Source organism: Xiphophorus hellerii, chromosome 23 (assembly GCF_003331165.1).
Source record: "Xiphophorus hellerii strain 12219 chromosome 23, Xiphophorus_hellerii-4.1, whole genome shotgun sequence".
Classification (NCBI taxonomy): Eukaryota; Metazoa; Chordata; class Actinopteri; order Cyprinodontiformes; family Poeciliidae; genus Xiphophorus; species Xiphophorus hellerii.
This window is the reverse complement of record NC_045694.1, coordinates 28,464,188-28,527,053: the sequence shown is the minus strand read 5'-3', so window position 1 is coordinate 28,527,053 and position 62,866 is coordinate 28,464,188. Positions and strand designations below refer to the sequence as shown.

The following is a 62,866-nucleotide window of genomic DNA, read 5'->3' as shown; positions in this document are numbered from 1 at the left end:
GTGCGTTTCTGCAGCGTTGCTCGGCTGGCGTTAGCGGCTGCAGCTGGAGGTTGTTGCGGCGTGCGGCTTCCATCTAGCCCTCGCTTGCTGATCCGCTCTCTCCCTGGGTCGGCTGTGCTACTACTGCTGGGTAAGCTACCTGTTTAGATTTTAATTTACTTTACCTGAATCCACGGGTTTTCTAATGCGTTTTTTGGTTTAGGATTGTTTGGAGTTGCAGCGCTTGGACGCTCTGCTGTCTTGTCTTGTTTGTTTGGGCCGCTCTGAAGGCAACCTGTTGCTGATTGGACAGGCTGAGCGAGCGGGGCAGGACTCCTCTGGCCCATTTGAAGGGCACTGAAATTGGACCACGACGATTTGTTCCACCGTTTAAAGTGTTTGTGTTTTTTCCTTTTACAGTTTGTTTGCTTATTATTGAACTTACTAATGAGTTTGCTTTTTTTGTTTTGATTTACTAATTTGTTTCCTTTGGCATTACATGTTTTGTTTGTTCATTTATTTTTGGGGAATAATTCAAGTTGTCACTTTTATTTCACATGATCCCTTTTCATTTCCAGGGACAGAGTAGTGGGCCCGAAGCCTTGCTTTTAAAAAGAAATGTTTTAAATGAAATTGTTTAAATAAAATATTGTGAACTATTCTGTGTTCCGGTGCATCTTGTTTTAAAAAGAACCCCCTGCCGGGTCACAGATAGATACACTTTATTTTCAAAAGCACACTGGAACTGATAAACAAAACAACCAAAAATAAAATGGATTCTCAGTCTCCATTAACAAAAAATTTACTTTAATTAAAAACTAAACAACATAAAGCCAAAGTGGAAATAAATACTGCATTCAACCAAAAGAGTGCAGATTATGAAGTCTGTATATTATGTTGCCCTTCAGTAATAATTAGATTTAAATAGAGAAAATGGGCACATCCACTACCTGATGCAATAGTTCACACTACATGATTTTTTGCTGCTATTTTTCCCCTTACAACAATCTTATAACGTTGGTCTTTCTAAGATTGTGTGGTGTGTTATGGTAGATCGTCGTGGCCGCTCCGATCTAAATCAGGGGTTTTCCCCGACTGGGAGAGTTAACGCAGCCTGTTGAATGTGACAGGCAGCCAATCAGAAAGCGCGGATTCTCCTCCGTGTTTTCTGAGGAGAAATTACATCGGGGAATCCCAAACAGCTGACACGGCGCAACCCGAAGTCCAGCGGACATTGGAGATGACGTGTGGAAACAACATTAATGTTTATTCAACATGCAAAGAATATAGAAATGACAAGAGGAGGAGTTGGAGCGAAATTGCTACCGCAGTTGATAAACCCGGTAACTTTTCAGCTGTTCTTCGTTAACGTGACATAAATAGGTTATAATGATTTTCATTCAGTCAGGACTTTACGCTGACACTAGCCACATGCATTGCAGGTAGATTGAAGTAAAGCATTGATTAATGCCTGGTTTTAAAATTAGTTCACTGGACTTGTAGCCATTATTTTGTGCCCATTGGTGGACACCACACGGCAGGAACGAACCGATCGAACCGTTATACCTAGGATTTCTGTCGGCTAATGTGTAGTCTGTCAGGTTTTGAAAATGGGCCGACAATCGGCCGACAGCTCTAAGATCGTGAGGAAGGGAGGAGTCAGTGGAGAGCACCGGAGTTGAGCCTTTTTTCATTCAGTGCCATTAGCTGAAAGAGAAAAAGGTCGGAAGAGACGATAGTGCCGATAATTAATATGACGTCCATCCATCCATCCATCTTCTTCCGCTTATCCGAGGTCGGGTCGCGGGGGTAGCAGCTTCAGAAGGGAGGCCCAGACTTCCCTCTCCCCAGCCACTTCTTCTAGCTCCTCCGGGGGAATCCCGAGGCGTTCCCAGGCCAGCCGAGAGACATAGTCCCTCCAGCGTGTCCTGGGTCTTCCCCGGGGCCTCCTCCCGGTGGGACGTGCCCGGAACACCTCACCAGGGAGGCGTCTAGGAGGCATCCTGACCAGATGCCCGAGCCACCTCAACTGGCTCCTCTCGATGTGAAGGAGCAGCGGCTCTACTCTGAGTCCCTCCCGGATGACTGAGCTTCTCACCCTATCTCTAAGGGAGAGCCCAGCCACCCTACGGAGAAAACCCATTTCGGCCGCTTGTATCCGCGATCTCGTTCTTTCGGTCATGACCCAAAGCTCATGACCATAGATGAGGGTGGGAACGTAGATCGACCGGTAAATCGAGAGCTTCGCTTTTTGGCTCAGCTCTCTCTTCACCACGACGGACCGGTACAGCGCCCGCTTGACAGCAGACGCTGCGCCAATCCGCCTGTCGATCTCCCGCTCCCTTCTTCCCCCATTCGTGAACAAGATCCCGAGATACTTAAACTCCTCCACTTGGGGCAGGACACCCCCCCTGACCCGGAGAAGGCACTCTACCCTTTTCCGGCTCAAGACCATGGCCTCGGATTTGGAGGCACTGATCCTCATCCCGGCCGCGTCACACTCGGCTGCGAACCGCTCCAGCGAGAGCTGCAGATCACGATCTGATGAAGCCAAAAGGACCACATCGTCTGCAAAAAGCAGAGATGAGATCCTAAGGCCACCAAATCGGATCCCCTCAACACCTTGGCTGCGCCTAGAAATTCTGTCCATGAAAGTGATGAACAGAATCGGTGACAAAGGGCAGCCCTGGCGGAGTCCAACTCTCACCGGAAACGAGCCCGACTTACTGCCGGCAATGCGGACCAGACTCTGACACCGGTCATACAGGGACCTGACAGCCCGTATCAAAGGGCCCGGTACCCCATACTCCCGGAGAACCCCCCACAGGGCTCCCCGAGGGACACGGTCGAACGCCTTCTCCAGGTCCACAAAACACATGTAGACTGGTTGGGCGAACTCCCATGCACCCTCCAGGACCCTGCCGAGGGTGTAGAGCTGGTCCAGCGTTCCACGACCAGGACGAAAACCACACTGCTCTTCCTGAATCCGAGGTTCGACTATCCGACGGACCCTCCTCTCCAGGACCCCTGAATAGACCTTGCCAGGGAGGCTTAAGAGTGTGACCCCTCTATAATTGGAGCACACCCTCCGGTCCCCCTTTTTGAACAGGGGGACCACCACCCCAGTCTGCCAATCCAGGGGAACTGCCCCCGATGTCCATGCGACATTGCAGAGTCGCGTCAACCAACACAACCCTACAACATCCAGAGCCTTAAGAAACTCCGGGCGGATCTCATCCACCCCCGGGGCCCTGCCACCGAGGAGCTTTTTAACCACCTCGGCGACCTCGTCCCCAGAGATTGGAGAGCCCAACCCAGAGTCCCCAGGCTCCGCTTCCTCAGTGGAAGGCATGTTGGTGGGATTGAGGAGGTCTTCGAAGTACTCTGCCCACCGGCCCACAACGTCCCGAGTAGAGGTCAGCAGCACACCATCCCCACTATAAACAGTGTTGGTGCTGCACCGCTTCCCCCCCCTGAGACGCCGGATGGTGGACCAGAATCGCCTCGAAGCCGTACGGAAGTCTTTCTCCATGGCCTCTCCAAACTCCTCCCACGCCCGGGTTTTTGCCTCAGCAACCGCCCGAGCCGCATGCCGCTTCGCCCGCCGGTACCCATCAGCTGCTTCCGGAGTCCCACAGGCCAAAAAGGCCCGATAGGACTCCTTCTTCAGCCTGACGGCATCCCTCACCGAAGGTGTCCACCAGCGGGTTCGAGGGTTGCCGCCGCGACAGGCACCGACAACCTTGCGGCCACAGCTCCGATCGGCCGCCTCGACAATGGAGGCACGGAACACGGTCCACTCAGACTCCATGTCCCCCACCTCCCCCGGGACGTGTTCGAAGTTTTGCCGGAGATGGGAGTTAAAGCTCCGTCTCACAGGGGATTCCGCCAGACGTTCCCAGCAGACCCTCACAACACGTTTGGGCCTGCCAGGTCTGACCGGCTTTCGCCCCCACCACCGGAGCCAACTCACCACCAGGTAGTGGTCAGTGGACAGCTCCGCACCTCTCTTCACCCGAGTGTCCAAGACATACGGCCGCAGATCCGATGAAACGATGACAAAGTCGATCATCGAACTGCGGCCTAGGGTGTCCTGGTGCCAAGTGCACATATGGACACCCTTATGCTTGAACATGGTGTTCGTTATGGACAATCCATGGCGAGCACAGAAGTCCAGCAACAGAACACCGCTCGAGTTCAGGTCGGGCGGGCCGTTCCTCCCAACCACGCCCCTCCAGGTCTCACTGTCATTGCCCACGTGAGCGTTGAAGTCCCCCAGCAGAACAAGGGAGTCCCCAGGAGGAGCACTCTCCAGTACCCCCTCTAAGGACTCCAAAAAGGGTGGGTAATCTGAACTGTCGTTCGGCCCGTAAGCACAAACGACAGTCAGAACCCGTCCCCCCACCCGTAGGCGGAGGGATGCTACCCTCTCGTTCACCGGGGTAAACCCCAACGTACAGGCGCCGAGATGGGGAGCAACAAGTATGCCCACTCCTGCCCGACGCCTCTCACCTTGGGCAACTCCAGAGTGGAAGTATGTCCAGCCCCTCTCAAGGAGACTGGTTCCAGAACCAGAGCCGTGCGTCGAGGTGAGACCGACTATTTCTAGCCGGAACCTCTCGACCTCACGCACTAGCTCCGGCTCCTTCCCCACCAGAGAGGTGACATTCCACGTCCCAAGAGCCAGTTTCTGCAACCGAGGATCGGACCGCCAGGGTCCCCTCCCTCTGCTGCCACCCATCCCACACTGCACCCGACCCCTTTGGCCCCTCCCACGGGTGGTGGGCCCATGGGAGGGGGGGCCCATGTTTCCTCTTCGGGCTGAGCCCGGCCGGGCTCCATGGGTAAAAGCCCGGCCACCAGACGCTCGCCATCGTGCCCCCCCTCCAGGCCTGGCTCCAGAGTGGGGCCCCGGTGACCCGCGTCCGGGCGAGGGAACACCAAGTCCAAAGTTTTCCTTCATCATTGGGGTCTTTGGGCTGCTCTTTGTCTGGTCTCTCACCTAGGACCTGTCTGCCTTGGGTGACCCTACCAGGGGCATGAAGCCCCAGACAGCATAGCTCCTAGGATCATTGGGACACTCAAACCCCTCCACCACGATAAGGTGGCAGCCCATGGAGGAGTAATATGACGTCGATAGTTTTAATTTATCGTACGATTAATTGATTTATCGTTTATCGCAACAGGCCTAACAGTATATATATATATATATATATAGTACAGACCAAAAGTTTGGACACACCTTAAGTGTGTCCAAACTTTTGGTCTGTACTGTATATATATATATATGTATAGGAATCACCAGTTGTAAATCAGTGTGAGCCCAGAAAAAAAAATCTCTGAAAACAAATGAAGTATTCTCTTTGGAAATCATTTATTCTTCATGCTCTGGCCTACAGTCACAATCAGACGTTCAGTATCGGCGTTAGAATTGGAAACTTTTATTACTTTCTCCCTTGTTGTGGGTGGAATGATGTGATACACATACAAATAAGATGACTATGAAACTAGTTTAAATTTGCAGAACTTTGAATTTGTTATCTTACCAAGTATTTTTTATTTAGTTTAGTTTGTAGTGAAAATATATTAGTTTTTAAGAAATATTAGGGCTACTCAAAGAAGATAGTAAAAAGTAAAATTAGAATGAAGTAATGAAGACTAAAGTAATAATTAACTCACCTGGTTACAGTTGATTTTGATCCATAACCACTGCAACGTTGACCAACATATTTGATTGATGAATTTACTGATGGCACTTTACAAAATGTAATGTTTGTTGCTGGTTTCATAATTGGTGACTGTGTGATGCGTTTATGATGGTTTTTTTATGTTGCTAATTGTTGGAGATTTATCCGTGAGATAACTTTTGGTGTAGCTAGGGGCTCTATTAAAAGAATGAGAGGTATTAAAAAATACATCATTGTTGGTTTTAAATATTAACAGTATAATAGCATTACAAGATCTGACTATGGTTAAAATAAATAGAAAAACACCCAAAATATGCAAAACACAAAAAGACTTTCCTTAAAAAAAAAAAACGCATTACTCTAAAAGTCGTGCTGTGTGGATTTCTAGTTCCCAGATCTTTCTGCGCCCTGATGTACGAGGCAATGGAACAGCGATAAACAGGCCCATGTTTTTACTGAAGCGTAACATTTCCTCCATCTCCAAACCGCCACCTACGTCTGCCGTCTTCTGCGTTGTTCCTGCCTCTCCTCAGGTGCTCACTGCAAAGCTTCCCCCGTCGCTCAGCTCAAAGAACAGAACCTTTGTGGAGAAGAGAGGCAGAAGCACAGCAGACTCCCTGCAGCACACACACAGCATCAGCCGAGCGAGGGGAGGAGAGTAACGCAAGACCAAAAGAAGAAGGGATGGAAAAGGGAAGGAAGAGAAAGGAGGCACTGTGGGGCTGTGGTGAGGATGGGTAAACTATACTGCACAGTTCAACAGTCGGGGAAAGCAAAAACAGGCAGATTCTTGCGGATCCCTCCTCGAGCAGCAACACAAACGCGCCTCTTTGATACGCAGCAACGTGAATCCTGGGGAGGACGCACCGAAACGAGGCAGCGCACTTTGCTGCTAATGTCGAGGCAGAGCGCTCATGTGTCCCATCAATTCCTTCATAGCAAAAGCAGAAGCGCTCCAGTTTATTCTAAAACTAAGCGTGCAAAATGAAGGAAACAAGAGCTCTGAGCGCCTTTTAGCTCTATTTTTCATTTGGAAACCCTGCGACACCATTTCTCCATGCGTGTTTGTGTAAACTCGCCCTGGCAGTCACGCCGCTGAATGTGAACCGGTCGTGGATGCCTCAGAGTTTCTCTCATTGTTATTGTGGATGTGCGTCTCTGGCTGTGTTTGTGCTCCGTTTGGAATTGCGGCCGACTAAAGGTGCCGCTTGAGGGTAAGGGCAGGATTTTTGGGGGGAAGAAAACGGTGAAGAAGGCTTAAGAAAAGAAAGTGCTACAGAATTATAGCAGGGAGACAAAAGGCCAACGAGCAACAACTGAGAAACTATAGAGACTCTTCAACGTTTCTTAGCCTCCACCTCATTTCTCCCATTACTCTCTTTTGACCGACTTGCATTAGTTTAGATGGAACTTTGAATAGAACGGTGTCAGTCTTGCGGTGTTGTATAACTACTGGAAATTCTTGGATTGTTTTCTCTAAAAATACATAACATTACATAAGAGTTCTCTGTGCTGTAAGCGAACGTTGGAAATGTATCCTTCTGAGGGAAAAAGTTCAGAGAGAAAAGTTTTTGAAGATTCTGAAAGACAGAAGAAAGTTTTTCCTATTGGTGTCTTTTTAAAGTTTAGTTTCAAATTTCCCAATCCAAGTCTGTGGCCTTGTGCTGGAAAAAGGGGACTTCAAGCTTCTCCTGTCGAAAGGTGTTTGGAGTTTCCTCACGTTGGATTCTGCAAAGACGAATTGCTCAAAAGTTACTGTAGGTTTGAAAACACATTTGAGAGGTGAAAAGCAAGTCTTGGATAGCTTCTCTAAAAAGACACAAATTACAATAGAAATTTAAATATCAAAACAAAATATTGCAGTAGGTGCAGCTTCAAAGGTTCTGTCTCAAACTCAGAAACTCCCGTTCCCATATGAAGCAGGCCTGGTTGGCAGCGAGCCAATCAGAAGTGGACTCGGACTCGGGGTAACTCAGTAAATATTTGCAAATGATTAAGAAAAAATTTGCATCCAAGAAAGGATTGCAGCACCACTGAAAGTATTAACTATGCTGGGCCTATTGGTGGCGCTGTGACGCTGCCACAGAACCATGTTTGTTGTCATGCAGGACAGAGAAAGAGATGAAGCTAGCACTGCTTTGTTTCTAAAGGGGCAGTATTATGTAAAGTTGATCTTTTTTCCAGCTTTAGTTCATGTTATAATGTCGTTCCCTCGTCAAAAATATACCTGGAGTGTTGCTTATGTTGCTTGGATTCTTTGATGCAAGTTTGAGAATTCATTTGGTCTCCATGGCCACCATTCAGCTTTACAAAACACTCGGGTGGCCCTAGCCCCGCCTTCGAGGACAAAGCTCCTCTTTTGATCTCGTTTCCAAGCTTCCATCTGTAAGAGCAGCTCTCCATTACGACTCCCCCACTCAGCTCCTTCAGACGAGCAATTAGCATCACACGATGGAACTGAGCATCTGCTGAGCTCATCATACGAGTTACGTCTCAGAGCAACGCTGGTAAAAACGTTGTTAATGGGTTAATAGAGGAGCCATTTTGTGATGACTTCCTGAACGCGGAGATTCAGAGTTTTAAAGAGACAGAGGCCCAATTTCAAGGCGTTGAATCACAAAGTCAAATTTTGTTTTAAGTCATATTTGATATATAAAGCATTGGGCCTCTGAAGGTAACAAATTATTTTATTATGCTATAAAATGACACTATGGGTCTGGAAAAAACATAATACCATCCAAAAATACCCAAAAAAGTATAGCTTGTATGGGCACATAAAAACGTAAATGTATCCACTCTGGAACCTGGTTTCTTCTTTTCTGTTCTCTCAAGACATCGGATCTGTGAGAACGCGCAACCTAAACGACAAAAACCTTTGGGGATGAGCCTGATCTCGTCTCCATGTTGACGAGGACTTAGCTAGAGTTATTTGATGTTATAGTACATGAGCTGAATCGTCAAAGATTAGCCAATCAAAATAGGTCTTCCTCAGTCACTTCAGAAAGTTGCAATGTTTTAGCAAAAACAAATGGTGGTGACCAAACTGGAGATTAAAAGTCAAATTTGAGGAACTGGTTCATGCTTCAGGGCATTTTACATCCAACAACAGCTACAACGCAGATCTAGTTGAATAATGTCACATTCATCCAGTTTAATCTCCCACTCCAGGTCAGTCCAGTACTGACTGACATCTTTTTTCTACATTTGGGCTCTTAGTTTCATTGGATGTAAAACTGTCATCCTGAGAAAAAAACCATCTCTACATATTTGTGAGGGGTTTCAAATTACAGCATAGCTCAGTCAGACATTTGCTGCATTCGAGAGGATGTGCAATTTAACTCTGTTTCAGCTCCAATTAACGTTTGCTCGCTTTAATGTTCATATCAAAGAGATAGTAGGAGGAAACAAACGACATCATCATCGATGCCGTGGCTTCCGAACAAAGGCTGCGGGGGTGAAACGCTGCAGAGACACTCAGACAGGTAGCATTGTCACTATGCATCAGAAAATGAAAAAGCAAGAGGTTAGAACTGAGACGGCGTCAGAGGAGGAAAAGGTGAAGATGTGTGAGGCGTGAACACGAGCTGGCACGCAGAGGCCACAGAGAAAACGACATCCCCGTTTGTTAGATGAGGAGCGTCTATTGTTAATAATGTTAACGAGTCTGATATGAATCTGAACTATGTTGGCGATAACGTTGCCTTTTGGCAATATGTACAACCAGGAAACAACAGTCTTGGTTGCATCAGTTTCTGTGAGACAGTTTTCAGCCAGAATATCCAACTGTAGCCGCAGACGATGGAAACCTGGTGGCCAACCCAGACCACAAGATGCTGCTTCAACAGTTCCCATAGACAGTTAAGCCTTTCATGGGCAATGTCATGTAAAATCCACTTTTTGAGCATTATGTCATGTTATAATTTTGTTCCCTCACCAAAAACATACCAGGAGTGCTGCCTTGATTCTTTTATGCATGTTTAAGAAATCCTTTAATCAGGCATTCAGCTGAACAAAATACCTGGGTGGACTTAGCTCCGCCTTCAAGAACAAAGCTCCTCCTCTGGGCTGAAGTTTCCAAGCTTCCGCCTCGCAGAGCAGCCGTCCGCCACTCAGCTCCTTCAGACTAGCCAGACGTAATTAGCAAACACCTGGTGGACCTGAGCATCTGCTGATGTCATTAAAGGAGCTACCTCTCAGAGCAACGCTGGTAAAAACGTTGTTAAAGGGTTAATAGAGGAGCCATGTTGTGATGACTTCCTGAAGACGAAGTTTCAGAAAGAGCAGGAGTTTTTAAAGAGACATTTCAAGATGTCAAATTTCTTTTTAGTTTGATTTGTACAGCGTTTTTATCACAATCACAACAGAAGGTAACATAGTTACTTGATTGTGCTACAAAACGGCATTATGTGCCTGGAAACCATAACTCTGTCCCTTTTCAGCTTTATTTCTTCCATTATGACTGGTGACATCATGCTGGTGTGTTTGGGACATCCACAGTGACGCACATAAAAATAGTAGTGAAATCATTCCTGTGTAATTGGCTCGGTGTGGTTGATGCACAAACATTTCAGACTTGCATAACTGACTCTGATTAGACAAGGTGTTTTTGCAGAACAAGACATTTTCCCCATATTATAAAATAAAATGATTATTTCCACCGGCAGTTTGTTTCACTTAGAAATAGCACTTTTACGTCAATATTAAGACATTATTGATTTAAACTATTATTTCTTCTGAAAAGTTACTTAGACGTTAGTTTTGTCTTATTCTAAGTGGACTGAGATATATGTACTAGAAACTAAACCAAAAATACTTGGTAGGGTTTTGTGTTTTTGTGATGTACAGCACTTATTATTCAAGATGTGTGTGGGAGTGGGTGGGTGTGTGTGTGTGTGTGTGTGTGTGTGTGTGTGTGTGTGTGTGTGTGTGTGTGGGCGTGGGTGTGTTTATGTTTGTGGATCAGTTTCTACGCAATGACTGGATTCATAAATTAGATGGAACATTAAAATCCCTGAATGATCATAATCTACATCTGCAGACAGAGAGAGACGCTGTGTGTGATCTGGGAAACCTTCCACACAATAACAATATGGAGACATTATTATAAAACAGATTCCCAACGTTTCTTTGTGCCCGGCATCATATTTTTAATTTAGGGAATGGAGCTTGTGGGTATGATTATCTATCAATTGAAAGATTTTCTTTTCCTTTTTCCCCCAATTAAACTCTCCTGAGGTTTTTATCTATTTTTCCTCCTCTGCCATTTATTGTTGTCTTCTTGGGTTTTTCATGTCTTTTTCACTCCCCCCTTCCTCTCTCTCTCTCCTCACATCTTTTACTCCTCCTGCCCTACAGCATGTCTCTTCCCATTTCTCCCCTTTTGTTGTCTCTCACTCCACTTTCTCCTCACTTCACCTCTCGCCCTCGCTGTTTGCTCTCACGTTTTTCATCTCTGACTCCGTGTTTACTCCACTTCGTCTCTATCTTATTGTCTGCCACCGACACGCCGCTTTTATTCACACACACGCACACACACCCGGTTTACCCTTTCGAGACGCGGCCGGTGCGCCATCCGCCGCACGGGGCCTGCAAATAAGCGCGTGTGAGTTGTTGGTTCCAGCAGCGGTAAAAGGCAACAGCCTGTTTTTTTCCTCTCTGCCAACTCACTTATATAAATTAAAAACATTAATCAGATTAAGGCTGGAGTGTCAGGTGTGGCACTGGGCCAGCGACTCCATTTTCCTTCCCAGGAAAAGGACAGAGATTGCAGGAAAGAGGGAGGGATGGTGGGGCGAAAAAGAAAAAAAAAAAGCCCAACCAAGCTTTAAAGGGCAGGAGGAGAAAAAGAAAATAATTCTGTTTCCAGTTTTTTTTTTTTTTTTTTATCCATGCTCTCTGATGCATCTCAAAAGGGTGGTGTGTTTCTTATTGTACACAGAAAACAGTTTTCTTAAAGCCGGAAAGGTTAGCCACATCTTTTTCATGCTTTAATGTGACAACACGTCTGTCAAAACGTCAAAGAAAAACAAACACAGTCCAACGTCCTATTTTAATAGTTCAAACACAAACATACCTTAACATGCATTAATGCACACAGTGGAGAAATGTCTTAGCACTACCCAAGAAGTTAATGTCTAATATCTACAGATACTAAATGTAATATTGACAGAAGAAAATATCTACAGTCCACTGTTGGGGGTTCAGCCAATCAGAGCCAAAGAAAATGAACGATCAAAGTGTTTTTTTCTAAGTTTACTACCTTAAAAGTTCACTCTGACCACTGTGACATTGTAATAAAACACACCTCGGTGTTCAGCATGAGTTTTAACACCCAACTGAAAAACGAACAAGGTTGTCATGTAGTGATGAGGAGAGGAAATGAAACACGGGCACCAAGCTGCAAAAAATGTGAGTCATAAATTTCACATGTCACAAACTAGGCCATACCCATCAATGCTCATCAGCACCAACAGGAGATCACAACCTAGGTGTCTCATCTGAAGCTGGCTTCCGCGGGCTGTTCAGGGATCAAGCGGAATTGAAGAGTCCTGTCGGGTCCTCTGTGGCCGTCCGTCAGTCCCAGCCGCAGACAGACGGTCCGCCTCAGCGCCGATCTCATGGAATAACGAGAACCAGATGTACAGAGAGGAGCACAACGCCGACCTGCTAAACGTTCCTTCCTCTCAGTGAGACCGACGGCACCTTCAGCTCGGTCCAAATCAAATCTGCTGTTGCTAGGATTCCCAGCACAGCACAGAGAAAGCGTACCGCTACATCACTGTTGATCAAAAAATACATTTTTTTTCAAATCGGTCCGCACATCGACAACACAACTGGATTTTCCAGAACCTTCCAGGTTGGAAAGCAAAGCTACTTGTTCTCACCTAAAGCCGATGTGGAAAGTCAGCAGAGCATTCCTGTTTCACAAATTAGCTCATAATGTGGACAGGAACAAAAACCTGTTCAATCTGTATTCTCAGTCCTGCGTAGAAACGCAGCTCCCATTTTTGATGAGTCAATTCGATGAGTTCTGTTTGTGACAGTCGGCGTTTTGCCCTCTCGTAATGAGAAGGCTGTAAGCGAGGGACCTTTGCGGGTGACCTTACCATCAGATATCTGACATCCTTTGCATATGAATGATGACATGATTAAACTCACTCCACCGCTCCTTTAAATCCCCTCGTCACCTCGTCTTTGAGATGCAAATAATCCTTAAACCCTGACTTCTGTGTCACATACCTACCACTGATAATAATTGCTGGTAGCGTCCACTAAATATCTCACACTCCCTCTGGCAGTTTGATGGACTTCTTGAAATAATTCTTAGTAGTGATGAGTTATACATTTTTGGTCAAACTTAAAGGTTACAGATCAAAATTTAATACAGTAAGACGAAGATATCCAGAGTAAGCTATGATCCACTAAACCTTAGAACTTGTTGTGCCATCTAATATAATACATTTACATCATGTAATCTTTTTATTTTAAATTTTTTTGCAAAACTTTGGTGTTCGTGTGTAGAATTTTGATAAAATATATTCATTTACAGGGGCAGTATGATGTCATTCCCTCATCAAAAACATACCTGGAGTGTTGCTTTGATTCTTTCACGCATGTTTGAGAAATCCTTTAATCTCCATGGCAACCATTCAGCTGTGGAAAACGCCTGGTTGGATCTAGCCCCGCCTTCGAGAACAAAGCTCCTCCTGAGAGCTGCAGTTTCCGAGCTTCCATCTTACACAGCAGCTCTTCCTCACGACGCCTCCACTCAGTTCCTCTAGACTAGCCAGCAGCAATTAGCAAACACCTGACGGAACTGCACATCAGCTGAGCTCGTTATATTAGCCACCTTGCAGTGCAACGCTAGTAAAAATGTCGTTAAAGGGTTAATAGAGGAGCCATGTTGTGACGACTTCCTGAAGGCGGAGTTTCAGAAAGAGCAGGAAGCCTTAAAGAGACAGAGGCCCAATTTCAAGGCATTCATTGATAAATTCAAATTTCTTCTAAATCATATTTAATATACATAGCGCAACAGATGCTAACATAGTTACTTGATTGTGCTGTAAAATATCACTATGTGCCTGAAAAATATAATACTGTCCCTTTAATAGATATTAGAATGAGGCTGTAACCAAAAATAGGGGAAAAGTAAAAACTTTCCAGATGCACTGTGAATCTGTCAGTTCAAAAAGTTATGCTAGAGTTGTACATGAAATCTTAATTTTCTAACAGAAGCCCCTTTCATTTTTTCTTTTTCTGAAAGATTCGCTATGGACGCCCTTCCTTACATCTCACTCCCTCACGTTTCCTTTGTCGCCTTTTCCTCTCATTTATTCAGATACATTTCCAGCAGCTTGTTTTGTTCTTTGGAAGACAAATTAAAAAACAACAACAAACTGAACTCGTAATCATCAGTCTGAACAGCGTTCCCACATGGGTTCCTCTGTGAAATATGTATGAACGTGTTTTTGTTTTTTTAGACGTTTCACAGATCCAGGGAAGTGTTTTGGAGAGTTTACGACAGAGAATACACACACACACACACCTACAGATAAATAACCAGGAGAGAGCACGGATACACACCATCTAGCATTACCATAGGGTGCGGCTGCTTTATCAGCCCCTCCTGAGAGACAATGGAAATGAAATAAAAGCAGTGATGGGTGGTAATGGAGCCCCCCCCCCCCCCCCCCCCCACACACACAGACACACCCACACACGCATTAAGAGCCTTTAACGCTGTGAATAAAAAATGTCCTTGGTAAATAATCAGAGTGCCAGTTTGCTTTTATGCATCAACTCAAGTGTTTCTTCATCACAAAGGAGAAATCTTCCTCCACTATTCATACGTCTCACAGAGTCGTCTGTTCTTGTATCTTAATTGGACGCATCAGCCTGCCAAGAGCTGACACTTAAAGAGTATGAAGCAAATTTATGAAGCAAAGGAGAGAGCAGCATAGGACGTACACAGGACTCCACAGTTTCACCTGCTCCTCACGTCCTGCTGGAGGAATCTGCATTTGTTCAAATAGATATTTAGACATTGAAAATGAGGAATTTGCTGTTGCTTCTATTGCCGGTTGTTAAAAATCAGACCCCGTCTTCACTCAAACCGCTATAAGTGCTGCACTAGAGGTTAAGCTAAGAATGTTTCGTTCTTTCCAGCCTTCATAGACAATAAAAGAGAAGAGTAGTGCTGCGTCCTTCTGTCTGTTAATTCAATTCAAAAATACTTATTGATCCCAAAGGGAAATGAAACAATGATGTCACAGGCCCGGCATTGTGCTCAGACACCACCGGACATCAGTGTGTGTGTGGGTTATCGCTGCGTAGAGAGCAGATGAAACTCCAGCCTATGATGTTTATGACGTTCAAACATTGGCATAAACAGACATAAAAAAAAACACAGAGCATGTCTTCAAAAATGAACACCTTTCTCACTGAGTGCATAAATTGCAATTCTGCTTTTATTTTTTGTTGCCAATGATTCCATTTTTAAAATCACATAATTAGATGATGAACAGAATCACTCTGTCTACAACACTACGCTATCAATGCTATCTATATAGCATAGAGTGGCTGGAGGCTCCATGGACTCCATCACTGGGCCATCTATGCTTAATTAAAAAGCATCTATCGGGGTGTAAACAGAAAGCCATACCCTAGATACCCTAAACGTACCAGAAGTCTTTCTTGTCCAAGTTATTTTGACCTGGACTAGATCAGCTCGTTTCTTTTTCTTGGTAAGAAACATTTAAAACCCACAGCAAGATGTATAGCTCGGGTTTTGCTAAAAGGTTTATCTGTTTCCATTTTTTTTCTTTAAATATTAATGCTAAAACTTGACATTTACTTGAAGGTAGTTTCTGCAGTGGTTCAAGCTAACTCAGACATGATCAGATAAATGTCAAACAGGCGTTTATATATATAAAAGACGATTGTTGTAAGTTTGATCAAGCTCTTTGCGGCGCTCTCACCCAGTTAAACCTTGGAAAAGAGTTTTCTTCCCTTGGACTGTCTCCAGTCACAATGGGAGTTTCAACCCTTAGTGTTTTTTTTCCTCCCTGTGTCTCCACATGGTAGATCCTGCCAGTGGAAAAGAAGCATTGCCCTCCCATCAGAGTCCATCGATCAGCGCCAGGCAAGACGCCGCTACACGTCTCCTTGTTTGACATTTAGCTCCCCTCAACTTCCTCCCTTCTTCCCTTCCAATTGCTTGATCTATTCGGTTTCTTAAATGAGTCATGCTTTGCATTTTTTATGTAAATCTCCCTCCTACTCGTCTCTCCTTCCATTCTCCTATGCATATTTACAGTATACATCCGATGGACTCTAGGAGGAGTCGACAAAAGGTACGAGAGAAAACCATCTCTCTGCCTTTGCATCTTTGGGGTAATCTTCAGGCACATCCATGACGATACGTTATATATATATATATATATATATATATATATATATATATATATATATATATATATATATATATATATATATATATATATATATATATATATATATACTGTATATATATGCAGCATTTTCCAATTTCTGTAAAAGTTTTATTTCTGCCGAGATCACATTTCACAAAGCATCGCGAATCAAAGCAACCTCTTCACTACCCAGCAAGTTGAGCTTTTATTAAAGAGGAATAGACTCGGCGTTTGATCCAAAAAAGCAGCCGGTCGGGGCGATATGCAAAGATCCTCATTACCGGCAGAGTCGTGTCAGTTTCCAAATGGCTACGTTGCAGACTCTCTGGCGAAAGCACCTAGTTAGAGTCTGTCTGGGCCACAAAAAGCAAGCAATCATGCTGTTTTGCACACACAATCTTGAGCTGTTGATAGAAAAGCATCTAGCTTCTGTCTTTCTGAGTTTCCAGGAGCCAGAGGTTAGTTAGCTTGCCATTTAGACGGACTCACAAGCAATCTTTAAAGCGCACTAACTAATCACGTTGAAGCTCATTGGGATTGTTTCCTGAGTGACTCCCGACAGTCTCACACCAAAGTCGCTGATGGCACCGCGATGAGAGGAAGAGAATTACTGTGATTTAAACTGTGAAACGTTACACATTAACCACATGAATGTTTTCTGGGAAGCCTCCACACTTATCTTTGAGGACGCAGCACATTTTTGAGGCCGATTTATTTATCATTTCACATTTTCGTCAAGCTTGACCTGTCGGCAGAGATTTTACTGGATTTGAAATTATCTTTGAGAATTGCAGTTCTTTAAGCAGCAGCGAAAGACTTCTTGTGGTGAACAGGCAACAGGTTTTAGATTACTACAATTTCTACTGCAATGTGACGTTGCCTTGCCTACGACTAGCACTGGGTGCTGGAAAGACCAGTTGAAGGGTCAACAAAATGCAAAAACCACAACAGCAACAACAGAAATTATGCTAAAATGTAAGTAGTGCAAGCAGGTACATCATGGATTAGGTTTTAGTACAAATTCCATTTTTACATACATTTTCTTTTAGCATAATTCTGTTTTAGCATAACTACTGTTGTGGATTTTATTGTTGAGTTGTGGCTTCTGCTCTTTGTTGACCCTCCTGGGCCACCACACCACATGTTGCTATAGAACAGTATTTCCAAACAAAAACAAGACAGAGATATTTTAAACTGGTTTTAGCATGTTCTATTAGCAATTAGCACAGCTAACATCAGTACAGCTAGCATCATCCGTTCTGTTTGCAAATCCTGTGTCATGTAAATTTGGATTCTTCTTCCAATGCTTAGCAGAGAGTGCATAAACCAGCTCATTACTGCCCCCGTGAGGCTGTAATGAAAACAGTATCTGTGAATGCGCAGCAGTGGTTGCGGTTGAGCTGAGAGTAGTGTGAATCAGACATTGTGTTTGTCCACATCCTTCAAGCAGCTTGTGGACATGAACCGTGTCAAACTCCTAAAACATGTATTTTTTTCACATGCACTCACATATCAGTTAAAATGTGTGTTTGTTTTTTTAAGTCTTCCACTAAAAGCCTACCAAGATGATAATCGTCCCATTTCTGCCACCAGCCAGTTTCTAGTCTCATCCACATTTTTTACATAACGCCATCACGGTTTCCATGACAAAGTGTAGGTTGGCCTTGATGAGCATCAATGGTTCATTTTTTTTCTTTTCACTAAAAAAACAACCTCAAATGTAAACATGAAAACTAATGTTGGATTATTGGATTTTTCATGTTACAGTAAATATTTATTAAAACTTTTCCAGTCCGTTTGCATGAACTGCATTTTTCTCGTGGCAAAAATCACAAAAGTTTGACTAACTTAGATGATTTTTCATAGAGTCTGAAATGGAGAAGCTAAAAGAAGGTGTTAGGTCTGAGTGGCTTTTATGCTGAGCTTCCATGATGTTTCACTGTGTACTCCGCTATCCTCCCACAGTCCAAACACACTCATGTTAATGTAATTGAAGACCCTAAGTGTTTGACTAGGCTTCTATCTAAAGTGCAACATCTCATTACTAAAGCAGCATCATGCAAAATTGACTCTTTTTTAGCTTAACATCATGTTAAAATGTTATCCCTCATCGAAAACGTACCAGGAGTGTTGCTTTGATTATTTTTTTGCATGTGTGAGAAATCCTTTAATCTCCATGGCAACCATTCAGCTGTGCAAAACGTCTGGGTGGACATAGCACCGCCTTCAAGGACGAAGCTCCTCCTCAGAGTTGAAGAGTCTGAACTTCTGAGTTTCCGTCTCACAGGTCACCCCTCCCCCGCGACTTTCCCACTCAGCTCCTGCAAACTAGCCAGCAACAATTAGCAAACACCTGCTGAACTCATAGGAGCTACTTCTCAGTACAATGCAGGTAAAAATGTTGTTAAAGGGTTAATAGAAGAGCCATGTTGTGATGACTTCCTGAAGGCGGAGTTCCAGAAAGACAAGGGAGTTTTTAAAGAGACAGAGGCCCAATTTCAATATGTTAAATTATGAAGTAGAATTCTTAGTCATATTTGATATATGTAGCATTTTTATAACAACTGATAAATTGATTGTGCTATAAAATGACATTATGTGCCTGGAAAACACATAGCACTGCCCCTTTAATGATGCCCTGTGGCCCTGAGTAAGTTTGGGTGGATGAATATCTTTTCCACGATCCACTTGCTTTATTGTGCCTACTTACCCATGACACCAGCTGCATCTGTCAGTTTAACACTACGGTTTGATGTGTAAGTCAGAAAGCCATAAGCTCCAAGCAAAGTATTTTACTATAGTAGGGAAACATAAAATCAATAGGTCCCTTTCTAATAGACATTAATTAGCCATAAATCAATTTTTTTTATCTCAACAGCAAATTCATTTACTCTATGAAAGATATTACAGAGTCCAGGAAACTGACAAATACGCCGGTCCTAAGGAAATACTCATTTGGACCTTTGCCATGTGGCATATTCACTCACAGTAATTAGGCCCTATGGAGAGAAAAAAAACTAGGTTAGAGTGTCTTGATTATATTTCATCTTTTCCATTATTGGAATAACCTCCACGATATTCCACATGACACATATTCCTGTGGGTGTGCTGCAGTATTTCCCAGGACTTGGCTCTCTGCCAGCTTGTCGCTGTGCTTCTGGCTGAGCCGTACAATGTGCACAACACGTTTTCATACGCCTACTGCTTCTGGACCGCACCGCTTCACATTGTTGCGTCCACACTTGCGTGCTTTGTAATCACGTTTCCTTTTTTAAAAAAAAAGATTCAATGAGCAACAAGTATCTCGCTTCTAATCTTTGAAAGCACGACTGATGTGATTGTTTTGTTCGACTTTGTTGGGTTCCAGGGTTCCCCTCCCCGCCCAACACCGAGCTGAGAGCCAGCACCCGCTCTGTGAACCTCAGAGGTAACCAACATATAGGACAGATGGCATCGTATCTTCATTACCTGTTTTGGCTCGCTGCCCTCGAATGGATACGGGTGACCTGCATCGCGCTGCGGCCCCCGATGACGCTCCTCGGAAACCCGTTCAAATCGGGATGACGCTCAGTCCTCCTTTTGGGACGCGTTGAAAAGATGAATGGTCTATAAAGAGAACGGGTCTTTAGTAACCTTCCTGTAAGCCTCTGTGCTGGGACGGGCCATGTATGAATCACAGGGATAAGGTTCAAAACTCCGGTGAGAGTTAATTGACCCCAGCCTTCTAATTGGCTCTAATTCAGTAGGAATAATAAAGTCTCGGTGTTCTATTAACTTAAAAGGTCATTTGTAACATTCTTAATGCTCCTAATAAAGGCTCAATGCATTTCAGCTGCGGTCATGCTTTTGTGGCAGATGGTCCTGACTAATTATTCTATTTAACCTGAGGCAGAGGGGGGATTATTGGGCAGGAGAAAAGGTGCATATGTACGCAGAAGTTTTCCTATTTTTAAACTTTTTTTACATTTTGCCACATCAGGACCACAGACTACACTGTGTTTTACTGGGATTTCATGTGATAGGCCAACACAAAAGTAATCGATGGTTTCAGATTTGCTACAAAAAGAAAAAACATGTATTTGAAGCTGAAGATGTAATTTAAGCTATTTAATTATTCTTTGGATGGAGGTTTTTCTTCCAGGATTGTGATATATTTATCTCTACACATCTTCCATATAGCATGTTTAATTTATTTAGTTTATTGATGAGTAGATTAGAAATGTATCATAAATTGTTTTGGACAGCACTATAACTGGAGATTTATATATACATATATATATATATATATATATATAGGTTGAACCGATAACAAGTTGCAAATGAGATGGTGGATAAAATATTTTAAAGTCATTTGTGTTGGATACATTTCTTATCACAGAGTCGATGTAGCCACCCACCGGATGTCACCACTTTTTGTCATTAATGACTAATTATTATTTCCAAAACCAGTAATCAGATTAAAGTTAATTATCCAAATCACTGAGTTACTATTTTTGTAATTTTCCTTTGTAAAAAGATAAATTTGTTCTCTTCCTCAATTAACCCACGTTAACTGGGGTTCATTTTGCTGAATGGTGTGGTAAACACGCTCACTGGCTGTAATGACGGTATTATTACTGGACCCAAACAAAAAAAGTAACTTGTAATCTAATTACTTAAGAAATAAAGTAATCAGTAAAGTAACTAGGTTACTTGTTAAAGGACTCATCAGTAGTCAATAGTCCTATTACTCTTTCAAGGTTACCATGGCAACACTGCCACCAACAACAACATAAACTAGGCCCTGAATGTTAAATGACAGTAGTGTTGACTTGAAATAAACGTTTGAAGCGGTATTTGACCAGTAATCATTTGTAACTTACTCTGGTTTAACTGTAGAATGTTACTAGTCATTAAGCATTTAACTTTTTAAACGCAGTTCAGAATCAATCTTACCAGTTTAGGGTCATCTGGAGTTATGGGCTTTCAAATCTGTGTGAAACGTCCTGCTTATTTGGACGCAACACAAAACAAGTTCAGAATAAAACCAGACAAACCCCAAGACCGCTCCATGAGGGACACCACAACTTATAGAGTTGATGTGTTTTATCTACTAAGCCACAAAAGAATAAGCCAACGAAAAGAGAGCAATCATTTCCCATTTCAAATGAATATTACTAATGGGTTTCTTATGCCAAAATGAAAACAACAACAACAATAATAATAATAATAATAATAATAATAATAATAATAATAATAATAATAATAATACAGACCTTTGGGCACGTAAATAATTTAAAAACAACATAATATGTAGGAGAAAACATAAGATACAGAAACCCTTCAGCTGTGAGTTTGACAATGAGGAACAGCAAAAACAAGTCTATGATTTTAACTAAAATGTGCAGATTCATCAGACTGTGATGATTTAAAAATGTCTGCTGGAGCTCAAACATTTCATCCATCTTTCACGTTGTCAAAAGGAGGAATAAAAACGGCTGAAAGGCTTTCAAAAGGCCAGTCTCGCTTGCACAGCGTTTTATTTACAGAGTTTTTGAATATCTCAGTGGTTCAGAGATTTTCCTTCCAGCACCATCTGGATCTCTCTGGCGTCCAGTGTACAAAACGCTGGCGTCTGCGGTCACGACCGTAGAGCTCAAAGAACTCAATCAGCAGGATGCCCAGGTTAATGTTGGTGCGCCGTGTGTCAATCTGAGGATGCAACTGCAAGAAGCTGATAGTCATTAGTATAAGGCTGTATGAGCTGATGCCTCCAGTAAAGAATTTGTTCAGATCCCTTTGCAAGAGAAACTGCTTCAGAACGAAGATCAAGGGTGGAAGAACTGTGTATTTCTTAAGGTAGCTTTTGATGAACTGTGCTGCTTTCACTGCAGTCTCCACATTAAAGCTAATCTGTACGATTAGCTTTGTTAGCATGCTATTGCTAACATGTGAAGCTTCAGCTTCTGATTTTCAACATGAAACGGAGAATTTGATTTTTTTTTTTTTTTTTTACTTTAAGTCAAAAGGGGAAAAAAAATACTTTCCAAGACACTGTTGTCAGGTGTAAACATTTTTGGTTTGGTCATAAGTGGTTACAGTAACACAGAAAATACTCCTGGATAAAATCAAGTTTGTGTCGCAGAGCTTGACCCCGTATTTATGAAGACAAACGATGTGATTCCAGCCAGAACAGCAAAAACCCCATCAGCCCATCAGCTCAGATTTAGGGACAGCCGTCGCATAATTAGGAACTACGCAGGTAACGTTCAGAATGCAAACACAGCTGGCCACCCAATCCACTGCTTAGTCCCTCTGGGGAAATGCAGCACAATGAGTGAGTGAGAGAAAATTGCTATTACATCTATAGCAGGAACAGAGAAAAAAGCCAATAAAGAAAGAAGCCAGGATGATTAATCATCATGGAGACGCTCGTTTTGTACGTATAAGAGACAAGAAAGCAAGTATGTAATCGCCTGGTGTAATTATTTTATTTACTCAGACAGAAACATTGCGTTATTTTGTAACTAAAAGCAGGTCATGATAGTGTTTCCACTCTCTTTTGGCGGGAGACAAAAGGGAAAGTTAATTATTCATCATTACGTCTCGTTGTTTTTCTGCATCTGATGTTTCTGGTGCAGAGATCAGGATATGAGGAGAGTGTTTTCTCCTAATGTGGTTGTTCAGTAACATTTCTTGCTCAGACGTCGTCCATTCGACTTACCCAGTTGAACGGTAATAATAAGTTGCGCTAAAGCAGACGTGAATAATACATTAATGGTAGCATGGCTTTTCCCTGCTGAACGCAAATCTGTACGATCTGATGTTAAATGTTTAACTTGGTTCTGCCAGGCTCTGTTTATAATTTATGGATGCATTTGCAGACAGAATTCTATCGTTTTTTATATAGTGCTAAAGTAATCAAGTGCTGAAAATGCAATAAAATTGATGATTATTTGGAAAGTATTTCAGCAGCAGTCCTTAGCAAAGTGGTCATTTTGTCACAAGGAGCTGGATTTGATCAAATGTGAGCGTCAACTTTTTACGTCAAGTTTCACCCTAAAGCCGAACAGCCCTAACTTTTTCTGAGCAGAAAAAGTACGGTTGTAGGAGTAATAAACTGCCCACATCTCTCTTTTGTATTCCTTTTTCAAACCGACTGCAAGCAGCTTCTGGTGATAAATAAATCATTTAGTCCCTTGTATGTAGTCAAAGAACGTTGTTAATTCGACGTTGTGCTCGGACTCGGAGGCTGTCCTGCTCCCCTCTTGATCAGCCAGAGCAACTTTTTAATGAGTTGTTGCTCTGACCTTTCAAGTTCTTTCCTGGCGCAGCCTTTTGCCAAAGGTAGTTCAAGGGAACGCAAGTTAATGGAGAGAGACATACTGCAATAGTTATTTGACAATAAATTTCAGGAACCACAAGCTGTAAACAAAGACGAAGGAAACGAGCTTTTTAACCGGCCGTAAACGTCAAGACTAACAGGTGCAAAAAAGCCCTGCTGCCGTTCCGAACGGATACCTAACGGATGGATACCTAACGAGCAGGAGGAGAGGCAGTGGAACGATGTGCTAAAACCCCTCAAACATACTAATTATTGCTCCGTCTTGGATCTCAGATCTAAGCTAATATTCTTAACCAGAAGAAAAAATATATATATAAGCTCAAAAAGCATCATCTTTCATCTATAAACAGAAACTAAATTCTGAATACTTCTTTTATTTAGGATATGTATATGAGCTTGAAACTGCAAATTGTCTTTTAAAGAATCAATAATCAATGTGGAACATTCCAGCCCAGGACTGCCAAGTGCATGTAATGTTCTTGTGCTTGTGCTATCCAGTTCAGATTTAATATGTTGTTTTTTAAAAAATTATTATTATATTTAAATCTGGAGATGATCTAAAGAAGTGGAGAGTCAATAAAAACAGTGAAGTGGCCGATAGGAGGACCTGCTGCAGATGAGAGCTCTGTTAGCGGCTAACGGTTGTGTTCCAATATTTACAGTAGAAATGTCACAATGGGGTTTAGAATAAAATATTTTGCGTTTATTAATATTATTATTATTCTCTGTTTTGGTACTTTGGAATTGTGTTTTAAAAAGCATCACAAATCCATATATTACCTCTTCATAATTCTGTGTAATGCTCAGCCAGGCTGCAGTCAGCAATATTATTTCCAATCAAAGTCACGGCAGTAAGTTGTGTTTGGTTTTGATTTTCTTTACATAAACACATCACATGCGTCGGCCATATCAACCTTAATCGCCGTCTCTTTTTGACGACTCACCGAAAACAAAGCCTGTAGCCTTGGTTACCGTCGTGCACGTCGGCCATAGCAACAGTGCTACGAAGTGAGAAAATGTAAAAGATCAAAACCAGATTCCCTTGTTTGAGGAATCCTTTCCCTCAGATGACCTTCGGCTGCTCGACTGCCAGACGTGTTACGTAAAGCGAGAGGATATGCAGCTCCCAGAGTTTCCTGCTTTATTCTTCTTTAACGAGTGTTTCTCTCAGCTGACCTAATCTGACTCCAGATCTCCTCCCTCCCTATCCCACTGTCTCTTCCCTCTCGTGGGTCTCGTAAAGCTTTGAGTCCAATTTCATACACTCTGTTTCCTTCTTTTTTTATAACCTTCCCTCACTTTCTCACTCCGTCGCCGGCTTCGACTCGATATCTCTCTAAGCGTCCCCGTCCCCTTCATCACAGCATGCGGACTGGCGTTAATAACCTGGACTGTCGACAACAAATCACCTCCTCGGATCCAAAGGTTCACTGCGTGATGCACGGTGACCTTAAGCTTGGGAGCAAATGGTAGAAAATGAGAAACCCGGAGGCTGGAAATTGCAGATGTCTTGTATCCTTGCGAGCAGCGGTGATGCATCGGTGCGGCGATGTGACAAGCATCTCGTCTTTAAGCCCGCTCTTTCAAATAGAAATGACTAATGGAATAGTTAGGGTATTTGAATTTCATGGACTTAAATTGAAAACTTAGGGTGTGTCTTGCAAACCTTTTATTTGCTCTTTTGATCAAAGTTGTCTGTTAAAACTTGGCCTGCAGTCAGTACTGCTTAGCATTGGGCGATAGAGATAACTGCCTGGCAGTGTCACTCCAACGACCAGATAGAGTTTTTGGTTCAGAAATGGGACTTTGGTCCCTCCATGCTGAAAGTCAGCACTGCAGGAAATTATGTTAAACAGCATATTTTACAGGAATTGACAGTCTTTGTTTATCTCTAGTAAAATACCTGAACAGTGACGTGCGGTGAGGTTCATAGCTGGTGAGGCACTGACGTCATCAGAATCAGATTTGCAAATAGATGCATAGATTGACAGCAGTTTACAGGTTATGTTTCACTTCTGCATTCGTACACATACAAACTGTAGCTCACAAAACACACATTTTGTAATGATAAAAGCAGAATCAGCCAGAACCCAAAACGCAGCCACAACAAGAGGATGGTTAACCAAAAAGTTTTATTACTAAAGTAAATGGTGTAGAAGGATGTGGTAACACTAGTGGGTCAGGGACGAGGAATCCACAGGGGTCAGGAGTCCAGCCGGGGGAGGGGAGGGTGAATGGACAAGGGGAGATCTGTGGGAGTCTCAGGGGACAAACAGACGACAGGGGCAAAATCCACCAACCAGAGGCTGAGTCGTGAAACGGTCCAGGGTCATGCACGGGGGGGTCTCAGGCAGTGAAAATCCAGAATCCAGAAGGCAGGAGGCAGGGTCAGAAACAGGCAGGGTTCAGCAACAGGACTTTCAACAGCAAAAGGATTAGGCAAAAATCTGTGGTCAAAAACAGGCAGGATCAGAAACCAGAAAACACTTTGAAACATGAGACAAGGCTTGAAAGCTGTGACAGGGGCAACAGACGATCTCGCACTGAGCTGGTGACGAGCAGCTGATTAAGTAGGGACCAGCTCAGTGCAGGTGAGGGCAATGAGCAATCAGCACAGCCAAGCCAGAGCTGAAGGGCTGGAATCATGACATCACCTCCCCCTCAAGGGGCGGCTCTTGACGCCCCTCTGGGCTGGTCCGGATGCTGGCAATGGAAATGGCGGATGAGGCCCTTATCCAGGATCAGGCGAGAAGGCACCCAGGACCTCTCCTCAGGACCATAACCCTGCCAGTCGACAAGATATTGGATGCCACGGCCCCAACGTCGGGAACGCAGCAAGCGTCTCACAGTAAAGGCAGGGGCTCCATCAATGAGTCGGGGGGGTGGAGGGGGTCTGGAAGGAGGGCAAAACCTGGATGACCTCACAGGTTTGACCTTGGAGACATGGAAGGTGGGGTGTACACGCATCGAAGAGGGCAGATGGAGACGCACCGCTGCTGGGTTAATAACCTTGGCAACAGGAAATGGACCCACAAAACGGGGTGCCAACTTGCGATTCTCTACCTTGATGGGTAGATCCTTAGTGGATAACCACACCTTCTGACCCACCAGGTATCTAGGGGCTTGGGATCTGCGGCGATTGGCATTGCGGGCATAAACAGCAGAGGTCTTGCAGAGAGTCGCTCTGGCCTTTCTCCAGACTCTGAGACAACGTCGTGCTGATAAATGGGCAGCAGGAACCTTGGTAGCCCCTTCCTGAACAGAGAAAATAGGCGGCTGATAGCCAAAAACGACATGAAATGGTGACAGACCTGTGGCACTTGATGGTAATCCATTGATGGCGTACTCAACCCAAGGTAAGTTCTGGGACCAGTGACTGGGAGCATCCATGCAAAGGATGCGCAACTTGGACTCAACCTCCTGATTCATCCTCTCTGTCTGGCCATCTGTCTGAGGGTGAAAACCTGAAGAGAGACTGACGTTAATGCCGAGAAGGGTGCAAAACTCACCCCAAAAACGGGAAATGAATTGCGGCCCTCTATCAGAGACAATGTTGCGGGGGATGCCATGAAGTCTGAACACTTCTCGGGCCATCACTTCAGCGAGATCAGGTGCTGAAGGTAACTTGCGTAGAGGAATGAGGTGGGTCATCTTAGAGAATCTGTCAACCACCGTGAGGAGTACAGTGTTACCTTGAGAGGGAGGCAGGCCAGTGACAAAATCCATAGAGAGGTGGGACCACGGTCGATGTGGAATAGGCAGGGGCCTTAGTAGACCGGCTGGGGGACGTCTGGAGGGCTTTACTCTGGAACACGTGGTGCATGCTGACACAAACTCTCGTGTGTCTTTTCTGAGAGTGGGCCACCAGAATCCTGACTGGACCACTGCTAGAGTCTTGGTTATACCTGGGTGACAGAAAAGTTTAGAGCCATGGCAGAACTGAAGGACTTTAGACACCATCTCTTCAGGAACAAACAGAAGACCCGTAGGACACTGAACTGGAGGTGGATGTTTCTGATGACTCCTCTTGAGCAAGGTCTCAATACTGATAAGAGCTAGCCTGGTCTTGGAGGGAAGGATGTAGTTATGGTCAACAGAATCAGAAAGACAGACAGAAGATTGATGGAGTCTAGAAAGGGCATCTGGTTTGACATTCTTGCTGCCAGGTCGATAGGCCAGGGTGAAGTCAAATCTACTAAAGAATAGTGCCCACCTAGCTTGGCGTGGGTTCAGTCTCTTGGCAGACTTTAGGTATTCCAAGTTCTTATGGTCTGTCCACACAGTAAAAGGATGTGTGGACCCCTCTAGCCAGTGCCTCCATTCCTCTAAGGCTAGCTTGATAGCCAACAGTTCCCTGTCTCCAACGTCATAGTTACTTTCGGAGGCAGAGAGCCGGCGAGAAAAAAAGGCACAAGGATGTAACCTGGCATCATCTGCGAACCGTTGAGATAGGACTGCGCCGACCCCAGTGTCGGAAGCATCAACCTCCACCACAAAAGGGTTAGATGGATCAGGAAAACGCAGAATGGGAGCTGAGGTAAAGAGATGCTTAAGCTTACCAAAGGCTTGTTTAGCCTCTGAAGACCACTTGAACTGAGTCTTAGTAGAAGTGAGTTGATGAAGGGGGGCAGCCACTGAACTAAAATCCTTGATAAAACGGCGATAAAAATTGGCAAACCCAAGAAACCGTTGAAGCTCCTTCAAACTGGATGGTTCTGGCCACTCCAAGACTGCTGCCACCTTAGATGGATCCATGTTAATCCTGCCGGGAGCAATAACAAACCCCAGAAAAGATACAGATGACTGGTGGAATGCACACTTCTCAGCCTTAACAAATAGTTTATTTTGGAGCAGCCTGAGAAGAACCTCACGAACATGCTTGATATGGGTAGGAAGATCCTTCGAAAAAATCAAGATGTCATCAAGGTATACAAACACAAATCTGTTAAGCATGTCCCTTAAAACATCGTTAACCAATGCCTGGAAAACGGCTGGAGCATTAGTGAGCCCAAAGGGCATGACCAGGTATTCATAATGCCCTGAAGGGGTATTGAATGCTGTCTTCCATTCGTCTCCTTCTCTTATGCGGACCAAATGGTAAGCATTACGCAGATCCAGTTTAGTGAACACCGTACTACCTTGAAGGAGCTCAAAAGCCGAAGTCATGAGAGGCAGAGGGTACCTGTTCTTGATGGTAATCTCGTTAAGGCCTCGATAATCGATGCATGGTCTAAGAGAGCCATCCTTCTTGCCCACAAAGAAGAATCCTGCTCCTGCTGGGGAAGAAGACTTTCTGATTAGTCCTGCCTTGAGGGCGTCAGAAATGTATTCCTCCATAGCCCCTCTTTCAGGACCAGAAATGGAATACAATCTGCCCCTAGGTGGGGTGGTTCCAGGGCGAAGGTCAATGGTACAGTCGTACTCTCTATGAGGAGGCAGAGAAGTGGCTTTAGACTTATTAAAAACCTCACACAAATCATGATAAACCTTAGGGACCCTAGACAAATCTGGGTAATCATGGTTGATCTCACAGGGAGATGTCATGATGGGAGCTTCCCTCAAACAAGAAGTGGAGCAGGATGGTCCCCAAGACTGAACCTCACCCGTTAACCAATTAATGACTGGACTGTGTTTGATGAGCCAAGGGCGTCCCAGAATCACCGGAATCTCTGGGGACTTGGTCAGCAGAAATGTGATCCTGTCATGGTGGTTTCCTGAAATCAGTACAGAAACAGGCTTAGTGCAGTGAGTTATGGTATCAATGAGATGCCCATCAATGGCAAAAATCTCACGTGATTTCTCTAGAAGTTCCAACTCCAGGGCGAGCTTATGAGCTAGGCTGACATCAATAAAGTCAGCATCAGCCCCAGAATCAATAAAAACAGGAACTTCCCTCCCTTCAGGAGAGTCAGGGAATCTGATGGTGCACTGATTGTGGGAATGGTTCTGATGTCTGAGGATAGGGCTCAGTAAAGACCCCCTGAGCCTTACTGAGCCTGTTCTTTTTGACGGACAGTTAAGAGCTCGATGGTTCCTCTCTCCGCAGTAAAAACACAGGTGATTTCTGAACCTCCTCTCCCTTTCTTCAGCAGAAAGCCGGGTCCTACCCAACGGCATGGGCTCCTCAGTGTTAACAAGGGGGGGCGTGAAGACTTGGGGCAAGCTGCTTGGACTGACCTGAACAGTTGAGACCCTTCTTTGATAATTAGATGGAGACCTCTCCCTCTTACGTTCACGAAGGCGTTGGTCAATCCGCGTGGCAAGCCTTTCTAAGGCCTCGAGGGACACAGGAGGGTCACGGGTAGCAATCTCATCCTTGATATCATCTGACAGGCCCTGGTAAAAAATGTCAAACATGGCTTCATTATTCCAAAGACAACTGGACTTCAAGGCATGGAAATTGATGATATAGTCAGAAACAGGTCGAGAGCCCTGTTTGAGAGAAAACAGTCTCCTGGCAGCCTCTCTCTCGGGACGGATAGGATCAAAAACCCTCTTCATCTCATCAGAAAACTCTAAAAATGAGTCACAGCTGTCAGCAGCACTCTCCCACTCAGATGTTCCCCACAGCTTAGCCTTACCAGATAGTAGAGAGATGGTATAGGCCACCTTGGCCCGTTCAGAAGGGAAGGCTGAGGGCTGGAGTTCAAAATGCAGAGAACACTGGGTTAAAAAAGGTCTGCATTGTTCAGGATCCCCATCAAAACGCTCAGGTGGGGGAATCTTGGGTTCGTTGTTAGCGTTAACCATGGGAGTGGCAGTAAGTGGGAGTGGCCGCATAACTGAGGGCCTAGCTTGGGTTTGGGAATCCCTTAGAGAAGAAAGTCCCTGTAAAAGCTCCTGGACATTTCTTTCTAGGCCGGTAACAGCATCCTCTACTTTAGAACACCAACCGGGATTTGGCTGTGGGTTCATACTGGCGAGATCGTACTGTAATGATAAAAGCAGAATCAGCCAGAACCCAAAACGCAGCCACAACAAGAGGATGGTTAACCAAAAAGTTTTATTACTAAAGTAAATGGTGTAGAAGGATGTGGTAACACTAGTGGGTCAGGGACGAGGAATCCACAGGGGTCAGGAGTCCAGCCGGGGGAGGGGAGGGTGAATGGACAAGGGGAGATCTGTGGGAGTCTCAGGGGACAAACAGACGACAGGGGCAAAATCCACCAACCAGAGGCTGAGTCGTGAAACGGTCCAGGGTCATGCACGGGGGGGTCTCAGGCAGTGAAAATCCAGAATCCAGAAGGCAGGAGGCAGGGTCAGAAACAGGCAGGGTTCAGCAACAGGACTTTCAACAGCAAAAGGATTAGGCAAAAATCTGTGGTCAAAAACAGGCAGGATCAGAAACCAGAAAACACTTTGAAACATGAGACAAGGCTTGAAAGCTGTGACAGGGGCAACAGACGATCTCGCACTGAGCTGGTGACGAGCAGCTGATTAAGTAGGGACCAGCTCAGTGCAGGTGAGGGCAATGAGCAATCAGCACAGCCAAGCCAGAGCTGAAGGGCTGGAATCATGACACATTTCCTTAAAAAACAAAACAAAATAAATGTTATTACTGTCTTACCTGCTTTGATTGAAAGTCCACTTGAGAAAACTTTTTTAGTGTTGTAATGTAGTCATCCATGTCGAAAGTCGGGATAAGCGAGAGGAAAAAAATCACTATCTCTATTATAATCTATCGCTGCACTTGACTTGCTTCCCGAATCGTTTAGCCTAGCTCGCTGTCACTTACTCGGCAGTTGAGGAGTGAACAAGACGAACGTCTGGGATCTTGAGCGCCCCCTGCCATGAGGCAAGAGAACTGCCTGCCTCACCTCGAACCTGTTCTCTGCCGTTTATAATCGCTCATTACACGAAACACGTTACACAAACACAGTTGGTGACAAAAAGCACTGTACATTATATACATAAGCTAAATTATTGGAAATAAGTTCACATATTAAATTTGTTTAAACCATTTTATTGACGCCGTACAGCAACATGCTCTCTCCGCTTAGCAGCCAGCGCAGAGCCAGGGGTTGCGCAATCCAAGGTGAGGCAGAGCTCGCTGCTGCCTCACCGGCATCGCTTCCAAGCATTTGAATGGGAAAATAAGAAAATTCAGCGATTTTGAACAAATAAAAATCGAAATTGGTGAAGCTACATGAAAAATAAATATTTTTTAGTACAAACCACCGGATGAATATAACAATTTAAATTACTTTATGATTATATATTTTCTTTCTTTCCATGATGGCTGGTGAGGCACTGCCTCACCTGCCTCCCCTGACCGCACGTCACTGTACCTGAATGGGTCAAACCCAAGGATGTTTTCACACCAGATAGTCCAACAGACTCGGATTGTTCGGGGATCAAAATTGCACCATTGTTGTCAAACAAAGCAAATCCTGTGTGTCAGTTTTGTGCCTGAGCGCCTGACTAATTGTTGTGTTTTTCTCCTAATAGCTGATTGGTTGGAAGGGGTTTAAAATGAATTATCTCCACCCACCAGGCGAGCGATGCGGTCAAACGAGCCTCTGACTGTCACAGATGCCATCATTAGTACCTGAAGGCCACCTGCTGGTCTGGGAGTGTTAGTCTTTGCAGGTTTTCTGGTTTTTGGTTGTGGGCTGAGATCCGGAGGCAGGGTGAGAGACTTGTCCAGACGTGGGTTTAATTAAACCTCTCTTGCTAAAAACACAACCTGCTTTGGACTCCGTATGTTGCGTGTCCTGTGTGGCGACACAAGGAAATCACTTTTTCTTGACTCGTGCCATCATTTTAGGGAGGTAGCAATATGTTGTTTAATTAGTTTTATGCACAGATTGATCGTGCCTATTTGGCATTTGTTATTGGCAGTACAAGTTAATGCTTTATTAGCATAAATAAGCATTAGCACCAGTGAGGTTGGCCCCCCAGGCTGTGTGATTCTCTAATAGACGTGAGCAGACGTTCTCCTCGGTCAGGTTCCTCCGCTCATCTCCGGCCAGCTCAGCCCGTCCTTACGAACGCAGTCGCTTGCAAAGATGTTTGGCACGGTTTGTGGTTCTGAGATGTACAGTAAGGGCTTGGCAGCAGAAATGCTTCGTGTTCAGATTGTTTCTTGGAGCCCTTGCCAGCTAACTTGATGGGTTTTCTTTTTCCTTTCTTGCTTTGATGTGTGTTTCATTACGGCGCTCGCTAATTAAGTGGACGCTCCTAGGAGCGGAGCGGAGCGGAGGTGGAAGGGCGGGAAGAACGGGCTGGTCCAAAGTCCCAGGCCCGCCAGAACCAGAACAGGATCCACAGGAAGCTGGACTCAGGGTCCCCAAAGCGGTGCACCCCGTTATCCGGCACTTCCAAAGCTTGCGGCTTTGAATGTGAAAGAAGCTACTGGCGAGGAATCTGTTGTTTTTGTGACAGAGCTGAATATCGCTTCTAAAGTTGTATAATAAATTAAATACAACGGAGTGTTTGTCATGTGGAAGACGGTTGGTTCAGCGTACTGCTGCGATTTGCATATCGACTGTAATATTAGTCTTCATGTCTTTGATTTATGGGGCTCTGGTAGCCAGTAGCCAAAACTTTCAGACAATAAAGTCATATATCCGCCTTCAAAACAAATTTAAACCCACCTACACATCCAAAATGATTCTCATATTAACTGGATAAAAAAAAAAGAAAAGAAGATTGATGTTGCTGTCAGGTTCTCTTGCAGGACTGAAACATACAAACCAATGGGGTTGTGTTAAAGTTTGAATTACTCTGACAAACTGATGAGTTCCTCAAATTTGAAAAGTAAGTCAAAGTTTTAGTTTCGACTTGAAGTGAGCTTCTTTACTGACCAAAACAAAACACAGGCAGAGTAATCAGACAGTTGAAATAATATGTATTTGTGTTTACAGTAAGTGATAGATTAACTGAAGTGCTTTACAGTGAGTAAAATAAGATAAAACATGATGAAACACACGAGACAGTGGAATGAATTGAAATGATAATAAAACATGTTGCACTGCTGAAAGATTACTGTTTCTCTAAACAGTGAGGGAAAGCCCAGATGATGATGTCATGGCTTTGGAAACTTTTGATAGGTTATCATGTTGTGGGGCTGCAGGTTCAACTGGTGCACTTCATGAGTTGCAAAATTGGATTTTAAGTTGCTTAAGAACAAAATCAACACTTCAACATGGCCTTGATCTCAGACCTGATGACATGCCTACTCTGTGACTTCTTGTCGTGAGCACACTTATGCTAATAACAAAGCTAATTTTTTTTGTTTTGTTCTGGCTCATTTTGAAAACATTTAGTTCACCTAGCTTTCCCTAAGCTAAATTTTCTGGATAAATTCTAAAGCGCAAATATATCTGGCTGTTTTATAAACTTTCAGTTTTGAAGTGTTTCCTAAAGCAATTGACTTTTAATAATTCTTTAAGTAGTTAGACATTTATATTTATGCTCTTATTTTGAAATGGGTGAAGCCTGTTTACTCAGCAGCTCTTTCCTCACTTTTTATCTATTTTTTTAAAAGAAACTTTATTGGGCATGTGCCAAGTACACAACACACGAAAAAATAGGTATATAGAAAAATAAAACACTTATGTGAACAAACAAGTAGGAGTGTCAAAAAGAAAAGACATAAAAAAATATGTGTACATATATGAATTTTTATTGAGTCTTTTTCTTGGTACTCTTCACGTTCTCTGATGCAGAATAAATAATGTTTATTCTGTACCCAGAATGCAACGCTGTAGAATAGTTCTACAGTAAACAGTTTAATATTTATACTGTGTGCTTTCTGGCCTAAAGCCTATAGCTACTGTGGTCAATTGGGCAAAATCAGCAACAGAGTGAGCAACACTCAACAGCTCAAAAACTGAAACTACAGGCGAAAGAATGACTTCCTTAAGAGCTACTGTAAAGGTAGGTGTGAAATAACAGTTTTGATCCTGTGGAGGGCATGTTGTGTCAACCACACATGTGGCAACATGACGCTTTAGCATTAGCTTCATCTGAATACCAACCTGAGCTTCTGCTAAGGAAGCACTAGCTTCTGGGACAGAAGCTAATGCTCAAGATTACGTTGGTTCTCATGATTTAGCTTTAGCGGAGTTTAACGTTTATAATTAGTTCTTTTAGGGCTAGTGCAACTAACGTTTTAGCTAGCAGTACCCACCACTGGTGTATTTTCTCCCTGTGTTAATAAGTAATTTAAAGTCCCATTAAAATATATGGAAGATTGTGGTTGTAACATGGCAAAGTGGGGAAAAAGCTACTGGGAAAGTTTGACACAGTTAGCAGTTAGCTTCCTTTCTAAATGACTAGCTGCTAACAAGCAGCTCTGAGTGACATTCATAGTGAAGGAGCGAGAGCTGTTTTGAAAATACTTTATTAGAATTTGATGTGACAGCTCCCATAATGCAAATCAAACCGAAGTGATGTCCTAAAATCTGAAGGCAAACATCTATTTAATGATTCTTAATCACAAGTAAAGACGGGAGCTTTTAATACACAAAAGGCACTTTTCATTCGCTGTGTAATTTATATATATTCGCCTCTCAGTGGGAAAAAAAAATAAAAAAATCAATGCGATCATTGAAGTACTGCATGATTAAAATGTTTTTCATTTAATTATTTTAAAAAGTTAAAAGTTGTTTTGAAAGATTCCACTTTCTTCTTTTGTTTTATTGCCTCCGGAGCCGTTCGTTTCGAGCTCGGATTTGGTTTCCAGACCAGAAAGAGGAGAAAATCCGATGACTCTGCTGCAGGGAAACACCAGAGAATAGATAAAACTAAAACAATCTAAGCACCATGCACCACAAGAAGCTGTGGGGGTAGAAAAAAGAAAAAAAAGATCTGCAGGAAGAATCAAGGAAGACAAACTTGAGAACGGCACCAATTTGTGTCATGATGACGATATTACACCAGCAGAGGTTGTTTTCTCTGCTGTCTACACAGAGGAATTGCACCTAAATGGTGAAGAAGTGCTCTAAGGAGGCTGTTTGGACCGGGTCCTGGCAGAGCAACAGTCTTCTAACCTCTAAATAAAAGGCTCACAGACTTTCAGGGTGGCTCACGCTGCGGTATAAAATGAGTCGGGGCGATTCTTTCTGAAGTGCTGATGGAGTCCTGTTGGCCTCTAAGTGATTTCTGAGGCTCTGCTGGTTCAAATGGACAGCAGCTCCTTCAGATCACTTCATCTCTCCTGCAGCGGCCACTCAGCAGCATCTCTGTCTTTGTCCGTTTTAAAATGTCACTGGAAACCTTAACTCGTCACCCGCTACACATGAACTTTTTCATTACGTTTTTTTTTCAGCCTTTTTACTTCGGCAAAATGTTTGTGCGACTGATAGATAGTAATTGTCCAGTTTTGTCAATAAATTCTCCTTGTTACTGTACGGCCCATTTTACTCGTTCGCTTTTTTTTATTTCTCTCTGAAATAATCACTTTTGCTATCGAGTTGAAGTCATTCCCCGTCTTTGGGAACATTTCGTTTACATTCGCCGCAGAAAATGGGGTGACTCATATGTTACGGATCACCGGCGACATTCCGCTCACCGTGGCTGAATAAATAAACATGTTCACGGGCCGCTGAGTGCGAATCGCAAACGGAACCTGATTGGCTGTAAATTTATTTGCAAAAAAAAAAAAAAAAAAAGACCTGTTGTAATTTCAATTCAATTTCGGTTTTGGGTCAGTCCATTACGAATTTGCAAAGCTCCACTACACCTGCGTCACTGCAAATCATTCCGGCTGGTTCTGAAGTGTGGGGTTTTCTCCAGGTTGGTGGACAAATTGGAGCACAATTTGGAAATACGTTTCTTTAAAGTTTTTTCGTATTTGGTTCTTTTGACTTTCACACATCTCTGACAGCGGCCACTATGGAAATATGCTTTCTGGTTGCTCAGTCTCAACCAGGAGTATAAACTACATCTTATGATATTTGCCAAAAAATCATCCACTTTGACTTATCTGTAAACAGGTAAAATCTTAGTATTTGGTCAGTAGCATTACAAGGACACATTTGTCCCTTACTTGCAACTCAGCATTGAAGCAATCACTGATCAAAATTCAGTTTCTTTTGTTGTTAGTGTGTGGCATTATTTCTCCGCTTGATATCTGTATGAAACTATGTTAGAAATGTATTTGGTGGTTAAGCACAACCCACATAAGGAGACCTTAGTTCTCAAAGTGGCCGTCGCAGGTTCGATTCCCAGCCTGGTGACTTTTGCTGCATGTCTTCCCTCTCTCTCATTACCCTACTTTCCTGTCATAGCACTTTCAAATAAAGGCCATTACAGTCAAAAAACCTTATTAAGAACATTTCTTTGGGTTTACTTGAAATGTAATGTACACAGAGGAGGGGAAAATGTTTTAAAGGGGACGATTTGAAGAGAATATAAGTCAACACCCTAGACTCCCTATATAACCTTATGTAATGGATTGGGTTAGACACCCTAGAGAGAAAAACAGAGCAAAACCGAGAGACCACGGCAACAAACTCTGTTTTTCAATGGCTTACATAATGGCAGCGGTTGGTACGTGTTTTTGGTGCCTACTGATCCTAAGAGGTTTTAGTGGTAAATTATTTTCGGTTGTGTGAAATATGTGAGTTTTTTGAGGAGTTCAGCCACATGATGCAGCTACAGCCCTGACTGATGTCCATATGCCAAAGTAACTGTGTATTCTCATAAGCTGAAGTAAAACGGTCATGTAAGTGTGTTTTCAGGTTTTGGTTTAGTGGAAGTTATATGAAAAATTGTTATTTGCATTTAAAGTACCATTTACTTTGAAAAATATATGGACTCAAATGGTAAAGTAGATCATGCTATTTAATGAATTTGTGACTTCCACTGATGGCAACACTTCTGCTAGTGCACCAATAATGGAGTTCATTTTTTTTTTGTTTTTGCTAACTTTTAAAACATCTAGTGCACTTATGCGCCCCTAAATAATTTTTTCGGATAAATTCACTTGACTGCTTTATAAACTTTCACTTTGATCAAGTATTGGTTACTACAGGGGTCGGGAACGTATGGCTCGCGAGCCAGGTGTGGCTCTTTTGATGATTGCATCTGGCTCGCAGATAAAACATAAAATATTTAATTTGGATGGATTAAAACAAGTTTTTATCCATCCATCGATTTTCCACCGCTCATGTCCTGTTCAGGCTTGCTATTGGCTGCAGGAGCAGTCCATTATTTTAATTGGATGATAATAGCCTACGTTGGCTGTTGCTGGGTAAACAGGTAAATGCCCCCTTTTGAATCAGTCTGCTCGGGCATTAGCTCAAAGCTAACCCTTCGACGAAGAAGATGGCGAAAACAAAAAAAAAGTCGAGGAGTATCGTACATTTCAGGACGAATGGACCGAAGAATTTGCCTTTGTGGAGAGAGCAGGTTCTGCGGTGTGTCTAATTTGCAATGACAAAATTGCGTCGATGAAACGGTCGAATGTAAAGCGGCACTTCGACACACGCCATGCTACCTTTGCGTCAAAATACCCGGCGGGGGGGCGTGCCGTGGTGGCGTAGGGCGTAGCGCGACCCGTATTTGGAGGCCTTGAGTACGACATTTGCCGCATGTCTTCCCCCCTCTCCTTCCCTGTTTCCTGTCAGCCCACTATCACATAAGGGACACTAGAGCCCACAAAAGACCCCCTGGAGGGGTAAAAAAATTTTTTTTAAAAATACCCGGAGGGAGACAGCAGAAAGAAAGCGTGCCAAGAGCTACTGAGCAGCACCATGTTTGGATCTACGTATGCATGTGAGCAGTCATTCTCACATCTTAACATCAAGTCCAACCTACGATCACGTTTAACGGATGAAAGCCTCAACGCTTGCATGAAGCTTAACCTTACCAAGTACCAACCAGACTACAAAGCCATCAGCAAATCCATGCAGCACCAGAAGTCACATTAATGGTGAGTATTATAACATTATTTTAAAAAATAAATTCAGAGGCTTATTATACTCACATAGTTGAATTCAGTCTTAAAATATATTATATGGCTCTCACTGAAATAAATTTCCAAATATTTTGCTTTCGTGGCTCTCTGAGTCAAAAAGGTTCCCGACCCCTGGGTTACTAGCTAGTACGCCAAGAGCAAAACTCATTTTTTGTTTACAGCTTTTAACATTTTTGCTAACTTTGAAAGTGTTTAGCACACTTGGTGTCCCTCAAATCAATTTCTCCAGACAAATTCTAAAGCACTAATTTACTTGGCTGTTTTTTGTAAATGTTCAGCTGAAAAAAGTTAGTGTTGAAGTTTCTGTCATTGACTTTTAGCAATTCTTCAAGCAGACATTTGTATTCATGCTCTTATTTTGAAGTAGGTGAAGACTGTTTACACAGTATTTCTGTTTCCTCTCCTCAGATTCTCTTTCTCTTTTTTAAAGAAATGTTATTGAGCGAGTGGCAAGCATAAAACAAGCTAACAAATGAGGTATACGAAAAAAACACAACACTCACATGAACAAACAATGACAGGCCTCCATGTATCTGTTTTCTGAATCTTGAATCCCTTGTATACTGCAGCTGGATTGTTGTGTAAAATGTTTTCCAAAAGTTTCCCAATGCTACCAAGTCCTGGAGTCATTAGTGGCCGATCAATGTGAGAGAACCAGATCTCTTGCTTCCTGAAGCAGTCTTTTACTGTTTGAGCCGGATGATTCACAGTGTTGCTGTTTAATGGGAGGCGGCAGCTTAAACAAGCCTTTCTAAGGGCTTATTTAATGAATAATCACAAAACAACACTGATTAGCGCCAGCTGAAGCTCACTACATCAGCTACGGTCGAATAACTTGTTGCCAGATGAAACTTATTAGTCATAGCAGCTCTTTTCCAATGGGAGGTTCGAGTGTTTGCTCTCTGAAACCCAGATGGTGATGTTTTTTAAAGACAGGCAGTGTTTGGGAGTACTAACTTAATGACTATGGAGAATAATGTCTTGTAGCGGTTCATTGGTTTAATTCATTAGATTTTCTCAGTTTTTTTTTCTTGGATGATTTGAATTTTGTGAATTAAGTTTTGTTATTTTTATACGGTACCTTAGCTGCTGCAGTCAGAAATTGTAGGTTTGTGGAGAAAAAGGATAAATTCTTGGGAACAGAATCTACCTGACGGTATAGTCCACCAATTCCCCGTCATAAAACACATTTAAAGCTACCACGTCTCTTAAATTCTTGGTTTTTAATGGCTTCTTTCATTTTCCAAAGGTATAAGAAGGCGATTGGTGCTGCTTATGAGCCTGAAAAAGAGATTTAGAGAAGTCTCAGAAGAATTTGAAATCAGCCATTCCACTTTAATGGAAAAGAGTCTACAAGCGGAGTATGATGAAAGTAACTGTCAATGTGTGCTGGCCTGGCTGTTCACGCTAAAATCATATGGCAAGAAGAGTAGTACAGTAATTAATTTAAGCTGTTTTCACAATGTCTCCAAACTCTGCACATATGTTGGTTTGTGTAAAAACAAAAAACAAAAAATCTTTATAGGTTTAAATGACAAATAGCAACATGCCATGAAACATCTGTCTCACTGCAGTGGACAATCAATATTTGCAGATTTTCTAATTCCAAATTATTCATAAAACATTCGCCTGTTTTCGAATTTGTTTTTCCAAAATATCTGAAATGAAATGCAGCTCAGGAAGTTAAAATACTTAAAAATAATGCTACTTGCCACGCTATTGGCTAGCTTTGCAACGTAGCCAATCTGGGAGCATCATTTACTCTCCTGGGTTCTGATTGGCTGTATCCCCAATAGCTTAGATAAGGAAGACCATAGAGGTTAGCATCTGCGCTAACGCTGAAACGGTTTCTACTGGGCAATTTAGAGCAGATAAGGGTATATTTAATCAACAAAAAGTTAAAAAGGCAGTTAAAGTGTTTTTAGATGGGTATGAAAGTATTCATGTTCATGTAGCTACTAGCAAGTGACTGTGGTTCATTTTTAATAAATGACATTTGTCTAGAGCCATAAAGCCTACATGAACCTTTGTAATATTGATTAATGCAATAAATTTAATGTATGTCTCTGTTCCTGTAGGTCTATTTCTTTACTTTTCAAAACAAAGATGTCAAACTTATGAGAAGACAAACTATTGTCTTGAATGAAATGTTACAAATTTATGGAAAATGAAGAAAGGCAGCACAATAAAGAACTAAACAAAAACAATCCTTGCATCATTAGTACCTTTCTATAGGGGAAATTATATTCAAATGTGGCAACCTGGGGTGGATTTTATTTATTATGAAACCCAAATGTAAGATGTTAAAGTTAATATGGGAAACAAACAGCGCCACCTGGAATAACTCTAGGGAAATATAATGGTAATTAGGACACATGTAAGTTCTACTGGAAATGAGACAAGATTCAGAAAGTTCTACAAAAATGTATTAAACTTCAATATGCTTCTTTTGTTTAAAAAATTATTAGCAATAACCTGAAATTGAATGGTTAAAACAGTGAATGCCTTTTTAATGAAATTTATTAAAATAAAATGTTTAAATTTCAAAGGAAACTGAGGCTTACCAGTGGGGGGGAAGTAGTGAGGAAAGGGGGCAACATCCAGTGAAGAAAAGGGATCATCCTGGACACTACAAAGACACGATGAACACACACATAAAAAAAAGGTGCTCCAACAAAACACACAAGACAAGACACCGCCACCAGGGATCACCACCGCTACCACAGAAGCCTCAGTCCCTAAAGAAAGACAAAAAATGAAACAATATGAATAAAACAGTGATACAAGAGGACTACAATATTGCACTTTATCCCGTTAGTAGTGCCATCAATGTTCCCAACAGCAGGGGAAAGTTCAAGTAGGTCTTTTAAAACATTTCTTTATAGGCAAAACAGCAGCGAGTGTCAATCCAATTATAATGGTGGTTAGAGACTCATCAGGAGGCTAAAAAAATAGAGCAGATTATTAATACAACTGCTGACGAAAACTATAACTTACAGTAACTGCTTACCTGTGACCTGGTAAATTAACACACTGCCAGATAAACAGATCCACAAGTCCGCCAGTGCAGCACAGCTGTAACAAAATGCTACGTAAAGGCTTCGTTTACATGGGGTGGATGTTACCTAGCCACGCTAGCCCTTACCTTCCCGGCAGCAAACAAACAAACGGACAAATTGGTCCAGGAGTTGGAGGCACAGCAAGGGAGGCTAAACAGATCAGACCAGTTTGCATTAATGGCTACGATTAAAGCTGACAGACAAAGAAACAGCCACGCTTACCCAGCACAGCTCAGCAAACAAAGGAAGCAGAATGATTCGATGTCACGACGCAAGCAGCCTCGTGGCAGGTGGAGACCTGCTTATATGCAGCTGCCAAAATTGGCCTTAAAGTGGCAGCGTACCATTTATGCTGCTACACAAATATAGCATGAAAAACACATGAAAGTGCTAAAGCTAGCCCCCTTTTTTACCTTTATATTTGGAGGGCCTAAAGAGAGCTGCAGGTTGCAGATCCCTGTTCTATACCACTGAAATGAAAAGCCGTTTGACAGGGTAAAGTCTCTTCTTCCCTCAGTAGCAGCATCCTCACCAATGAGGAAAACCTAGTAGCTTTGATCCCTTGTTTGTTTTTGAGTCATTAAAACACAGAAAGCTCAGATTTTTTTTAGTTACTGACACTCTGCTCACTTTTCTGGGCTCATCAAACTGAAAATAATCTGATTCTGACCAACACACTCCTTTAAGCCTCCAGGAAATGATCTCTGCTTCTTTTTTTCTCCGTCTACTTCCAGGAAGGTAGCGAATTCTCCAGCTGCATCACAGAACTTTACTCTGGAAAAAGGGAAAAAGAAAGCCTTTCAATAAATCTTTTATATGTTCCCCCCTTGTCTTGGTTTATGTTCGGTTCAATTTAAACCCATTATACAAGTCCATAAATATGTTTGTAGGTCGTTTTGTGCTTTGTACATGTGTTTCCCTCCACGGGTTTATAGTACATACAACGTCGATTTAGAAATGTATAACAAAACCTTAAAAAGTGCTCATTATCCCCCACAACAAGCACTTTTCTGTTGTGCATATTCACCATTAAAATATACAAGCAGGCTGTATTAGGTATGACCTTTGTGGATCTATTAACAGAGGGGAGAGATCTGGCTGCAAATATTCGTCAGCAATGCAGTGCTAAAGTCCCGAAAACACACAATATAACCTCAGTAATGAGAAAGAGAGAGAGGGGCAAAAAAATGTGAATTTGCGAAAATAATGAATCTGGGTGATTACTGTGGGACTGCTGCAGCTAGGAGAGCCTCTCCAGACGAATGAGTGAGGTTCAAACCTCTGTGTCAGCAGATAGCCGCCCTGCTGGAGTGTCCTTCAGCACGAGTCAACACATGCTCTGCTGGGGCTCCGTTGACCCCAAATTTCCCCAGTACCGGCACACACATAATCGGAGGTCCTTTAGGAAACAAGCAGGGAGGAAGTAGGAAGTACATGAGGGGAGAAAAAAAAAAAACAGAGACAGAATCAAGCAAATGATCCGACCAGCCGGCATTACCGCTGACCTTTCCCAGTGGACTCTGAGAGCCAGCCGGGGCCGAAGCAGGGGAGTCGCTGTTACTCCGCTAAATGCTAACATGTCACAACCTATCTCATCAAATCCTTAATTCAACCTTTCTCCTGCCCCGATGGGCTGCGGGTGTAATAAGCAATATCTTTATAGCGCAAAAAGGCCAGCGTACCAACAAGGTTTTGTGTGAGAAAAATCTGAGTGCAGTGTGTATGTAGGCAGGGGTGGGCGTGTGTGTGTGTGTGTGGGTGGGGGTGTGGGTGTGTGTGTGTGTGTGTGATGGATTTGTAGCACTCTCTCAAGTATAGAAAGCGAAAGGATATCAAATAATATCTCGAAAGAAGTGTGGCATTAAAAAAAAAAAAAAGAACTGAAAAAAAATGAAGCAAGTAAGAGGGACAAAAAAATACACTCACTCACCTGGCCTGCGGGACTTTACAGCTGTATGAGACTGCTTTATTTCGGCTTCACATCATATGACCTTAAAGAGACAGAACACCCCGAGGCGGATTGCACATGAGCTAAAGGAACGCAGCGAAGCCGCATCTTATCGCTGTTAAAGCTGAACTGTTCAGGAACGGCGGGGACGGGAAGGCGAAGCGGATTAGCCCTGTGTTCACGTCCCCGACGTTTGAGTGTGATTTAATTTTCTTCCGTGCAAATCTCTGCTTGTGAAAACGCAACCAGAGTAAGGTTAGGCGGAGGGAGCCCTGCCGCGGTTTGATATAAAACGCACAAACTGAATGTGAAAGGGTTTTTTTTTAATGGGGAACATTTTTTAATGAGGGAAGAATATTGTTTTAGGACAGTAATTAATTACCAAAAGCCACTTTATTTAAAAATAAATATTTAATTAATATTACATATATCAAATATGACTAAACATTATGGTGTATTTATGTTCAAAACTGTCTACGTTTCTACTTTGTAATTCAAAATCTTTTCACTGTGTGCATCTATTGCGTTTTGTTGTTCACTAAACCTCTAAAATCAATTTCCGTTTTTGTGTTTTCTTCATTTTAATTTGATGAACCATACTTTTAATATAGTGCAAATTGTAAATAGCTGCTAGATATGGAAAGTTCCAGTTATTATGGAAACATTGGCAAAATTATTTACTCACAGGACGTCTAAAGAACTTTTTAGGATTAAAATACGCAAAAATATCCAGGAGGAGTTTTGAGGCTTAGTCCTGTTTAAATGATTTCTCATTTATAAAGAATCAGGGATCCATGCCAGCTATGTTTTTGATGAGGGAATAACATTATAACATGATTTAAAGCTCAAAAAAGTCAATTTTACATTTTACCCTTTAAAACATGCTAAGTGTGACTAAGTCCACCATTTCTTATTTTCTTTACTGTACAGGATTGGTCATGAAATTCTGCCATATTAAAACACACAGTGTCTGTGTCCCTGTCAAAAGGAAAGTCTGTTGCATTGTTTTTGACTTGCCAATCTGATTCTGATGACAGTAATGACAAATGAAAAAGTTTCCTTCTTTCCGCATCACTCTGGAGCTGGATGTTCCTCATTTTGTTGATACAGTGAGTGAAATAAAGTTGCTTTATATTGTTATCAAAGGACAGCCTGGTCAGGATCGCTTCACGGTTCGTTACAGCTGCACAGAAGGCCAAGGAACGGGCATCAGGAACGACTCAGCGGCTGAAGTAAATGAGTTTGTTTCCTTTTGTAGCTGTAAGTTATTAACAAATATATTTTTGGTGTGTTTTCCGTAGCGACGGTCATTTGTTGAAGCTGAAAACCTGGATCGTACTGTCTTGCTGCTCCCGCAGTGCACAATGAGACGTGACCTTGCCAATTTGAAATTGAAATGTGGACATGAAACACACCAGTATTCATCCTGTCAGCCCAACATGTCAACACACTTTATTATCCGCGAGGTAGACTTCCACCTCGCAGTCCTATTTCTGTAATCACACCAGAGGAGACACAATGGACGAGTTATTGGCCTCTTCAGAGAAACCAGTTCAACAATGTTATTAATCATAGCAGAATAAAACCTTTTTTCTAACTCATTTGTTTCAGGTGTGAAATTACCTTCAAATAGAAAGAAAAGTGCAGAAAGGAAACAGAGTTGTTGCTGGGAATGGGAAAATTCAATAGAAAAAGCAAATGACAAATCGTTATTAAGTTCCAGATTATTACCTGAAATTAATTGAAACCTCTTAGAGGAAATATGATATTTTAGAACCACCAAAATCTAGAAATGTCCAAATGACACATATGTAGATCATCAATGGCCTTTGCATTTTTCTTCACAGAACAAAAATTCTATGAAAGGTGATGGTCTCTTCATAAAGAGCTTTGTAAGAATATGTAAAATGTGGCAACTCAGAAAAAAGTGATTTTTGTAACAAAGGTCATCTATAGAAGAACCTCCATGAAAGTAAACGGGTGAAGAAGATGTTTCCTTTCCACCTAAAAACTTTTTCTGCCTGAAAGTCTTGTTTTTTATAGAAAGGGGAACCCAGAATCTGAGGATAGACTGCCGTTCATGCCGTTGCTACAACAGATAGCTCACTCAGAGTCACCAGTCAGACTGGTATGGTGACCTTGGGAGTCGTTTGTGAGCCTAAAGTTGATCAGGTAAAAGGAAATCTGTCATAAACAACGGTTTTTACTTTTCGTGCTTTGTGTTTCTGCAGACATCATATCACATTAAGTCAGTGACCACAGTTTCTTAGCTTAATTATTCAGCTTCGGCAAAACCAAATGAAACAGTGTCTGACTGCAGACCTTATTCTCCTTTCCCACGTAAGCAGAATTGTTCTGGCCGTGGCCTTCATAACCAATTCTGCTTGATCTGGTTGAATTTCAACTAGGCCAATCAGAGAACAGGAGCAGTTGTGAACGATGATGTTGAGTTTCTGCTCTGTTTGAGAATTGTAGTCTGCCTGTTGCAGTTTGGCAATGGCAGCAGAGGAAGTGAAAGAAGCCATGCAGTCCGTATAAATTGATGGCTACAATATTGAGCAATTAAAGTCGGAGGGAAAAGAACGTTTAATATATTTTATTGCCGGCAAAGACGTGGTGGCTCTACTCCCCACAGGATTGTTTAAAGCACACGCAATTTCTGGTATGCTTCAGAGCCTAGCTAGTGCATCACATACATCATGTCCAAACGCTCGCGATTCAGTAAACCTCTGATGTCATTGTTAGATGACGTTTGGATCGTCAAGTGATGAGACCCAAACATTCGACCTAACGGGGCGGTAGGGCCAACGACTCGTGACCTTGGCAGTTCAGTTTGTGACAACAATTGATGGGATTGTTCAGACTACAATTTATAAATTTGCAACTTCCAACCAATGTTTGGAACTGAACAAGCTATTTGGATGAGCGGTGAGATAAGAGGTGATCCAGTTAATCTGACCATGTCTTGGACAACTGTCAATCCACACATTACTATCACAAACTTTGAACTGGGAAATGTCTGAAACAAAATCCTTTGAATGTTAAGGCAGTTCGAAATGTTAATATTTGTTCAGGATAACTCTACTCTGGTCACGACTGTCAGGTAGTTTTACTAATGTGATATAAGCCAAGATTCTTACACCAGAAATGACTAAAACTCCTCCCAAATTCCCAGGAAAGTTCCAGGTTGTGGAAATGGAGTTTTAACTTTTACATATACAACTACAGTGGTGTGAAAAAGTGTTTGCCCCCTACTCATTTCCTGTTTTTTTGCATGTTTGTCACACTTAAGTGTTTCGGAACATCAAACCAATTTAAAAAATAGTCAAGGACAACACAAGTAAACACAAAATGCAATTTGTAAATGAAGGTGTTTAGTATTAAAGGAGAAAAAAAAATCCAAACCATCATGGCCCTGTGTGAAAAAGTGATTGCCCCCCTCGTTAAAATAGATTATAACTGTGGTTTTTAACACCCGAGTTCAATTTCTCTAGCCACACCCAGGCCTGATTATTGCCACACCTGTTTTCAATCAAGACATTACTTAAATAAGAGCTGCCTGACACAGTAAAGTCCACCAAAAGATCCTTAAAAGCTACACATCATGCCGAGATTCAAAGAAATTCAGGAACAATTGAGAAAGACAGTAATTAAGATCTATCAGTCTGGAAAGGCTTATAAAGCCATTTCCAAAGCTTTGGGAATCCAGCGAACCACAGTGAGAACCATTATCCACAAATGGCGAAGACATGGAACAGTGGTGAACCTTCCCAGGAGTGGCCGGCCGCCCAAAATCACCCCAAGAGCGCAGCGACGACTCATCCAAGAGGTCACAAAAGACCCCACAACAACATCCAAAGAACTGCAGGCCTCACTTGCCTCAGTTAAGGTCAGCGTCCATGCCTCCACCATCAGAAAAAGACTGGGCAAAAATGGCCTGCATGGCAGAGTTCCAAGAAGAAAACCACTGCTGAGCAAAAAAAACATTAGAGCTCGTCTCAATTTTTCCAAAACACATCTTGATGATCCCCAAGTCTTTTGGGAAAATATTCTGTGGACCGATGAAACAAAAGTGGAACTCTTTGGAAGGTGTGTGTCCCATTACGTCTGGCGTAAAAGGAACACTGCATTCTAGAAAAAGAACATTATACCAACAGTAAAATATGGTGGTGGTAGTGTGATGGTCTGGGGCTGTTTTGCTGCGTCAGGACCTGGAAGACTTGCTGTGATAAATGGAACTATGAATTCTGCTGTCTACCAAAGGATCCTGAAGGAGAATGTCCGACCATCTGTTCGTGAACTCAAGCTGAAACGAACTTGGGTTCTGCAGCAGGACAATGATCCTAAACACACCAGCAAGTCCACCACTGAATGGCTGAAGAAAAACAAAATGAAGACTTTGGAGTGGCCTAGCCAAAGTCCTGACCTGAATCCTATTGAGATGTTGTGGTATGACCTTAAAAAGGCTGTTCATGCTCGAAAACCCTGTAATGTAACTGAATTAGAACAATTCTGCAAAGATGAGTGGGCCAAAATTCCTCCAGAACGCTGTAAAAGACTCATTGCAAGTTATCGCAAACGCTTGGTTGCAGTTGTTGCTGCTAAAGGTGGCCCAACCAGTTATTAGGTGTAGGGGGCAATCACTTTTTCACACAGGGCCATGATGGTTTGGACTTTTTTTCTCCTTTAATACTAAACACCTTCATTTACAAATTGCATTTTGTGTTTACTTGTGTTGTCCTTGACTATTTTTAAAATTGGTTTGATGTTCCGAAACACTTAAGTGTGACAAACATGCAGAAAAACAGGAAATGAGGAAGGGGGCAAACACTTTTTCACACCACTGTACATGTTTTCTGTTCTTGAAGCCTTTTGTTCCTAGAGACGACCTTTCAATATGCCAACAAATCCAACAGTGGATACTTCTTAAATAAAAAAATTTAGCATTGTAAAGTCAGCTGTGGGTTTCTATTTTTTTTTTTTTACAACCGTTCTCAGTTTCAATCGCTACTTACTGTACGTTCCGTAACTCTGGAGCAAACATGAAATCATGAAAGAGATCAAGAAAAATTGCGTGCCCATCCTGTTATAAATTAGAATCTTTACTGCATATAATGAGGATTTTAATAGCCTGTTTAAAAACAAATCTTCTCTCCTCTGTTTTAACTCCCACCAAGAGCGAGTCTTCGTGACATAGCTACCTGTCACTCTCCTTCTCTCTGTGGGCCCATTAAAACCAGCATGGGGCGTTTTCTTAAGTATGATTAGTGGAGCTCAAACGCACCGCATCAACACAGAACTATTAATGTTACATGAGCCGCATTAAAAAAAAAAAGCTATTAGAAATCCAGCCTGTTCATTTAACAATTTAACAAGCTCATTTAAAAAGAAAAGTTAAGGTTTATCTAACCTGTAGCAAAGAGGCTCAATATACATAAAAAAAAACAAGCAAGACTTGTTCATATTCATGTTAGATTTTGGAGATTCAGTTCTGCTAACAGATGCCATATTTGTAATGAATAATGTTTTTGTTTTAAATTAAAGAACAAAAATCTAAGCATTTATTAATGCTGAAACTAGTACAGTGTGCAAAAAGTGCCAACGTTCTCACATCATTTAACATTTTCCAGTTTACCACATTGCAGATATTTAAATTGGATCTTTATGTGATATACTAAGATATCACTCAGTCTCATTAATGCTTACAACACATACAATACAATAGCTGATTTTTTATTTTTTGGTTTTAAGTTTGAATGAGCAGACAGGACATTGTCGTGATGATGCTGTGTCGGTTCCTCACTGTAGAATCTATTACTTTGACAATCTGAAAAACAATATTCTGTAACATTTCCTTTTTCGTAAGCAGAAACCTGATGTTTATCATTCCACACTTTACATTCTTTCACACACAAATCCATGGTAGCATTTTTGCTTTCTGCTATAAAGACACCAAGATTATTACAACCAGGATACCACAAAGAGCTAAAACTGGCACAATTACAATTATATTAATGCTGTTTTCTGGACAACTGAAATTGTGTATGAGCCCTAAAACCAGGAGGATTGAGCTGACTGAGCATTTGTCTCCATGACAATCAAATGTAGTTATCCAGTCACTTTGGATGAGTGTCTACGAGCTTCCCACTGGAATTTTTGCCCATCACACAAGGCAAAACTACTTCAGTTCCTTCAAGTTCGATTGTTCCCCCTGGTGAAGAGCACACATTCTCAACTGGACTGAGATCTCAGCTTTGACTAAGCCATTCCAATACAGTGACACGTTTCCCCTTTAACCACTCAAGTGTTACTCTAGTAGTACGCTTCGGGTCGTTGTTCCGGCGGAGCGTCAACCTCCATCCCAGTCTCGAGTCGTTACAAAAAGTTTTTTTCAAGAATATTCCTGTATTTTTAACCATCCATCTTTTCCTCAACTCTGACCAGTTTCCCACATTGCATTTTGCTAAATATATCTGGACAAACAACCTGACATAAAAGCAATTTAGAGAGTCCAACAAACCATGCATATGTTTAAAATGTGGGAGGAAAGCAGAGTACCAGGACAAACTAACTAACTAGCAGCTGAACCACCATGTAAGGAGTGTTTAACACCTGATGCTACTATAAAAAGGATTTTAGCTCATTTAAACTGTAAACATAATCATTTATTCACATGCTGGATAGAGTATGAAAGGACAATATTTGTTTTTGCATTCTTCAGAGTTTTCCCAGTTCTCATAAGACGGATGTACAATGTGTTGTTTTAATGGAGCTCTGTGGGTGTTATCTCCTCTATTCCTGTCAATATTCATCATCTTTGTGAAAGCTCAGGGAAAATCTATTGTTCTTTTGCCATTGTTACACCGTCGTTATCCTTCATCCTTCAAACGTCGGTGACAAGACGCTCGCCGCATTTTAGTCCCCGTCACTTCTGGCAGCGACTCCACGGCGAATTAAGGAAGGGAACGACGGCGCTGACCTGAATTTATCTCGGTCTGTGGGTGGTGTGTTGTGTAGCTTGTTCCAGCCCAGGTTCAAATGCGCAGTCAGATGCGGAGAACAAAGACGTGACGGAAGCCGGGGTTAAACAGATCTCTGTGTCATTAGAGCTGAAAACGCGCGGGAACGTGGGAGGGGCGGTAGGTGGGCGAGAGGAGATAACAAGAGGAAGTGTTTACAGACCTTTTTATTTTCCCGTCATCTTCCGCGGTGGCAGGAAGAAGAACATCCAGCGTCGTTGTGACAACAAAGGGGACAAAAAAACAACAACCATGTAATCACAGCCTGTCAGGTGGATAATAAAGTCAAATTTATTAATATCCGCACATGCACTCAGCAAAGCAGTGACAAGCCACAAACAAAAATACACACCCACATGCACAAAAAAACCCCCAACCCATCGAAGACCTTTAATCAAAATGGCCGTTTGTTTATCTCTCAGCACACACACAAAAGAGAAAAGCTATAAAAACAACACATGAGACGCTGCAGCACAATATGAATCCATTCCCTTAATTTAGTGGAAATGGTGCCAACGGTGATAAAACTTTTCCAGGCAATAACCAAGTGCTTTACAACCACTGCTAGTGGCAGGGTACTTCAGGTCCTGGACTCAGAGGAAGTTCATGACGCGTAAATAGTAATTAACAGGAACGATGTAGCATGTAATATGTATGTGGAGGACATAGAAGAGGGTAGATCATAGCGTTGGGTTAATCATAGCGAGGCTGCAGGTTCATTTGTGGTGGTTAATAGAGTAATAGGTAAGGAAGTTGGCATAGCGAGGAAGAATCACATTTTATTTCACTACTATACCTTAAAGCAGAGATCTCCAGCTTCAGTCCTGTAAAGTTACCCAACAACCTTTGTTCCAGCACTCAGAAATGTGACTGGACTTGGAAAAACCAGGAACAAATCACCTGGGGGGAGTTTTGAGTTATTTTACAGATTCTGAAAGTGTGGATTCTAAGCTTTCCAATGATGTCTAATACATGGAAAGCAAAAATTAATTAAATAGATGTGGCTGTTTGAATGTTGGCACTCTGGAAACCAGATCTCTGAGGAAACAGCCCTCAAAGTTGTACATGTTGTCCCCAAAACAACAACCTGGGAGTACCAACAAATGCAGTGCATTTACACACATACACACTGTCATGTTTTCATGCATTGTGGGAAGTTTGTTTTCATTAACTTCCATTCATTTTTTACAATCTAACCCTTACTCTACCCCTAACCATCACATACCTAACCCTTAACCCCTAAACATTTCTACTCATGGGGACCAAGAAAATGTCCCCACAAGGAGCAGAGGTCCCCACAACCCCACATTGTATACAGAAATAGGCCCCCATGAAGATTTAAAAACACCCTTTTTTCCCCCTTTTTTTCTTTTCTTTTTCTAATTCCAATGAGAGACCCATCCAATATGAAAAATAAGGAGAAAACCTGCTATAGACAACCATAAAAAACAGCCATGGAAACATACCAGCCTCTGCAGTTGTCCAAATTAATTCCCCTGCATTAATTCCCCAACACTGGACACAATCACACTGATAAAATGAAACAAGATACAATATACTTTTAAATGAGACCCACATTATTTAAAGAGAAACTCACTCCAGCGACTTTTCTGGGACACAACAAGGTTAAATAATCCTCCTCGTTTATGCTAATATTGCCCACCATCGCTCCTTCTCAGTCTACGCCAAACCACGCCCACACACTCTCGAGCTCGAGGAAAGTCCATCCTGATTGGATGAATCCTGTGGACGCGCGCTGGCCCTGGGCCGACCAAAATTAGCCCCAATGAGCCGCAAACCGAGGGGGCGTGGCTAGACGCCTGCCAATCATTCTGAGCCGTGACAGACAGAGACGCTGAATGGGGCTGTCAGAAGTTAGCACTTAGGAAAGACCCCGGGAAAAAATCTAATCTATGATTGGACGAAGCAATGTTGAGAATAAATAATTCTGTGTTTTTCCTCTATCTCTTTCATCTAGTTGCAAAGCTAAAACTAAAGGAAATGACATGTTAGTAACACCCTCAAAGCTAAGGTTAAGGGATATGACTCATTAGGGAACGCCCTCTTTAGGCCGTAGCTTAGATAGAGGCTAACAAAGGAGATCACCAACTGTTCTTGGATGATCTTGGATTCTTGGATTTTGTCCTGCTAACTCCTAAAGGTAGCATGAGGAATGGACCAGCTGTATCTTGGTATTAATAAATGTAATTCACGAATTCAACTCACTGACTCTTCTTCATCCTCACACATCAAGAACCTAGCATGGAGAACGGATAGATTCTCCACAGCAGCAAGAGAAACAGAGAGATAAAAAGCTTCATAAATCTGGAGTATCAACAGTAGCCTGTGATCCAAGAATGTCAAACGATTGTGGAGCCCCGTTCGATCAGCATGAGTAATAGAAGGACAAAATATCACTAAGGCTTTGGCTGAAAGCAGTCAACCAAAGAATGTGGACTGTTGGAGTGAGTTTTCAGTCTATCGGAGATTCTGAAAACCTCCTCAGAAAACCTTTTGTTCTCCAAGCGTCTATTGTTGTGTAGCAGGAGTTCTGGGGCACCTGGTTTGATATTGTGCATTCCATTCATATTTAGCATAGTAACACCGGACAGCTTACTGTTGAATAACAGTAATCGCTACAACACATTTTGAACTTACCAAATGTTCATTCACCGTGTTTGTTTCCCACATAGTGAACGACGTTCAGTCTGGACTCACCCTCCCTTTCCTCCATGCCTTCCAGGGGTTCAGCCTACCATGACTGAGCAAGTCCTGTCTACCACTCCGTTGAGCCTGTAGACATCACTGCTCCTCTGGCTGCACACACAGCGAGCATCCACCATGTGTGGAGCTGTCAGGTGTGCTGCTGGTGCTGTCCCTGTTAGCAATCGTCTTCGCACTGTAGGCCGTCTTTGCAGTGTGTGGTTGGATAATGTGTATTTTAATTGTGCACCTGGAGTCATCTTGTGTATGTTTTTTTTTTTTTTTTGCATCTGAATGATGAGTGTGAGGTTTTTAGAGATGATTGCTTTTTTTTTTTAGCTTCTTCAGAATCTGAAGTCCACATACATTTCTTTTAGTATCTGGTAGAAATGCCTCATAAACTGCATGAATTGGGTCAAACGTTTTGGATTTTCTTCCCACAATACTTTACTGGAGTTTTGACCCATTCCTGACTGAACTGATGGAACTGAGTCAGGTTTGTAGGCCACCTTCTTCTTCACACATCTTTTCATTTCTGCTCGTGAGCTTTGAAATGACCACTCCAATTACCATACTTTGTAGCTAATTTGGCCGTATTCTTGGCATCATTTTGGAAGACCCATTTGCACTCAAATTTTAAATTCCAGGCAGATGAACGGAGATTTTTTTATCAATACTTCCACTTTGCTTTCCTTATGACACTCTTTGCCCCCTCAACCAGGCTTTAGCGTTGTTGTTAATGCACAAGCTATGTTTCCATCCAGTTGTCGTGGAAATTTTGAGCAATCTTTAAAAATGTCACATAAAAGAAAATACTAAATAGACATGCTTCCATTGGAGCGAATCAGCCAGGCTACGGAAAGTGGAATTTCATCAGATGTTGACGTATGTGTGACAGAATGGACATTGGAAGTAAGTCCAACTTCGTCCCTTTTCTTATTTACATTGAAGACTTCTGCTTGACTGTAGAATATAAACTGAAGACTTCTGTTTTAACATGGAAATATTTTTTTTATTTGCACTTCTATTGGGTACTTCAAAATGCAGAAAAATAAAAACAGTGATGGAAACATGGCTACATACACCTTTTCCTGGACATTCCCATGGTGTAATACTTACGAGTCATTGTTCTTCAAGATCTAAGAACTGTAAACAAGGATAAACCAGAAATGTGGAGGTTCATGATACTAAGCCTGATATCTTGGCTGATTTTTATTTTATTTTATGTTTTTACACAAGAATGCAAAGTATGAAGTTTTGCCATAAATACATCAACAACTGTGCCAAATGTTTAAGTTTGAGGTTATTAAATATCTAATCGTTCCCAAATCATTTAAAGAAATAGAAATCTTAAGCTGTTGAATTTAAAGACTTTTAAAAATCAGCTTTTGGTCATTCTAACTGACCTAAACCGGCCGTCAACAAGAGAGAAAAACAGAGATCGTGCATTTCTACGCGGTCCATTCAATTATCTGGTTCTGGTTTTATGTGGTATGGAATGTAGAAAACCACATTTTAAGGCCTGGAATGATTTTTATGCAGTCATTTGTTATGTGCGAGCCGAATAAAGACAGATCTTTATTTACAGCAACAGCCCAAAGGACCAACTTTATCTGTCTGGTTAATTCTGGCTTGTTGTGCCAGTGGTGGCGAATGCACTAAGAAACCCCACTGCTCCTCAGATATTTGGCTCTGAGCTAATTTACATACATTTGCATGTTAAAGAGATGCCTTAAATAAGGGCAGAATAAAATTAAATTGCAGAAGAAAACTCTGCAGCTCTTTTATTTTTGGCTCCGATTATCCGAGGCGTCAGTTTCAATCAGTGGGCAACAGCTGATTGGAGCTGTCACTCCGTAGAAATGATTGAAGTTTGGGAGCTACAGACGTAGCGTGAAAACGGTCTTAACATAGACAGAAGGAAATTCTGTGACATACTTCTGCTCACTCTGTTTCCATAGCCATTTAAACCTGTGTGGGGTCACAGAGGGGCTGGTGAAAAACTCTGGAGTACAACCTAGAAAAGTCACTAGTCCTCAGATCCAACACAGAGAGATATGAAAAAGACAACCATTCATTTCGCACTTCATGCCCTCTTTTTATACCCATGTTTTGTTATTGAATTCCTTTTCATTTTGTACTTATAAAGAAACCAGTTCCCTAAACCATTATGCAACGTAGGTTCATCAGTCATCTTTATTGGTGTACCTCAAGGCTCTGTCTTAGGGCCACTGACATTCCTGGTTTACAATCACCTTTCCAGATGATTTTCATCACTTTTAACGACATCTCATATCATTGCTCTGCAGATGACAATGCGTTCTACATACCATTCATGCCTCATAAGATCTTTTGAACTGAACATCTTACGTTAGTGCTTACACTGTGTAAGAAATAGATGGCTGCAAATATTCTCTAGTGCACTGAAGAAAAAGTGATACCCAGAACAACTGGAAACCCCTACAAGTTTATAAATTATGGACTACTTATTACTATTAAACATGGGGAACCAATATCTACATATTTTATACTTTTACCTTTTTATCTTTCTTTTGGTTTGTTTGCATTTCCTTACCCTCTTTTTGCTGCAGGAAAACACACAACGACGGCCTCTTACGCCAAGTCTTCCATCAGCAGACTTGAGGTAAATGTTGACTTTACAACGATCTCCCCGTGAGCGCAGAACAGTTTTCTTCCTGGGTCCAGCTCCTCCTATATGCGCTTGTCAGCAAGTAAACTGAGGGAAACATTCACCACAGCTTTACATCGGAGTGTGGTCTCAGGTGCGAAAATCCCCTCGTTCACAGCCTTACCGACTTCAATTGGAGGAATGTTATTTACATTTAGCATTAAAATATTTGGCGGAAGAGGCGATTGTAATCCCAGTGTAGCACAGAGCGGAGATTCATCATTCAGATCAACTTCAAAACCCTGAGATTGAGATTATGATTATGTACAACTGATGCAGACCAGGAAGCTGAGATATTCATTCAGGATACCGCAGATAAATAGTTCATAATTTAGATGCAAACATAAAATTGTATTATTTATATCCAGACTATAGTGGGACATAGTCAGTGTAGGTTTTTTTTTTTTCTCTCACTGTGGAAAAAAGTTACATATTTATCTGTTTAATCTGGTGACATGATGTGGATCGTTCGCTCCGCTTGTTTAAAATTATTTTAACCGAAAGAAAATAAAATACAATTGAATATTCTGTCATTATCATTTAAAAACTTACGGGTCAGAATAGATTATGACGGCAATTTTTTGACGCCACATGTTAAAATGACAGACTGACCCAGAGATCTGGAAGACGACTCGTCTTTGTCCCGCCTCCGCAGCCAATGCACCAGTCAAAGGCTAACTCCAAACCAGCCCCGTCTGGCCGGCCCGATTGGAACCGCAGCTCTTGGGGTTCCAGGGAGCGGGATGGTACCGGGCCGGAAGTGCTAATGCAAAAACAATCAGCCCTGCTTTGAAGCCAGACTGGCCCGGGTCGGTCCGGGTCTGGCTGTGCAGTGCAAAAGGGGCTTAAGTTAGTAGTATTATCTTTACAATCCAAATTGTAAATTGTTACTCATGCATTTGCTTCTTCAAGATTGGATAAATGTTACTAAGTATCAAGCTGTATAAGTGATACAGCATAACTGCAGGATGTACAAAACGCTGCTTCCTCACGTCGCACCGTTCCACATCTACCCGAGAGTACGTTACAACATCTAAAAGGTTTTAGTACACTTGACAGTTTGTGCACATTGTGAGGCATGATTGGACGGTGGGAGGAACCAGAGAATCTGAAGAAAACCAAAAAATAATATGAGATGTAGTCCAAACGAAGGCGTTTGGGTTCAACATGCATTTGAAGGAGGTCTGATAGAAAAAAACATGCCTCACTTCCCTGTGGAACCTGGATCAAAAAGGTGTGTGAGGAAAACATGATCATTTTAATAACTTTATTTATAAAGCGCTTTCACACACGATGTTTGATGTTAGTGTAACATCGAAAAATAATTTCGTCTTGAGTAATTCCCCAGGTAGATTCCTGATCTACTGCTTTCGCGAATATTTTAGAAGAGATCATTTGTTTTCCTCTATCTACAAGACTTTTAGACGTGTTTTCCCTTTTTCTTCCAAATTAGGGCTGAACGAATAGCTGGCTGCATCACATGTAGACACCAAATTTAAAAAAAGGACATAGATTAGAGTAAATCTTCTTCATGCAGACAAATCTCCTTAGGCAGGGACTGCTTTTTTAAGTGTGTGTTCTTCACTGTGTGTGTGTCTTACACGTCATGCTGCTTTTGGGCCTCTCCTCGGGCGAGCCACAGCAGACTCTTTCAGTTGGCTAGGACAGTGAATCACTGGGATCTCCAGCAAATATTGGGTCTGGCACACTACTGAAGTTATCATTAAATTCCTGCCATTAGTTCATCATTTTCAGCCAAAAGAGCAAGCTTTTAAATATCTTAGGAAAATGTATTTCCCGGAATTTAGCTTCTTTCTTCTGATCGTTCTTTAGGGTTTACAAGTCAACCAGCTAATACTCTAAAGCGGGGGTCTTCAGGGGCTGGCGGCGGTCCAACACAGTCTGCCATGTTCAGAATGAAACATGGCAGCTCCTTGCTGCCATGATGTCACCACAACAGTCGAACAATAAGGTAGTGCAGGAGTACCCGAGTCAAACGAACTCGTTATCATACTCTGTGGAGCTGAATCACTGCTGGTGAGAGAATTCAGATATTCGGTTCAGGGTTGATGGACTCAGACTTTGACCTTCAGAGACCCATAAAGACAGTTACAAGGTCAGCCTTTTTTTTACCTGAAGGACATTTCCAGGATGAAAGGACTAATGTCTCAGCAAAATCTTAAGGAAACTCATCAAAATGTCAGGAAGCTAGAGAACATCACTCCAGATTCTAAGTCCTTCCATCGGCTCCTTGCACCTCAGAGAATAGAATTTAAAATATGTCTGCTGGTTTATAAATCGCTGAATGGCTCAGCACCACAACACAACAAAGATCTGCTGGCGTTGCATCAACCTTCCAGGCCTCTCAGGTCTTCTGGTTCTGGGGATTATTAAGGAGGAAATTTATTAGGTTAGCTTAAATTTTGGAAAAAGCATGGCTCTCTTTTCCTCCTGTTAGCCCGGGTCCCGAGCGGATGTCGTCACGGCTGGCAAGAAGACGGCGAGGCACAATGACGTCACAGAGATACAGAGTTTAATTCAATAGAAAACACCGTATGAAGAAGTACATTCTTTACCTGAGACAAAAGAATTAAAAGAAAAAGAACAAAGGCGCCTTTGGAGATAGCTGATGCTTAAAAGCAAAACAGGGCAGCTGTCTGAATTCTTATTATTGAGCATTCCCTTTTCTAGTGAAGGCGTTTCTCTTTGTTAATATATGCAAATAGGGCGTACCCCTGTTTTGACCAACCAAGAGCTACCTTGGAAAAACTTAAACCTTCCCCTGAGTTTTAATGACAAATATCAAGAGTCATTTTAGTTATTAAAGTTATAAGTTATTTTCACAAAACCTATCTTGCTCCTCTGCAGTCAGCTTCTCCAAAGATTTGAATCTTTGCCTTATCACAAACAATAATGAGATAGAAGTCTTTTTCAACCTGTACAACCTAACATTCAAACCATTCTCTTTTGATTCCGATATTGTCATAGTTAGTACATTTTCAAATACATTCCATTTACTAGATTAGTACTTGTAACTTGGGTAATATACTTTAATCTAACACACTATTGCTATCAATATTTAAAAGGTGTATCAGAAATTAAACCTAAGTGTTTCCAAGATTCCTAAGTTGTGATCAACTCCAGATGCAACTCTGAGCTCCTGGGAAACCCCCGACCTCTGACCTGTGAGCCGGGGAAGATATTCTTTATAGCCTACTAATTTAAAGCCTTTCAAGAGCAAAGTGTTTTATGGCTGCTCTAAGTTACAGCCTTGCCAGGAGAATGTTTATCTCTGAACTCCTACCTTGCATCAGCTTGTCCAAATAGGAATGTTGATCTACTTAAACGCACATGGCATTAGCTTAACTATATTAAACAATCAAAAATAACCATATTTCCTTAACAGGATGCAGAGCAGAACCAAACGTAGAGAAGCAGCATTCAGCTTCTACGCACCACAAATCTGGAACAAACTTCCAGAAAACTGCAAAACATCCCAAACAGTGAGTTCCTTTAAATCAAGAGTAAAAACCCAACTTTTCAGAATAGCCTTTGATTAGCAGTAAGTAAAACATTGATCAACACATTTGATGATTTTGATTGTGACATTTGACACAATGTAATGGTTATTGCTTGTTTCATAATTGGTGACTGTGTGACGTGTTTGTGATGTACAGCACTTTGAACTGCCTTGGTGCTGAAAACTGCTATGCAAACAAATGGAAACATTTATGGAGCTACAGTATGTAAACGTTTTGATTGTTAATACCCAGCGCTCTTAGAAGTTTTGATCATGTTGGAAGAAACTCTTAGACTGCTCAACCTTTATCTCTTGCTCAGCATAGTCCTAATAAAGGAATACATTACTTATTAAATCATTACTCACTGTTTGACTCTATTTTTATAAACTAAAGGTAAGCAAGGCTAAAAAAAAACAGACATATAGAGATATCAGTTTCTTTACACTGTGCAATCTGTGAAAACATTCCAGAAATAAACGCGTGCCCTTCTGTAGCGGCAACAGGGAGGCATGTAAATATTGCACATTTGTGTGTCTACAGAAGGTTTTACATGAATAGAAAATGTTCTGCTGGGAAAATGTGTCATTACTCGCTTTAAGTGCACTTGGCATCCATGCAAATGAGCCTTAATACAGTCGTAGCTGCTGGCAATGCAAATTTACATTTCTTAGAATGGGACTCTGGGCTCTGTAGCTTTTAAAATGGGGTCTACTCAAAATGGGAAAAGATATGGATTGGATAAAATTGGTTGTTAAAAACGTAGAGATTGTTTTTCTTGGTTACTTTCTGGTGACACTAAATTTCCCTCAGATGCTAGAAAAAAAAAAAAATGGTTTCGCATTTTTCTAGTCTCATCTAAATGTATTGTAATTACTAAAGCACCAAAGCTGGATTCATGATGAAATAATGAAAGAAGTGATTGAGATGGAAATGCTGATCATGGCATCGCTGCCGTATGTGGACTTTCTGGTGTACATGACAGGTGAAAATGAAAGACGCAGCTAACTGAAACATAGACTTAAGTGTCAGACATTTCTAATTAATTGTTCTAATGAAATTCACCTTGGGTTAATGATGTGGTTGAGAGACGCACATTTGCATCAACAGTACTGTTGGGAAACTCCTCATTATCCCAAACCCTGTTGGAAGTTGCACGTGGTTCAGCCCACATCTACACTCAGTCAGTTCAACTAAGCTGACGTCATGTAAGAATATTTATTAATTACTGTCAATAATTCATAGAGTTAGTATCACCTGCCACTCCGGTTCCACTTTGTTATGATATTTTAGATCTTTCTCAGTGATCAACAACGGGACATTTGGTATTGAAGTATTCCATGTAACCTCAATCATAACACCAGCTGTTGAGCAGAATGCTAGAGAAATCTAATGTTAATACCAAACAATCTACCATCATTTTTACAGATGGTTTCAGTTGGTTAAACAAAAAAGCAGGTTGTGAGTATTCTAACTTCTTGGACATAATAGAGGACCTATTGGTGCATCTGAGTCCTACTTGATGCCTAAATAAAAAAAACTTCGATTTTAAAAAGTGCTGTATCCAGAACTAACTGGGAAAGTCCGACTTCCCAGTCGGAAAAATCAACTGGAACATTGAATTTTCCACTGGTAAATCCGGAGCGACACAGACTAACCTCCCCAGTTACGACTTGTAAAGCCCCTCGTAGTGTTTCAATATGGCCGCATCAATAGTAAGCTGTGGTACCACAGAAATGTGCATTTTGTTCTTGTCTCTTTGTTTTAGAACTAGGCTGACTACATCTGCACTAATGTTTCGTTCCATTAGTAGTCGGTAATTGGAAACTCTCTGACTGCAGCCACTACACAGTTACGACGTGTCAGGCCGACTTTGCGTTTCAATATGGCCGCTGAGGTGGAAACATATTTGTTTTACAGCACATAAAGGTGCGTCTAAAATGTTAGTGATTGTTACTCTAAACCAGGGGTCTCAAACTCCAGTCCTGGAGGGCCGCAGTCCTGCAACTTTTAGATGTGCCTCTGCTGCACCACCTGAATAGAATAATTAGGTCATTAAGACTCTGGAGAACTGATCCACACAAGGAGGAAATTAAGCCATTTCATTCCAGTGTTTTGTACCTGTGGCACATCTAAAAACTGCAGGACAGCGACTGGAGGACTGGAGTTTGACACCCCTGCTCTAAACTGAACAAATTAAAAGTGGTGGAAAGTACAGCTAAAGATAATCATTGTAAAAGGTACAAACAACATCAACTTGAGCGTCGCCATGTTGAAATACTGACTTCTCCGACTATATTAACTGGATCGTTGTGACTTTAAGCTCAGTTCCGAGTTCTGACTTCCAATGTACAGTACAGACCAAAAGTTTGGACACAACTGTGTGTCCAAACTTTTGGTCTGTACGCAGTACTGCAACGCAGTATTGGGCCAGCAGGGGAAGACCTGATTTAAAACAGCCCCACTTTTTTGCTTATTCTTGTATATTTACTACAGTCCAGATTTTGCCATTGTGCAAGAAATATAAGCTCAGTTGCTTTTCACTTTGAAAGAATTGTATTTCATGCCAAAAACGTCAAAAATGACAAAAAAACATACATTTCAAACAACTAAGAGCTAAAGTGTTGTGTGACGTGACAACATTAGATATCCCTTTATGTAGGATTTTGTCTTTGGATCCTACTAACACTTACATGAAGTAGCTTCATGCTGTATATTCAGGTTGGACTAGACTTGTGTCCATGGGGTTTGTGTAGAAGAAAGAGAAGGACGATGAGAAACAAGCGATGTGAGTAAAGAGGGAAGGTGACGGTTGATCTAAAGGGTGTGAGGATAATGAAGAGAGGTGAGAAGAGGAAGGAAAATGGTGAGAGACTAATGCTGGCACTACTTTCCTTTTTCATGCCACAGTTCAGTATTTCTTCTGTTTTGACAAAATTTGATGCACATCAGCTATTTAACTAGCAACGTATAGGCCGACAATGTGCTAATGATTAACGATGGAGAAATTAGGTGTGCAAGTAGACATTCTGCTTTCCAAATGAGCCGATTTTTTTTTTCTTTACCCAAATGTGTGTTGTCTGAAGTTTTGTCACAGCTCTCAGGCTGTCGACTTGGACGACTAACGAAGCCCTCTCGCAGGCCAGCTTTTGGGGCTTAGCCCAGACTTGTTTTCAGTTCATAGTCCCACAAATGCCAGCAGAGCTGTCCAGGTCTAACTGACCAGAGCAAAGAGGTGGCAGAGTACTCTCTGCCTGGAGCAGAAAGCCAGCGAAATGCCAGAAGTGCTGCACTCCAAAGCCCCAAACCTTGTGGCAGATCTCTCAAGAGGTCCACACTGAGTCACCGACTCTGCCCCGGGCAGGCGCTACTTCGCTCCCCCGTTAGTGAGAGCAGGCTGTCTTTGCCAGTGTCTCTCTGAATAAAAGTGAGTACAAGCAGCCTGTCTCAAACAGAATGTTTTTCATTCATTTCAGTCATTGAAACATTGAAGAACGTATTTGGGGAAATAAAATGAGTTTACAGAAAACTGTATGGCTACAGCTCTCTGTATGCATACAGTTATAACTCTGGGGGTAAAAGAA

At 42.2% G+C, this 62,866-nt stretch overlaps 1 long non-coding RNA gene across 1 annotated transcript; it reads right to left on the bottom strand.

The window, feature by feature from the left end:
- Positions 1-21,359: 21,359 nt before the first annotated feature.
- On the bottom strand, positions 21,360-46,257 carry LOC116713911 (uncharacterized). Its single transcript, XR_004337945.1, has 4 exons — positions 46,246-46,257; positions 45,669-45,675; positions 41,993-42,000; positions 21,360-21,513 (listed from the first exon to the last, which is right to left on the bottom strand). It is a non-coding gene; the product is annotated as an uncharacterized LOC116713911 (long non-coding RNA).
- Between the last annotated feature and the right edge of the window lie 16,609 nt (positions 46,258-62,866).